We start from the raw sequence: 72,089 nt of genomic DNA on the forward strand, positions 1-72,089 counted from the left end.
CAGATTGGTAATTAATTATAAACCTTTAAATAAAGTCTTAAAATGGATTCGTTGTCCAATACTTAATAAGAAAGATCTATCGGATAGATTAAACAATGCAATTATATATTCAAAATTTGATTTAAAATCAGGATATTGGCAAATTCAGATTAATGAAAATGACAAATATAAAACTGTTTTTTACATCCCTTTTGGTCAATATGAATGGAATGATATGCCATTTGGTTTGAAAAGCAAATATCTTGATTTAAAATCAAATATATGGTTTGAAAAATAAATATAAAACTGCTTTTAATGTCTCATTTGGTTTGAAAAGCAAATATAAAACTGCTTTTTAATGTCCCTTTTGGTCAAAAGGGACATTAAAAGCAATTTTATATTTGTCATTTTCATCGATCTGAATTTTTCAATATCCTAATTTTAAATCAAAATTTGAAAATATAATTGCATTGTTTAATCTATCCAATAGATATTTCTTATTTGGTATTGGATAACGAAACCATTTTAAGACATTATTTAAAGGTTTGTAATTAATTACTAATCTCGGAGTACCTCTTTCTTATGATCGGAGTACATCTTTCTTATAAATGTTTATTAACATAAAAAGCATTACAAGACCAAACCGATTTAGAAGGTCTAATTAAATTTTTGCTTAATAAAGAAGATATTTCTTTTTTACAAATAACTAAATAATTATGATTCATTTAAAAAGGACAGACCTTGGTTGGAATATCCTTTTTATTAAATTTATATTCATATTGAAGAGGAATTATATGTTTCTTTCTTTTCCAAAACGCATTAGGATGATCGGAACATATTTTTAAAGTAAATTGATTTTGCAAGATCTTAATTTTTTTTTTATAATTTCGGATTTTGTAATTTTTCATCTATATGCATTATTAAACTCTCTTCTTTTAGAAAATTTATTTGATTTGTTTTTAAATCTATAAGATATATCCAACGAGTAAAAGGTTTTGCAACAAATTCAAATAATACTTCATAACTTTAAAAATTTCTTAGGATTTATTTTTCATTTACTTCTAGAGGTAAAAAAATTTGTAAAAAGTGAGTTCCCAAAATAATTTCATTGTGGGACATATTCTTAATTATTGTGAAGATTAGTGGAATACAAACTTTATTAATACAAATCTTTGTATTAGACAATTTATAATTGATATCTAATTTTTCTCCACTTCAGTACGAATCATATGGGTATGTTTTTTCAAAATATTTGACATTAATTAAGCCTTCTTGGATACAATTTATATATGCTCAACTATCAATAAAAACGATGAATTCGTTTTTATAATAATTTCCAATTATTAGTTTGATTTTAGTGTATCATTTTTGCGATGTGACTAACTCTATAGCCTGTAAGAGTTCAATAAACTCTTTAGTTGAATTATTATTGGATTCATTTTCAAGAGTGATGACTCTATTTTCTAATTTATTTTGATTATTTTTAATGAAATAATTTCTTGTTTTAAATTACTGATTTTTGTAGTGTAGTCCGTAATTGTAGTATTTAATGAAGTATTGTTTTTCAATTTTAATCTTTGATCTATTTCTTTCATAGAATAAATTAGTTCACTAACTTAAGTATTTTGTTGATTATTTATTATTTGAAGAATTATCTGTGATCTTAATTCATAATTATTAATATTTTTTAAGATAGATAAAATATTTTTATCTAAGACGTTTATTTGTAAAGTATCCTGAAATTGTGACTGGATTTTATATATTTAATTGTTACATGCACAATTATTTTTATCTAGACAAAAACAATTATTTTCTACTTCATTAGAACTATCTGAAGTGGTATAAATTTCTTCATCAGAATTTAAATTATATATTTTATTAATAGATGACGATTCTTTCGAAATATTAATTTTTTTTTAACTTTTTAAACTATCTTCTAGATTTAGATTATTAATCTTTTTCTTTATTTTGCATTTATTGGCAAAATGACCAATTCTACCACATTTATAACAAGTTGGTGGATTATCTTTTTTTCTTTTTATTACCCTCTTATTTTCTAAAAGATCTTCTTTTAGTTCTATATTGTCTTTGATTTTCACTATATATTTTTTATTTTTAGGAATCTACTCCTTTCTAGTTTTCTTCTTATTTTTAGAAATATTTATACCAAATTATTAAAAACAATGGCATAATTGTTGTCTGTCAGTCAGACATTGTTTTTTAATTTGTTGGTTTAGTTTTATTTCATTACATAAGGCTAAACCTTCCTGAGTACAAGTTCATATGGGTTTTCTATATGAATAGTTTTCATAACGAACTTGATTATTATTTCCTCGTAATTTTTTCCTAACTCTTACTGCAAAAGTGTTGGAAGGCTATCAATAAATTTTTGTTTCCAATTAAACGAAAATAATCTAATTCTAATATTCTACTCATAAAAGTATATTTATACCACCTAAATGAAGTTAAAGTATTACATTTCATTTCATTCAATAAGGTTCTTGTATTACTAAAATTATTTTACCATTTACCATAAAAGTGTTCAATTATACTTAAAAGAAGTGTATAAACTACATCTTGAACTATTGTTTGTGTAGAAGTTGAAGTACCATCTTCATTCTTAATTTGATTGGTAACTATTTTGGTGGCATTATAAATTAGAATTTTATCTAACTCATTTAGATAGTTATCCCACCAACCTTTTAATTTGTCAATAACCTGTTATTATCATTTGAGCAACTACTAAATCAGTATTTCCTAATTGCTTTGCACTAGTAGCATACAAAATCATTCTTTGGGTTAACAAATATATTTGTTTTTCTATAAAACCATCTAAATTCCATTCGTAGACGTTTTTACCATTGTAACTATTATCTGGAATATCCTATTCTTCAAATAAAACATCTTGAGAAGTAGACCCACATCTTGAGAAGTAGACCCATTGTTATAATATTTTGACTGGACAGGTCTCCTAGGAATTAGTATTATTTTCTGAGTTATCTGACTCTTCAGTTTTATTTAAAGTATTCATACTTAAATTTTAGCTTGTTTTAATTTATCTATAATTTTATCTAATTTAGTTTCATTTTTAAATTTAAAATCTTTTATTTTTGGAGGAGGTTGAAAAGTTGCAATTATTTTGTCCTTAATTATTTTTGTTTTCTCAATTTGAGATTTTTCAATTAATTTATATATGTTTTCTACCTTTTCTTCTAAAGAAACAAAATTTTCTCCAAGAAGTATAGAATATAAGTTTGTAAAATTATTTTGTTGTATTAGTTGGTTAATATGCTCAATGGTCACACGTAAAGTATTGCTTTCAACTAATTTTTTATAAGCCGAAAATTTTAAGCTTATATTTTCTCTAGAAATTTGAAAACTTTGTTGGGGTGAAAAAAATTGATTTTTGTATATTTCCATTTTAAAGAATATATTCTCTTTCTAATATATTTAAATAATTAAGTATATATTTATTAAAAAAACCATGGAACAAAATATATAACCTTGTTAACTTTGGACAAGTAAGAATAAACTCATATTGTAAAATTATTAATTCTTTTTTTTTTGAAAATTCTTCAAATAACCAAGTTTTAAAAGGTTTCTATTTTTCTATTTTAAATTCATTATAAAATTTTGTTCTTACCGGTGATCCCAGACTAAAATCTATTATTTCTTCACAATCCATTAAATTGGAAAATTCATTTATGAGGCAATAGGATCCTCTTCATAGGCACCTTGGACTATATTATCTTTGATATTTAATTGATTTTTTTTTTATCTAACTGAGACGTGGAACAACTAGATGGTTTCTACCTTATATTCTAAAGGCGATATATGAGAATATAAAGATCTAGTTGATCTAGTTCTTCTTAATAAAGGTATTTCTTCATTATTGTTATCGGATTCGATTTGAAGTCTTCCATTAGACGTTTGAATAATTTTTGAAATTATTATTATTTATTTTTGGTTGATGAGGAACCGCTCCTTCCAAACCCAATTTTTTGGAAAATCTATTTCATCCTACTTAGTAGCTTTGCTAGTGGTTATTTTAGACATATCAAAATTACTTTCTATTAAAATAGTTTCATTATTAAGCTTATTATTCCATTTTCACTTAAGATTCATAGTTTTTAAAGGTCTACAATATATTCTATAGCATATGCATATTAATACAAATCATGGCGTATAATTATATCCGTTTGCTTTAATATTTAATATTAAAGCATCGGGTATATTAACATCAGATAATGATAATTGTAAATTACGATAAACATTAAAATATATTGGACCATTAGTCAGACTAGACTACATTATGCCTATTAAAGATTGTTTCCAATTTATATTATGACCATTTCGTAAAATAGCTAAGAAATTTTAGGTAAACGTTGTAAAGTTAAAGGTTTTAAGGCAATTTGCACTAATCCTATATGTAAATAGTTATGAGTATTTTGATACCTATAAATATCATCATAAGTTAATAACCTAACAACCATATCATCTTGATTTATTGTTAAATTTTCTTTAGTTAAAACTAACTGATTCTATAAAACCTATTTCCTCAAAAATGCTTAGTTCATATAAAACTTTTGGTTGTGTTCTATGAATTGTCCGTTTATTAAGTAAATCTAATTGTTTTGGAATTTCATATTCGTCATTAGTTTAATTTTTAACAATATTTTTGTTATTTTTGTTATTTATTTTAAACATGGGAAAATTCATTTGAAAGAGAAGTGTTACATAACTCATGAAACATATGGCTCTGATACGAAAACACATAGAAGGCCCAAGGGTACCTTATAACTTATGTTAAAATACAGTCATAGTATAGTATACAATAACAGACAATCAAACTAAAACATTGAAAGTCGAGTCAATGAAAAACATCCTAAAAACGTCAAACCACGGCTAACAAAACGGGCAACACCACGACTAATGATTAAATGTTTCACTCTAAATTACCTATTATTAACCTAGAACTTTGTATTTCAAATAATTATATGGTACCTAGGTTTCTAACAAACTAATAAAGCTATAATTCCATGAAATTATTTAACACTTAAAAGTAATTAGCCTATCATTAGGCTAAACAATAACAACATAAAAAATAAAGAAGACTTACAAAGTGAAAAAGAACACGGTAGGAAGAGGGCACCAGAATACTTCAAAGCTTCTTTTATAAATTAAATATTTTACAATAGAGTTGAGAGTGAGGAGTGTAAGGTGTAATATGTCTGAATCTTAAACATATAAGCCTTTTTATAGTCTCTTAATTCAAAGTAAATTTAAATTTTACAAACTACTAGAGTACAATAATTCAGCGCAGTGATTAATGCTTTATGAAAGCTGGATTCATTTTGTGTCTTTGTTTTTCTTCATTATTGTGGCTTTATAAAAGCAAATAGTAGATATTGATAACTATGGAAATTTTCACTATGGAGACTTTATGCTTTTGACTTTTCATTTTGTAGTTTTTGCATCATTATGTCTTCAAGTGTGGAGAAGACATCTTCCATAGTAAATTCTTTAATAATGGTGTCATCATTATTTGTTGGCTGAGATTCTCCTACCAGGTAATTATCATCATTTCCTGTGGAAAGCATTGAGTGTCTAAATTTTGTTTAAATTTTTTTAGCAGGTCTTCCTTTATCTGACGAATATATGCTTTAATTATATCATCTTTGGATGGGAAAATTTTCCTTGAACTTACATTGTGTAGATGGCTTTTTTCATAAGGACTGGAAGTTGTGGAATGCTCGTTATGTTTTGGGAATTCCTTCTGGGATTTGTATTTTAAGATTGCCATATTTATATTATCAATTTTTGTTTTACATTAATTTCATTTGATTTAGGATCTTTATGCAACATTTTTGCCAAAATTTTGTAAGGTATTTCCTTTGTATTGATAGGAATTAAGGTGGACTATAATCTACTTCTAGACTCCATTTCCAGATCCTAGGAATCAAAGATTCTATGAAAAAATGTAAGGTAGGTATTACCTCTTGGCCTCCATTAGAATGGGCAATATCATTCTTGTATTTAGGAGCTACATCCAACAATTCGATATATAAAGATGTGAACGGTTCAGGGAGAATTTGAACACTTGGACCATATGATATCCACCATTTTGTAAACCAATTTGGTAACCTTTGTTTATAAACTTCATCGCAAATTTTGAAAAACCAAGAATGTTTCTTTTTTGGATTTTCATAAAGAAAAGTTTTATAAAAGTTGTCGATATAATCCCAAAAATTATATTTTGTTAAAATCTTTTGTTTAGGGTGGAGAAATTCTCTTTCCCTAAGGGTGCTCAAACCCCATTCTTCTATAGATATAATCTTTTTGATGATTGCTTTGTTGAAGTTATAAACTTTCTTGTCTCTGGTGGAGTAATGTGAAATTTCACAAGTACCAGTAGAAATGAGTATATTCTCATAATAATTCCTTGATTTATAGGAACATGTTGCATATGATGCAGTATCCAGATATTTGGAGAATAAATCCCATGTATCAGTATTGTTCTCAAAATATAACATGATATCTTTATCTTCAAGGTGACTAATTGAATCCTTATGAGGAGTCAAAATGTAATTCGAGGAATCATCATTATCTTCCTATGAAACTACTTTTGAGTACGAATGATTATTATCCGTTTGTTGTTTTAAATATTCTTGGAAAGCCGAATATAACGGATCTTCGGGTTGGGAATATTAGATGATGATGGTTGGGAAGCAATGTTCTCTGCTATATTTCTCCCATGTTGTATAAGGGGATATCCCCTTCCTTTTCCACCTCTATTAGGGTGGCCACCTCTTCCTCGTTTATTGGGAATTATCTTGCAAAATTAATTTAAAAGTAATATGAGTTTATTCTCAAGACTTTGAAGATGAATTCCTATACCTTTTAGTCTTATTCTTGTTGGTGCTATTCTTTAAGTATGACTCAAATGATTTAAAACATTTACTGTTGGTAATGAATTAATTAAATTTGCTAACTGAATTTCTATTTTTGTAATTGAGTTTCTTGTGAGAACAATATCATTGGATAACTATCTTAAATGTTCATTGCTCATTTAAGAATTCTCTAGTTAAAAGGTTTGGAATATTATTATCTTCACCTTTTCGATATATACTTGTAAAATCGAATGGTGCTAAATGAGCCTAGCAAATATTTGGTTAGAAATATCATGTTTGACATCTTTATTGAACATAAATTTAGCTGATTGGCAATCAGTAATTATAGTAAATTGTTGATTGTAAAGATCATCTTGGAATTCCAAAACACAATTTACTATTGCTAGTATTTCTTTAGAAACAGTAGCATAATTTTTCTGAGATTCTATCCATTTTCCACAATAAAATCTAACCAAATATAATTGCTCATCATTTGGATTAATTTGTTTTAATATTCCACCATAACCTATATTTGAGGCATCGATTTCAATAATTTTTTTTCCCAATTTGGGTTTGCCAAAGTTAAACATGGTAAAGTTTTTACCTTTTCTTTTATTCATTGGACGATTTTCGTATGATTGTCAATCCAAGGGACATGTTTTTTTAAGTTTTTCATATAAGATAGTTGTATCTTTAACCAAATCTTTATAAAAAGAAGATATACAATCTAAACTTCCAATAAATCTTTGCAATTGAGTTTTATCAATAATCTTATCAGGAAATTTAAAAGTAAATTATATACTTCTGTTTATAGGAATTATTTTTACTTTTTGTATAATATGACTAAGAAATTTTATTTTTGATTGAAATAAAACCATTTTTAGTTGGGATATAATTAAACCATTTTTTTCTATAATTTGCTCGAATAAATTTAGATGATTAAAATGACTATCGATGTCTTTCGAAAAGACTAATATATCATCGATATATACTATTATAAAATTATTATGGAGATAAAAAAAAATCATTGATAATATTCTGAAATCCAAAAGGCGCATTTTTCAAACTAAATGGCATAACATTTCATTCATATTGACAAAGGTTGCTTGCTGGGGGAGTTCCCACCATGACACGGTAGACAATCATGCCATAATATTTATTCCAAAAGGCTTCCTTTCTAAATCACTTGAAATTAATGAAATTGATACAAACATACTCATAAAGTAGGCATTACATTTGGTCAAAATTATTGTGAGAGGTAAAGAAGTATATGCACTGATTAGTTGTTCTTTCAGCTTAAAATTTTGGACGACATAAGTTTTATTTGATTTTTTTTATAAAGACAAATTTCTTATATATATATATATATATATATATATATATATATATATATATATAACATGAAAACATCTTTTAATATGGGTACGGTTGCTTGTTGGAGAGGTTCCCATCATGACACAGTAGATGATCATGCCATAATCTTTATCTCAAATGAATCTGTAACAAAATCGGGTATCTTAGGCTGCCGATGAAATTAGTGGGCCTAACACTACAAAAGTGTAGTGGAAGGTTAATAGAGTGAGTTACTTTATATATATATATATATATATATATATATATATAACATCTTATAATATATGGATAATTTACAACTACTCCATTGCATAAAAATCTTAATTTTAAGACATGTACAACCCCTATATGTACTCTACCAATCGTACACAACCTACGTCTCTTCCCCAACGATTATCTCTTCCCTTCTCACGTCCCTTCGTTTCTTAACATCCTCAATACGTCTCTTCGATCCCACCCACCCTATTTAAACCATGTCTCCAAGTGTCAGACACCTTCATAACCAACCAACGCCAAGAAACCCTATGTCGGCTGCATCCTCCCCCCCCCCCCTCTCTCTCTCTCTCAAGACTCCCTATGCAAACCACCACTATTTTTACAACTACTCCATTGCATAAAAATCTTAATTTTAAGACATGTACAATCCCTATATGTACTCTACTAATCATACACAACCCACGTCTCTTCCCCAACGATTATCTCTTCCCTTCTCACGTCCCTTCGTTTCTTAACATCCTCAATACGTCTCTTCGATCCCACCCACCCTATTTAAACCATGTCTCCAAGTGTCAGACACCTTCATAACCAACCAACGCCAAGAAACCCTATGTCGGCTGCATCCCCCCCCCCCTCTCTCTCAAGACTCCCTATGCAAACCACCACTATTTCACCAACACCGCCTTCACTACCACATATCGTTGTTGTATAATGCCTTGGAAACATCATGGTCACGTTAGTAGAGAACGGGTCTCTTTTAGGGGATTAGAGATGTTTTATACCATTGAAATGGTCGATATTAAAGAAATTATAGCAGAGATAAATAATTAATAATTACCATGTTTGTTTACTGCTTTACCGTGGTAATTAGCCATGTTGTTTCCATTATCGTTGTTGTATAATGCCTTGGAAATTCTCACAAATCATGGCTAGTCTTCATTATGTTCAATAATCGAACCTAGGTAAGACCTCAATGCCCCTAATTTCTTACTTTGATGTGGTTGTTTACTGCTTGATTGTATATGTGGCTATTTGTGTTTTATTTTTTCCAAATCTATGTCTTCGGTTGTCAATCAGTATAGCTATAAACCCTAAAGTGATAATGGAAACAACATGGATAGAGTGTATAGTTCCTAGATAGGAACCAAACGAGTCTTCTATACCTTCATCTCTAATATAATATAATGTTGACTACATTTTATATCTTACTTAAAAATTGAAAATATCCTGCTCAATTTTCCTAAAATCGAACATGCCAAAAGAGAATACGGCCCTTAGGTATTCATACCTCAAGCTTCCTCAATTATATAACGTTGTGATTTTCACCAATTATTTAAAAAAAACACCATTTAACATTAAAATGCAATGAGAAGGTTTCTAGGGTGTTGATTCAGTAAGCAAGCATCATCATCGACCTCTTAAGCATTCTTTGGGTTCTTGTAAGTGATCAAGTTTTCGTCTTTAGGTTCTTTTCTCTCTAGATCTAAGTTTGATGTAATATTTTGGTCCCTTCATATGGTTTTTATGGTTGGAAGAGATAAAGGCTTCAACTTTATGGCTTCTCTAAGTCCCAAGAGTATTACATCTCATAGATCTAGGAAGTTGTGGTGATTTGGGGACTTTGCATGAAATCTGTGTCATGTTGCATCTTTTAACCTAGATTTGGGAAAGGACATGCATGGGGTATTCATGTCCATAAAGTTTACATTTTTAGGGTTCATTAGGATCCCTAAAGTGCTTCTGGAAGTTTTGGGTTGAAGATTTCTTGGATTGAGAGCTTAATGGTTTAGCCATATTCTTAAAGTTGTCTTTTTGGACTTTAGAATTTAGATCAAGACTTTAAGGGGTTTCTTAAGGGATAAAATTGGAAACTTTATCCAATAAGACCTTGGAAAGGACCATATCTGAGCTTTGGAGCTCTTAAAATCAGAAAAAATCGAATTAAGCTCGATTGAGCTGTTCAGATGAAACACCCCGATTTTCAACCCAAAATTTTTCATATTTATTTATTCAAATATATCAGAGTATTATTACATTATGTAGAAACATGTTGTGAATGCACGTGTGCACAATCGATCATTGCCCTTCATATGAGTACCTGAAAACATTTATAAACAACTGGGTAAGCGCTAGACTTAGTGAGTTCTCCAACATACCATATATCACAATACATATACATGCATACAAATGGCCCCACCCAAGTTATATAATGGACCCCTGCCAAAATACCTAATAGGCCCCACCCAAACTACATGATAGGCCCCGCCCGACCTACATAACCATACATAGTGACTATATATCAAGTTTTACTAATACATGCACATGGAAGCTATATTATCGGCTCTACTTTATTGTGTCACACCCCCAAACCAAGGATGCCGGAAACGTCCGGGGGTGAAAGACTTCATGTATAGTATCACAACAACGTGTATAATAGTGCTAAAAGTAAATACAACCATCATAAATATAATTGAAAAAGTTACACCAAAGTATATGTTTACTTGATTCAAATCAATTACATTATGATGACAAAATGAACTGTTTAACGATTTATCGTTCCATCCTCAAAAAGCTGTTGATTTCCTGTTTCACTGAATTCCTGAGAATACAAGTAGTTTTGAAAAAGTGTCAACACAAAGGTTGGTGAGTTCATAAGCTTTTGATAGTAAGAGTTTGAAAATCGATCTTTGTATTGAATTGTATGTTACCCAGAAAAATCCAATATTTTCCTTATAAAATTTATGTGGTCCTAAATCCCAGAACCAATAATGAACAAGTATTTTCCATACTTAATGATATAACCGTGGTTTTAAATCGACATAAAACCCTTTTTAACCTTTCTACGCTGTATTAGAAAAGTCATAGAAAAATCATACAAAGTCGAAAACTGAATCCGTAAATTCTGAGAGTTCCTAAAATGTGTCTAGTTTATTCATAATTTTTATCATGATTTTTGGAAGCCTTTAACTTGTGTTAAAATGTTCATATTCACAGACTGGTCCAGATTTGTTCTTGAAATGATAGGCTGTTTTGCAAAAATCACCATAAATTGTAGAAAAATTGTGTGGAGATGTGCAAGTAGTCATTTTAAAACTAAGAACTGGGACTACTTGCACCTAAAACAATTTTGAAAACCAAAATGTTTAAGTTTTCCAAAACAGTCCGTGAATGGAGTCCAACTTTCCTGATGAAAGTTGTTGGAAAAGTTTAGTTATGTTCTTGGTGTTTTAACTTGTATTCCCCCCCCCCCCCTAAAAACATGAAAATGTAGGGGTATGAACTCACCTTGAGTGGTTTCAGTAGATGAGTGTTGAAGAAGAGTAGTGTTGAACTCAAGAACACTTGAAGGATCACTTGAAGATTCGAAGATCTAACATGAATGTGATGATGTTTGTGTAAGGAATCAATGATTTGAGAAAAAGGGAAGTGTGATAATCACAAGGAGGGTGATGATACTTACCGAGATGAAGGAGAAAAGCTGGAAAATGCCTTTGAAATCTCGAATTTGTGTGAGAGAATTTGAGAGAAAAGTGGTGTTTGATACTTGGTGGAAATGAGGGAAATGAGTGAAGTGAAGAGTGAGAGAGAGGATTTCCCAACTCCTTTGGACGTGAGTTGCTGGGAAATGAGTGGGATAGTACCATGAGGTGACTAGGAGTGGTGGGGAGTACAATAGCTGGTCAGAGGAATGGGTATGGGGGTGGTTGTTTCTGTCAAAGATTATGGCAAGATCCACACTCCACCTCAAGATCTCACTTAATAGATTTTATTCTTAAATATGAATTTCCCTAAAAATATGTTTAAATTATGAATATTTAGGGTCTTATACGTTAAAATATGATTTTTGGAGAAAATCCCGCGTTAAAATGATGAAAAACGGGCTTAAAACGTTAAAAATATTGAAAACCGGGTGAAAAAGGGTGAAATCTGAAGTTCAGGACCGGAGGCGCTAAGGCTCGGTCATCAGCAGTCTAAATCCGAAGCGGCTTGGTCGCATGACTGCGGTCCGAGGGCGAGATCTGATGCGGTCCGAGCAGCTACCGCGGTGGCTTCATCAGTAGGGAACCGAAGGCGAGGCTACTGTGGTCGGTGGTTGCGGCTCGCTAGCTGCGGCTAGCTTGTCTTGGCTCGCTGGCTGCGGCTTAGTCAAGGACCTCAGACTCGTTCTAGGTGGCCTCGGTTCCAAGAGGGGTTTGGCCCCTATAGAGAGGCTTCGGCCCTAAGAGGCTCACTTCCAAGGATTCTTCTCGTATCGAGTGGTTTTTCACCAAGTCAAGTGTCGGGATGCCCCAAATGATCAAAATAAATTCAAAAGAGGTTTTGAGAGAGATTTGGGAGAGATTTCACATACTTGGAGAGATTTGGGAGAGATTTCACATTCTTGGAGAGATTTGGGAGAGATTTCACATTCTTTGAGAGATTTCTCATAAGAAGAGTGATTTGGGAGAGATTTCACATACTTGGAGAGATTTGGGAGAGATTTCACATTCTTGGAGAAATTTCTCATACAAAGAGAGATTTGGGAGAGATTTCACATTCTTGGAGAGATTTCTCATACGAAGAGAAATTTGGGAGAGATTTCACATACTTGGAGAGATTTGGGAGAGATTTCACATTTTTGGAGAGATTTCTCATATGAAGAGAGATTTGGGAGAGGTTTCGTGTATGACACTTGTGAGTGTTTGGCTCCGCAACGCAAGGTTCGTAAGCCCGATTAAGCCATGTTTAAGGATCTTACACACTTCCAATGAGTATGCAACATTGTTTTATCGGTTTGGTTCGTGACTTACCACATTTTTAGGTTAAGGAAATCTAGATGTACAAACTTTTCAATTTATGATCTCTCATTAGAATATCGAGTTGTATAGTAATTACTTAAAGTAAGCCCTAGTACCCACGGGCTAATTGAGTCGACCGGTTTGACTTGTTGACTTTAGTTGACTTTGACTTGACCGAAAATTAACGGTTGTCACATATTGGCTTCTATGTCCTAACATACATGGATATATATTGTAATGCATAGTATAGTGAGATAACTCACCTGGACAATTACTCGGAAGATTGAGAACTTTTTGGGTAATTCTACTGGCGGATAACGCACCGAACAAGTATTAACCTATAATACTTTAACCTGTTAATTTCTATGATGATCTCATAATGAAAGCTAGATTATTTTCTAATACCAATGAATAGCAAGAGTTCTATTAAGTAAGGATCAGCCATGCGGACAGTCGGGAGGCAGGACCATTTAGGGTATAGTCTTTCTGAAATCCTGTTAGCCAACATGACCATTCTAGAGTAGGGATGAAACCGGGGCAGATATTAGCGGATACTACAATCTCCATCCCCGAACCCGATCTCCATACCATAAACCCATCCCCGCCTCCGATCAGCCTAATCCCTGTTGGGTACAAGGAACCCATCGGGTATCCATTCTTTATTAAAAAACTAAAAAACACTCTTAACAAGAATTTTCCAAAAATATTTAAACTACAGGAAGTTTTAATATCCACAAATGGCAAAGGCCAATAGAAAACTTAAAATCAACTCTATAACTTCTTTAACTTATAATGAACTCCCTCTCGTCCATTTTGTTAAACAAACAATGTGGGACTAAGATACCTCATTCCAAGTCCTATTCCCTCTATATACATGTTTCCATTCTTTCAGCTTATTTACTCATCCAATGTGAGACTAGTATTAATACCTTTTAAGTTTTAACTCAAAAGATTACTGAATGAAAGATGAGGCTGCAATATACACATAAAACAAAAATTTTTTGTATTCTTTGACAAAACTTCTAAGACATACACAAAAACACTTCATAAGAAAACTTCTTACAACACGTCTGTGACAACCCGAAGTTTGCTCCATCGCCGTAACCCGTTTCCGTCCATAAAATTCATCTTTTTCGAATTGTTTCCGTTTAAGTTTTTAAATTAAGTCATTATTTTTTAGACTTCCATTATGACTTAATTGGTATCCAAACACGCTAGAAACTCATGAAAACACCCCAAACTATTAATTAGAAAAATTTTAGTTTCAACCATATCGGGTTACGACAACTTAATCGGGTGCGACCAAAAGCCCCGCTTAACATCAGTATCGGGTAGAATTCCACCGTGTCTCAAACTTTAAGCATATATAAAGTTGAGAGAGCCTCATTTGAAGCCTTTTCCGCTCTCTCTCTCCCTACTCTCTCTCCTCAATCCAAGTTCTAGGTTCCAAAATCATCAAATTCAAGCTCCAAATCTTCAAGGTAACAATCCTAGCTCATAGTATAACATCCTTAGCCTTCAAATTCGTGATTAATATATGAAATAGGACCATTAGCATGAATTTACGGCCCTAGAATAGTCCTAGGCCGTGAACTCACATAAAATGGGTTTTTGAGCCTTAAAACCCTTCCAAATCACCTTTAGAACTTAGATATGACTTAGGGGCTTACCAAAATGGACTTAGAACACCTTGAACTCATCATTTAGAGTGTAAACATGAGTTTACGGCCCAAGCACATGCTTGGACCGTAAACACCATTTCTTGGGTAGTAAACTCATTTTAAGGTGTTAAAATGCCACTTAAACACCTCATAAGCCTTGGAATAAAGTCTAGAAGCAACCACAAACGAGTTAGAGGCCTTAAACTTGATGAAAACCACCCCCATAGGAGCTTACGGCCGTAAAACCCCCAAGGATAGGTTCATGGGCCATAAACTCCTATATCTTAGTCAAATGATGCCCTAAAACCATCCCAAGGCTTGTATAATGACTTAGAATCACTTGTAAATTACCTAGGACCACCAAAACATCAAAGGAAGGTGTGTAGGAGAACTTACGGCCGTAAACTCCATTAGATGGTCCATATGTTGGTTTAATCCATTCCTATACCTTAGATTTGATCCTAGCTAATTTTCCCAAGTGATATAAGACCATTTAGCACCATAGAACACCCCACCATGAGTTTACGGCCGTAAACTCATGCGAAGTGGGTCATTAGGACCGTAAACTCTCTTATGAGTTTATTCTTGAAGAGTAAACTCCATATCCAAGCCTTATACGTCCTTAGATGTCACCCGGGTCACTCCTAACACTTGAAATAGAGTGTTTTCGCGTCTCGGAGTGTATATTCTCAATTTAATAGTAGTTCAAAGCCTAATTAGATACAAATGTGTATCTTTTCATATTACATAGGAATCTCGCATGCGTTCAAGCCTCGAACTGACGTTTAGCACCCAAACCGACACGCTTCTCGACCGGTGAGTTCATACCCCTACTCTTTTTTCGTGTTTTTCAAATGTTTTCAGGGGGGAATACAAGCAAAAGTACAAGGAAATCTTGTACTCAAAGTTATTATTTCAGTTCAAATGTTTATATTATGTATGTTTTTAATATCGAAAACCGTATTAACTAATAATTCGAATTGTAGAGTTAGCTTTCAGACTAATCATAAATTTCTTGATAAAGTGTTATAATCTATGTTATATTTCATAATTTACGAAGAATTCATAATAATCATTAATTAGGATTAATACTAATAAGATACGCCCTCGGATAGTAACAGAACGATACGAAAGTACAGTTAGAAACAGAGCGAATACAAAAGTACAGTAGGAACAGAACGAATACGAAAGTACAGCTAGGAATAAAACGAATACGAATATGAATACGAAAGTATGCCTTTGGATATCGACAGAGTTTCGAAATATATACGCCTCTAAGTGTCTCCAAACATTCGAAAATACTGCTAAGTAAAGTAGATAATCAACATTCGAGTGTAGGATAACCAGGATATCAGAATACCTAACTACTACGACAAGTATGATATATACTAGGGCATAGCATTCCAAGCGAATAACTAACTCACATATAGGAAAATAAGGGTTTTTCCTGGGATAACGAAATGTTCCTAATCAAACCGTAGAATAAACATATAACTAACTCACATATAGGAAAATAAGGGTTTTTCCTGGGATAATGAAATGTTCCAAATCAAACTGTAGGATAAACAAATAACTAAACTTTACTTATAAGAAAATATGAGATTTTCTTGGATAACGAATTTTTCAGAAACCAAAGGAAACCTGTTTTTTTTACAAAAACTAAACCGCTTATGAACTCACCAGCTTTATGCTGATTTTCAAACTGCTTGTATTCTCAGGTCCGCATTAGACAGGTACCCAACGATCTTTTTGGCAAAGACGGAGTACGTAGAAGACTCGACATATATTTTGTTTATATATACCTATGTATAACACTTGTAACTCTTTACTTTCAAACAAATGTAATAATTCTATGTAATGTAATGTTTTGTGTTTACTACGCTTACTATGTACATTGGTTGCGATATACATGACGTCCTCTGCCCCGGAACGTTTCCGCCTTCGGTTTCGGGGTGTGACAACGTCAATCTATTATAAGATTCCAATTCTAACATTATATATTTTCTTAAAAACACTTCATGTTTTCACTTTTCAAGTGGATATAAAAAAGTTTTTTTTATAGTCGGTTTAATTTATTATTCTGATTAATAGAATTTAATGAGTTATATGTGTCATGTCGGCTATTGAAACTTTCACCAACATTAATGAAAATATATTTTTTTCAAAAATAGTTTCCAATAACTTTTACACAAAACACATAATATATTCAAATGAAATGTTAGCGGGAAAAAAAATCTTTCGGTAAAGTAACAAAGGAGGGACTAAAGTCATCCCATATTGGTCGTAAACAAAAATAAGATAAACCATCTTCATAAAAAGAATTCTAAGGCTTTAAATGTTCTTATATATATATATATATATATATATATATATATATATATATTAGACGGATGGATAATGTCCTACCAGTCCCCGCTTCGGGTATGAAAGTTAACACCCATCCCCGCTCCGTTACCCGTCTGGTAATACCCGCCCCGTTAGGATCGGGTACCCGAATCCACGGGTTAAACTTGCATCTCTATTCTAGATACAACTCATGTAAGTAGATCAATCAGTATTATAACGGGAATTGTTGACGAATCTAGCATTTATAGGTCCCTAATAAAGACTATGAATATAAATATAAGGTACACTTAAAGCATAGTAAGTATAGCCTAACTTATAGAGAGTTTTTAGGGAAACCGGGAGATTATACTGGCAGAACTCTGACTCAAGAGCTACTAGTTATCGGGCTTCTAGGGACCTCATGGCTTCGCTGAATACTAAAAATAAAGGAAATTATGCCAATTGCAAAGAATTTCGAGAGAGAAGGTTAGGAAAGGTGTGGGAAACAAATAAGCAGCAAGAAGTTATTTACACGCGGATTTAGGGGTGTGCATTGTGCACCCAACATGCACCTGGTATGCCGCACACATCGTTGGTCTCTAGGGTACCACGTGTCACTTTTTTGGTGCCCCACGTGCTGCTTCTAGAAGTGTGCGTCGTGCACCCGGCGTGCACTGCACGTCACGCAAAATGCATATTTTGTAAATTTCGTAACTTCTTTTATATGAGCTCTATTTTCGATGTTCTTTTTTTCCACGTATAGCTATCGATGAGATCTACAACTTTCGTTTAGACTTCTTCTGCTAATTCTCATTTTATTTTTAAAGTTATATTATAGAAGGCTTAGACTACATCTTCATTTCAAATTCATATCTTTTTTATACGACATTCGTTCTCGACTGTATTTATATCGATGGACTCCAATTAACGAGATCTTCAACTCTTTTTTAGAATGTTTTTTCCTAAAAATCGACCAATCTCAAACTCAGTTTCTGTGTTGCACAGTGTTACACTGAAACTACTAAAAATCATAATTTCCTTAATCGAAGTCAAATCGCTCTTTTCATCACCCCCAGGCTTGAAGACTCACGATCAACCCTTCGGTGGTTTTAAAGACTCACAACCATTATTTGACTGTCCTAAAGGAACCTAGTCATCCTCCTTCCTTCATATCTACTTATCACAATAGAACTTTGCTTTTTTTAACTTTTGAGATTATAATTGATTTAGAGGTCCTTAATCAATATTGTATGGGTGCTAAAGTCTAACTATATCCCTATGTTAGTCCATGAACGTTGAAATTCGATCTTAGTTTTCTATTAATCTTTATGCTTATAGACTAAAGGAATGACTAAACTAAATGCATAGTTTACCCTGAAGCCTAAAATAACACTGAAGAATTACCATATTCTTAGTTGGAATAGTCCTTTTTGAATGGTATACTCTTATGAGTTTCTAATCACACTTACGAAAACATTATATCCTTTGATGTCGATCCTACTGCTAAAATCCTTTGGCATGGGTTAACTAATTTCTTACTATGGTTGAAATCAAATTCCTGAGTTTGGTGTATCCCTTGAGCACTTGATGCTTTCTATGGTAAACTATGACGCCCATTATGTTCATGATGCTCTGTTACAAGGATATATCCTTTATTCGTGAAGGAATGAACCTAGATGGCTATTTGAGTCGTAGCTGGGAGTCTGGCTAATTTCTAAATCCTACTTAATGCCTGGAAGGAGATCTTAACTATTCCTTGAGAAACACTTCAAGAATTTCATAACTTATGGGTACTTTATCTGAAGACTCTCTTCTTCGACAACACTGAAACAACTTCTACCTACTTGCGACGCAATCTCTCCTAGACCTCGTTGTCGAAAGTCGAACTACTCTTCACACCTCTATCGTACAGGTCGATTCTCCCCTACTTGAGTTTAAGCCATTTATTTGCTGCTACTTGTCACTAATCAAGCCTAAGTGGGCCTTGTCTGCCCAATCCATGGATCCTCTTTACATTCAAAGAAACTCATGCTTGTCATATCCAATGACCTTCGATATTCCTATCACACTACTACTACTTGTATTCTTTACAAGTGACTTCTTTGAAATTGGATCAACACACATCGTATTGGAAATACACTAACACATATATGGTTGATTATCTTAATACTAGTAACAATATCTAAAATAAACATTTCATCTTTATTATAATATTGTCGTTGTACATTTATTATATTATCTAATTTCAAAAATGTATGCTAAAATGTTGTGCGTTTCTTCAAATTTGTAAGCTACCATTTCTCTTTGGTGAATAAGTAAATATTCCCATGCTAAATCATGTTCACTTATATTAGAAGTTTTTTCTTTATGTGTTCTCTTTTTAAATTACAAGAATTTGATATATAATCTTTATACATTTTGTTGTTATCACTTATACAATTATTATCCAGCAGTTGATTGCTACTGCTACTCTTTTCCTTGTTGCTTAGTATGAGGAGACACCTTGCCTTCTGAATAATGTATTTAGAGTATCCTCTGAAATTTTCCACAAGCAAGATTTCAACGTGCTCTGTTATCTACTCCCCATGGAGAGTTGTTATATTTTCAACTCATTCATGTGAACCAATCAACCAAACTCCCCTTTAGCAGTTTATATGATTCTTTTTTTTATCTAATGTGCAACTTTTAAACATGAATGGTTTGATGAATACAGAGAACGTGTGATTGAAGCTGAGCAAATGGTTTTGACAACTCTAAACTTTGAGCTGAATGTGCATCATCTGTATGCACATCTCACTTCCATTCTTAACAAACTAGGCCTTGCAGAGTCTTTTTTGGTAAACCTGGCATTCAGCTTAGTCAGTGACGGCTAAGCCTTGCCCTTTCCATCTACTTTTCACTTTAATATCTAGTATTTTTGAAGGTGGAATATAGATGAGATCTCTTCACAAAGTTTGTTGGTATTATTGAATTTGGAATAATGGTATGATTAGTTGAGTATGTTCCATTGATATTATTGGTTGGTGGTAACATGGTACTTGATGATTTGTGTTGCATGATGAAGTTGAGTTAAGTTGAGTAGTTTTATGCATTGCTTAATGATTTATTTATATTAACATATAATTGTAGGGGCAATAGAAGAGTACATACACATGTATGATTTTTGTTAGCTGGTGGATTCATAGAGTTTTATTTCTCATCTCATCTCATATGAAGTTGAAAGAGCAACGTGTTTGGATGCAATGCAGTTTTCAATGAAATTCTTTCCTAACTTGATATCATTCTGACCCTAAAAGATTTTTCTCCATATGGCGACCATTCAACTGATGTTAATGGGGGGAGGGGGAGTTACAATTTTTCACTCCACCCAAAAAGGTGGGACATAGACCTCCTCTGATCTCTTGTATGTGCAAAAGATGTGAACGCCTTCCTTATTCGTCTCATAAAAGTTGGATCTAGATTTCCTATCTTATTAGACCAGGCATCAGGGTGGATCTACTTCTCAAATTTTATTTTATTTTTGTGTAAAACTAAAATTACAAAAAACAAAAAGTTCTCTTTGTTTGTGTAGTTGATGTTCCTTGAACCACCTGCATGTTGCTTACCCTTTATTATTCAAGTGAAATAATCTTAGATGGTAGTTTTGGAGAGGATACCATTTTGTAGCTATTATATTATGATTATCCAAGTATATTTATTACTATTTACCGGCAAAAAAATATATTTACAAATTACATTGAGTTGGATTCATAGCTCTGCCATTTAAGCTGTATAAGTTTGATTTCATGAAAGTAGTAGGTACTGGTAAAGGAACTGTACGCATTTGGTGGTGTAACATATTATTAATAATATGTTTATAAGATTGGTTTCATGAATGTTATTTCTTTACCCACACATATTAGCATAGCAATACACCTACATTTCTTTGTGGACAACAAGTAGCAATAAATACCAAACTCTTGATTATTGTGCGTTGACATTATTTTCTTGTTGCCTAACAGTTGATGGATCTTTTTTAGAGCATAATTAACCGTAAAGAAAGAATGATTCAATCACATTTTATTATGCCTTGGTCATAAGGTTGTGTATTGTATAAGTCAAGACTTTGACTATTGTTTGTTCTTTGACTTTTATTATAGTAGTAATTTTTTTTTAGAATCACAAGGAAGGGAGAACAAATATTTGGATCAAAGAAAAACACTTTGTAGCATCTCATTTAGTGTTGCTTACGGTTTTTTTTTGGTTTAAAATAATAATGAATTTTGTTTAGTGTTTACATTTACCCAATAATATTTTTTTATATATATTTGACCATTGAATTTGTTTCATCAGTTTTAAAAAAAGTAATATCAACGGTTGTTATAGGTAATTTCATATGTTTTTTAACATGTGAAACAAATTTAATTGTCAAACTGTTAAAAAAGAAAGACATTGTTTCCTAAATATAATCAGGTTACAAAATTTCTTTATCATTTTAAGTCATTAATTCTTTCTTTTGATTTTTTCATATTATTTTTTAAAGGTGTTTTTTCATTTCTTTATTATTATTATTATTATGGTTAATGAAGCCTGATTCTTATTTTTTTTTTTCCTTTAGAGGTCAAAGAACACAGATGAAAAAAATGAATACTATCCAAATCAAAGATATATAGATGCAAAAAACGAAGTTTGTGCAACAAATATGAAAGAAGACGAATTCGCAGATGCAAAAATCAAAATCAAAATCTTAACAAAATGAATTCCCAGATGCAAAAATCGGAATCAAAATCATAACAAAACCCAAAATTTGAAATCGGGAAATCATGAAAAAATCCAAATCAAGAACAAAATCCATTATCTAATAATAAAAAGCAGAAATTGATATACTTTTTTGTGAGACCGAAGAACTCGAAGTATAGAAGGAGTTCATAGAGAGGCACTATAGAGAACAATTGGAACAACTTTTCAGCAAAAATTTTACACAAATTGAAGCTTCGATCAATGACATGCCACGTAGGAGCTCAATCGGTGGCAGGCGTAGAAGCTCAAAATCTCGGAGATGAAGGAGGTGTCTAGGGTTGGTTCTGGGACCGGAGAAGAAGTAACGATGGCGATGGTTCTTCATATTCGTAAGGAGGAAAAAGAGGCGGAATTAGTTTTAAATTTGGGGAAAAGGAAAAGCCACGTACATAAAAAAGTATATGATTTTTTAATTTTTTTTTTATAAAATTGAAAATTTCCATCTAAACAAAGGTAACCACTGAAACCGTTTGATTTTTTCATTTTTTGAAAAATGGTTTAATTAGAAGTTAAAAATGAAATTTAGTGGTCTAATATACCTTAAAAAAAAAAATTAAAAAAAAAAAAAAAAAAAAAAAAAAATAATAATAGTATGTCACCTATCATTTTACCTATTTGTAGATGCGTAAAAAGAGTTACCTCTCTTAAAAACAAACAGCCAAAATAAATATCTGAGAGTCGAAGAAAACACATATCTATCAGGAGTATATTCTGTAATGGCGGAAGATACGAAAAGACTAAAAATATCAAGCATGGCGGAAGAACCCGAAGACATCGACAGTGATGAAGAACCAGGAGAGGTGATCGAATCGGCTCCGCCTCTCACAGTCGGTCAAGAGCGTGTTTTCAACTCCACTGGCCTAAAAAAGAAGCTCCTCCGCCGTGGTGCTGGTTTCCAAACCCCTGAATTCGGCGATGAACCCACCGGTAAACTTACTTTCTACTCTCTATTCATAATCGAAAACAAAATTATTCTACTACTACCTCCGTCCCATCACTAGCGCCACACTTGGAAATGCCAAAGCAGGTGGTGCATTTGCCATTTATAATTTCTCGTAGAAACAAAGAAGCTTTTTGCAACATATAATACTATTGCTACCAAATTGACTATCATTCTCCCAATTGAATATTATGTTAAGCTAATAATCAATTGTTTGAATGGATTCAGTTCATTACGTGGGGAGTTTGGTTAATGGGACAACATTTATCTCCACTAGAGAAAAAGGGGAACCCTTCTCCTTCAAGATTGGCCAAGGTTAGTTGTTGTTCACCATTGTTGTTTTCCCTTTTCTGTAACAATGTGATGTGATCTCTCATCTGTTGTCTCTTTGGTTTGACATTCACATTCCCAATCAGGTCAGATATGTTCTGGTTTTGATGAAGCAGTGCTTACAATGAAGAAAGGGGAAATAGCATTGTTTACATTGCCTCCCCAATTGGGATTTGGAGTTTCAGGCACAAATGTTGTTCCTCCCAATTCCATCATTCAGTTTGAGGTAGAGCTTCTCTCATGGATCACAGTATTAGATGTCTGTAAAGATGGTGGCATTCTTAAGAGAGTAGTGAAGAAGGGGGAAGAAACAGGACAACCTGGCGATTTGGATGAGGTTAAAGGTAGTCTTTTGCACTTCTTCTTTTCCAGATTATATTAAGAAGAGTTTGTTAACTAACAAGTAACAACAAGTGATGTGAAAATACATCTAATCTGTGACTGATTTTGGTTAATGCAGTGAAGTATGTAGTGATGCTGCCTGATGGTGTTGTAATTACTGAATCACCAAAAGAGGGTGTTGAGTTTTACTTGAAAGATGGTAATTAAATAAATAATTATGTAATTGGTTTATTTTCATGTAACCAAATTTTTTTAAAATAATATGATACTGTCTTACTAGGTCATTTATGTTCGGCACTACCAAAAGCAATTAAGACCATGACAAGAGAAGAGAAAGCCGATTTAATTGTTCAACCACAGTGTAAGGTTCTATAAATATATATAATTGAAAAATGAAAATTGATAAATAATGTAACATTTTATGAACCACAGATGCCTTTGGTGAAGAAGGGGTTACAATTACATCACTACCCAATGGTTTCTCTCCAATTCCACCAAATTCTATGCTTCATGTTGCATTAGAATTGGTATCTTTCAAATCTGTAGTTGATATAACAAATGATTCAAAGGTGATTAAGAAGATAGTGAAAGAGGGTGAAGGTGCTTTCATTCCAAATGAAGGTGCTTCTGTTCTTAGTAAGTATATAATCATTTTGCATATATTGATTTTTTTATACTTTTTGTTTATTATTAATATTATATCTATTTTAGCCATTGTATTTTCTTCCTTTTTTTGTAGTTAGGTATACAGCTAAGCTAGAAGATGGAACTGTGTTTGAGAAAAAGGGTTTTGATGGAGACACTCCATTAAGCTTCATTACAGATGAAGGTTAGTCAGTCACATGACAGTTTTTTTTTTTATTATTTGTGCAAAAGACGTAAATACCCTCCACATTGTCATATTGCAGAACAAGTGATTGGCGGATTAGACCGAGGTGTGGCAACAATGAAGAAGGGGGAGCAAGCAATATTAAGCATCAATCATGAATACGGATATGGAAGCCAAGAAATAAACTCTGATTTGGCTGTAATTCCTCCTTTTTCAAATTTAGTTTATGAAGTCGAAATGATCGAGTTTGAAAAGGTAACTTATCATTCATAGTTTACCATAAGGTTGATTCCATATATGTATATAAGGGTAAAATGGTCATTTGGCAGGAAAAGGGTCCATGGGAAATGGATGTTCATGAAAGAATCGAAGCAGCCGGGAGGAAGAAAGAAGAAGGAAATATTCTTTATAAAAGTGGTAAATATCAAAGAGCAGCTAAAAAATACGACAAGGTAAAACCATTGTTAATTTTTTTTATTTATATAAATATAAATCATTGATAATGTATACATGTGGTGTTTTTAGGCAGTGGATTATGTTAGTGAAGAAGGGCAGTTTGGGGATTATGATGAAAAGGTTGTGAAATCATTAAGAGTTTCATGCTGGTTGAATGCTGCTGCTTGTAGCCTCAAACTAAATGATCACAAAAATGCAATCATCTTATGTTCAAAGGTAATCAATCATAAAACCATTATACTTTTTTTTTATCATCCTTTTAAAAAACAATTCCAAGTTTTAATTATTATTATTATTATTATTGTTATTATTATTATACAAGGTTGTTTCCAACAGGTGCTGGATGTTGAGTTTTACAATGTGAAAGCTTTATACAGAAGGGCACAAGCTTACATGGAAACTTATGATTATGAATTGGCGGAATTAGACATCAAGAAGGCCTTGGAAGCCGATCCACAAAACAGGTAAAACTATCAAATTTGGAGGTCATTTTAAACCTTTGTAGTTTCATTTTGGTTTTTGTTATTTTGTAGGGAGGTAAAGTCTATTCACAAGACTTTAAAGCAACTTCAAGCTGAGAGTAACAAAAGAGATGCTAAACTTTATACAAATATGTTTGCCCGAATGGCTAACGATTGTTCTATACAAACCAAGGTTTTGATTTTTCTTCTTTTTTCAATTAATTTTGTTTTCCTTTTTATAAAATACTTATATTTTTTTTCCATTGACATCAGTCAAAGTCAAAGTCAAACACTAATATTGAATGAACTGATGTGGCAGAGACCAAAGATTGAGAAAGTGGAGAAGAATGAGAAGGATGGTGTTATGGGAATGGAATTGGAAAAAGGTGACAATGAAATGGCTGTCGATTCATCTTGAAATTGTTGTATTTTGTGTGTGTGTGTGTGTTAGTTGATGGGTATTTTGATGCTAAAGGTGTTTGTAAATTTATGTATGGATCTCACAAGAAAAAGGCTCATTTTCCCCTTGTATCCATCCTTCTTTCTTGGTCTCTTTTTAAGATGAATCTCACAAGAAAAAGGCTCACATACATATTTAACATATAAGGTTTAATGGTTTATATCAAACATAATAAAAAAACAACACACTTCTTATATATATTCGATATCATTTTTTTTTTCATAAAACTATATATAAAGTTTACAATAACTTTTTAATCAGGAATATTCTATCATCGAGATTATTACAATGGTGTAATTATTTTATATTTTATTATGTAAACATAATAATTTGAGTTACTAAATTTAATAAGTATGGTATAAAATGGAAATATAATATAAGGGGACAACATTTTCCCATCTAATAATTAGCATTACGATAAAGTAATTATTTTATATTTTATTATGTAAACATAATAATTTGAGTTATTAAATTTAATAAGTATGGTATAAAATGGAAATATAATACGAGGGAACAATATTTTCCCATCTAATATTTAGCAAAACGAGGTTTTTGGCTTGTGTGAAGTGACGGAAGTTAAGATCTCAAATATTTTTTGAACACTTATGAATGATCTTGGATCTTTTGGACTTGAAGGTTGACATATTGTCCTTGTCCATTAACTCATGCAAGTTATATGGTCATCTAAGTCATTTTTGGGTATTAAAGTTTAGATATTTTCTTTGACTAATTTGACTTTTGGTCAAACTTGGTAGAATTGAGTGTTTGGTTAAGGATTGATCTTAGTTTGACATTAGGTAGTTTGTGTTAGTTGTTCGGTTGCTGAGATTACTGTTAAGCTTCTGCCGTTTAGATCGTGTGAGATTCCTCACTATACTCTATATTATAGTATATATCATTTGTAGGATAGGATGTGTTTATGTTTAATTGCTTATGGTGTTGGATTGCTAGTGTATATGTTTGATATGTATGTCAACATATTATGTGTTGAGTTGAGGGCGATCCAACTATTTGTTGTAGAACAATATACTTGGGGCAAAGCAACTATGTGTTGAAGGCCAGGACAGACGAATTTTATATTGAAAGCCAAAAAGGTCGGACCAGCTTTGTGCTGAAGGCAAAAGGGGTGGACCAACTATTGTTAAGGTTTCTATGCAACAAAACACATTGATCATGGCAGCGAAAACATATGAACATCATATGTGTTGATGCAACTTAAGGATCTAAGTTGCATACTAATTACAACTACCATATGAAAACATAAACAAGAAGGAAGAACTACATACCTCTTTTGCAGCTAGAGACCTTCGAGCTTGATACAATGTGTGTGCCACCTTGTTTGGATGAAAGGATCCAAACCAGAATCCCTTTCTTGGTTCATACCTAATGAACTCAAAGAGTAGAATAAAAATGACTAGGAGGTAGGACAATCTCACTAAGAGTGTGTCCACAATAGGGAGAGAGAAGGATGACGAATAGTCAAGCTAAAATGAGTAAGGAAGAATGAAATCCCTAAGATCTTATTTATAGCTTTGGATCCGTTCCTAGGTTTAGTACTCCAACCCATGTGGGATGGAATACCAATTTTGAAATCCCCTCTTATCCAAGAGAGATTTCGTCCACCCCTTACTCTTATAAGGGATCTAGAATATTCTTGATTAATCAACTATCGATTAATTGATATTCAATCCTTTAATTAATTAAACTGTTAATTAATTCCAAAATATTTTCCAATTAGTTTATAATTAATTATTAAACACTAATACTTAATAAACTAATTACTCATTTATTTATTCTACTTGATTTGAGTTTTGAGGGAAACCTAAGAAGACCTTGTCATCATTAGGAATATTATCAATAGTTAATTATATTGGACACTCTTTCCAACAACTATATGTGTGAAGGTTAAGGTGGAAAAGCTTTCTGCTAAAGGCCAAGGGGGTAAACCAACTTCGTGCTGAAGGCCATGTTTGTATGTATATTGTATTTTGGGAACTCACTAAGCTTTATGCTCATAGTTATGGATTAAATGTTTTTCTAAACTTATCGGATTGCGAAAACGAGACTATACACACATCATCATCAATTTTATGATTTGAGATTCCACAATGCTTTCCCAAACTGCGAACTAGTGGTCCCGATTCGATGTGTGGGGTAACGAACAAGATATTGGACCAATAATGATACAATAATTATGAACATGTTCCATGGAATCCAAAGGGGTGATAATAAATAGACAACAAAAATGCATGCATGCTAACGTCCTAGGTTAAATGTTATGCTAAAATAAAAGCGAAAAATAAAAAAATAAATTCTTTTTGGAATTTTATAAAATAAAAAAATAGTTGCAAATTAGGTAAAGACTACTACTATAACATTCGTATTTTGGTAAGTTTCCCTTTTAGCCCCTTAATGAAAAAACTTTACATTTTGGTCCTTTAGTTAGTACGTGGGGCGTACTCTAGAAGTACGCTTGATGAACCAACCCATATCCAGATCACGAGACTCATCCACATACGCGGGGTGTATGTAAGAGTATGCATGGCTTGGACACGACCAAATTTTTAGGGTTTATATGCCAAAAAAATTAGAAAAACGAAAAAGAAACAAACCTGATCAGCAAGTAATGAAAAATTTTAAAGTTCTTGTGTTCAAATGCCTAATATGCTTATTCTTTCATCTAAATTAGATTAACATTATTTCTTTTAATTTAAGGTTTTGGGAACAACCCAAGTCTTCAGATCAAGACTTACCTTTATTTGCTTTGAGAGTGAGCTAGAAAGAGGGAATAAGATCAATACTACTCCTCTAGATACAAAAGCAAAACATTATCATTTGAGTGATCTCACTTTTTAATGGTTTCGTCATATATTTTAACGTAGGCAAAATCAATGGCTTGTCAATTGTCGCTTAGTGCGGATAATGTGAAGTGCGATTAAATACAATAAATGACAGAAAAATAACTTGGATTGTAAGTGTTATGGATCTGAATAGCATTCCGTAAAGATACAACTTTCTAATTTTAACCTTCTTTGAAACCAAATTACCATAAAACTTCATGTACAAAACCCTTAACAAAGTTTTTTCCAATAAACCTATAGCCAAGGTTGTAGAACTCGTTACTCGGTACCTGCTCGACCGACTACCGAGTAACGAGTTCTCGGGAGTACTTGGGCAGTACTCGGATTCAGTAATTCATGTAGAAATATTTTTAGGGACATTATATATGTCAAAATCATAAGTTGATAGAAATATACAACAAAATTAAATACATGTGACTACACAAAAACTGAAAAACACATAATGGTCTCACTTCGTAAATAATTACTGAAAATTTAAGATGTATATACGTAGTAATAATCACATGGGAGCGTGTTAAATAATAAATCATTAATTATATTATACATATTAATCACCGAGTTGACCGGGTTTTACAACATTGCTCAGTTCAGTAAGGGGCCGATCGGGAAGTACTCGGGATTTTGCAATTCGCATCGGTAAGAGGCCGAGTAGCGAGTACTCAGATGAGTAATCGACCAATTCGACGAGTTTTACAACACTGCCTATAGCTGTTTCCAGAATCATTCAATAGGAAGAGAAAGGGTTGAAGAACATGTCACGTAAAACTATAAAATAAACATCAATGAGAAAATAGAACGCAAATGATCAATAAAATATCTGAGAGATTATAAAAGCGATGACAAAGAAGCACATACCTTCTATTGCGTGAGATGTGGCCGACGACTGTTAGGGTTTGAGAGAAGGAGAGACATTGCCAAAAATATATGGATTAGTTCCTCAATTTATGTGATTAACAAAAACTAGAGATGACAAAAAACCCCATACCCGATGGGGAACCCGAAACTCGCACCCGTTTTGACCGGTGAATCCCTAAGTTGACCGGGGATGGGGAATCCCCGAATAAAAAGGTGGGGATGGGGACCCCGGTATATATTAATATATAAATATAATACAAAACATATATTTATATTACAATTTACAATACATAAAATCTGATCCAAGTAGCCTAACTCATTATTAATTATTTGGTTGAAATTATATATATATATATATATATATATATATATTTTCTTTTATCTAATTTAAACTCATGTATAATTTTTGTATTTTGTTTATCTATTTTAACTCAAATATCACTTTGATAATTTTTTTTTCTACTTGAATTTTCATGTATGTATTTAAATTTGGTAGAAAATTTGTTTATATTTTTTTATGAAATCTATGGATATTTTTGCATTTTGTGAAATCTTTAAATTTATGATGGTAAAATTGAAATTTAGAGTTTTTCTTTATGTAAAAAATTTCACGTTAAAATAGAAAAATAAATCTCCGATTCCCGGTTGGGGATTCCCAATCCTCGTTGGGGGTGGCAATGAGGGTTTATTTATATTCCTCAATGGGGATGTGGATGGGGATGTAGATTGGAATGAGGATTCGTGGATGGGGTTGGGGACTGGTCCCGTGTAATACCCGCCCCCGTTGCCATCTCTAACAAAAACAAAGAATATAAAGAACGTGTAATACAGCGGGTTAGTTTTAAAGATATAAAGACAATTTTGAAAATTCACTTACATGTAATTGGCGAGATAATTTTATTGGGGGTGCTAACAGACTACCATGTGTAAAAATGGTTTTATTTATTAGATTAGGAGATTTATTTAAAATAATTAATTAAATTTATTTTTATAATAAAACTTAATTAATTTTATAATAGTAATTACGGTTATAATTAGTATCTATTAATTAAATCTAAAAATTTTTGGAATTGGAAAACGCTAAAAGCATACGACGACACTTGAGAATTGAGATCAATTTTTTAAAAACCTGTTTGAACCGTCCGGGCGAATTAGTTGCACGGGAAACCAGAGAATGGAATGGTTCAACTATCACCGATTTATGTCGATTTCTGAATCGGATTGAACCGATCGGTTTTTAGAAAAACCGATTGAACCGATCAAAATATACCGGTTAAACCAAATAAAAACACCATTTTCATAATAAACTTTGATGAATTTTTTTAAATGTATATAGTTTTCTTTAAATAAAAACATATGATAAATGTTAGAAAGTTTTTAATATATTTGAAGTGATCTACAATTTATTTGTATGTATTCTTTTAATGTTTGAACTTGTAAAAACTGATATGATTTATATACTTATGTATAAAAAAAAGTAAAAAACCGGTTCCGCTGTATGAGTTGATCTAAAAAAAACCCGTTTTTAAAACATCGAGATGATAATTAACGTAAATCCTACGTCGGCGTTCTGTTCGTCGGAACTACAAAAACCCTAGCGGTGATCTGGATCACTACTTCCCTTACTCGAAACGTCAATCTCTTCAAGTTGCTGCAAGATCTTAACAAACAATAAACACAAATAATCTTCCTCCTGAAAATCCACCACACTCGATTCGATCACCAGGCCAGTCCTCTCTCCAATGGAGGACGCATTCGCCAGATCTGTTCCTGAGGTATTACTCAGTTTTTTAGGGCACAATTTGTGAACTTTATGATTCCATTCTCCCAAATTCTAGCATTGTCTTCCAGCCAAGTTGAGGTTTTTCCTTTTTAACTCATATGGAAATGTATGTGGCTATTTTTTTTTCTTGTGACGGAGTGGGTGGATGATCCAATACTGTTCATTGTTGGCAGCAATAATCGAGCAATCTTGCTAACTTAGTGCTGAATCTAGAAATAGTAATCGAAAGTTACATAATGCCATTCTAACACGATGAGCTAAATGTGCTCTAATTTCCATCTCAAAGCCCAATGTGTAGTCTTGTTTCTCTACCTGTTTATGCAATGTATCTGTTTTTTATGCAGGTCCTGGATTTTTTTGGAGTAAATCCCACAAAAGGTCTTACTGATATCCAGGTATGCAGTGGTAGTCACTAGTCACTGGTCATTTTCCTAAACTTCTGTTCCAGTTGTAGTTTGATTTGGCTTTTCACTAAAGATTCTTTTTTATTTATTTATTTATTATTATTACTTGTAGGTGACAAGTCATGCTCGGATTTATGGCAGTAATGGTATGCATTCTATTTTTATTATTTTAGGCTAGTAAAGTCTGATCAAATGGATTGGTGAGCGACTTAGGAAGAATTATATATCATATTGTTTGTAAGTTTTTCATAAAAGGGAGCAAGATTCCATGGTTAAAATGAGAGGAAATCGACATGGAAGCAATGGATACAAATTAAAGAATAAAGAATACATAGCTTAGAATTAGATTTCTTGCTATTTGATTAATCTTCCTCTATTTTGATTGTATACCATCTGAAGAAGGTGTTACATGGTGAAAGCAAGCTTTCATGTTTCATAATTTACTGTGTACTTATACTATAAGTAACTTGATACATTGCTTTCTTTTGGCTTAATAAGTATTCTGTCAACTATAAATATAGGCTATATTCTCTTTTTCTAATAAGTTGTTTTTTTTTCTTTGCAGTGTTGCCTCAAGAAGAAAGTAAGTATAGGTCACCTTCATTTTTGATTTAATCAAATCAATTGAATTTCACTACATTTAATTGCATCTCACTGTATATGTATACAGGCACTCCTTTCTGGAAATTGGTATTGAAGCAATTTGATGACTTGCTTGTTAAGATATTGATTGCTGCAGCTGTTGTTTCTTTTCTTTTGGCACTGGTCAATGGAGAAACAGGCTTAACTGCTTTTCTGGAGCCTTCTGTAAGATTCATTTTTTTTTTCCATTTATTTGAAATGCTTCATTTAGTTCCAACTTTGATTACTTCATAAACACTACCTTATAGTTTATACAGCTATAGCCTATGAGAATACTATGTGATTATAGTGGATTTGACTTGAAAGATTATGTTGTATGTACAAAAACTACAACTGACATGATTTACATTTTATTATGATGGATTGCAGGTTATACTCATGATATTGGCTGCAAATGCTGCTGTAGGAGTAATTACAGAAACAAATGCTGAAAAGGCTTTGGAGGTAATCTTATTCTTATCAGCTAACTCTAGTTTTATTCAATGTTCCTTGTGTCTTGCTTTTATTGTCTTGAACTCTTGATCTTATTAAACCTTTAATATACACAAACATTTTTTATAATTTTATTAATTTGTTCCTACTTCATGTTGCAGGAGTTGAGGGCCTATCAAGCAGATGTTGCAACAGTCATGCGTAATGGTAAACATTTGATGGTATCAATTAACTTTTAAAATTAATTAATTACTTTGTATTTAGGATTCAAACTTATTTATTATCCAAGATAAGAATTAAAATATTGTGTGCTATATTTTCTCATCTGTGAAAGCTTTGCAGGATGCTTCTCCATCCTACCTGCAACAGAACTAGTTCCTGGGGATATTGTTGAAGTTAGTGGTAGGTTTTATAATCTTTACATAATATCTTCCCTATCTATATAATAATATATAATACCATCAATGGACAATAATTTTTTTTTTTTTTTTTTTTGTGGGATTCTCCAATGAATAGTGGGTTGCAAAATTCCAGCTGACCTGAGAATGATTGAGGTTTTAAGTGACCATTTACGTGTTGATCAAGCCATTCTTACAGGTATTGTCCTTACATGTCTTTTACATTTTGTAACATAATAATGATGATGATGATGATGATGATGATAATTTTGTGTTTTGGAAAACAGGTGAGAGTTCATCAGTGGAAAAGGAGCTGGAGTCCATGGTAACAAGCAATGCAGTATATCAAGACAAAACCAATATCCTATTCTCTGTATGAGTTTGAAACATTAAAAATTATTTTTAATTATTTAATATAAATTAGAATTAATGAATTGAAGATATGGGATGTTGGGCAGGGAACAGTGGTGGTTGCTGGTAGAGCAAGAGCTGTTGTTGTTGGTGTTGGTTCTAATACTGCAATGGGCAGCATACGTGATTCCATGTTGAAAACTGAAGATGTAAGTTTCATCATGTATACATATTTCATAATATTTTAAAAGTTGAAACCCTAATTGATTGATTGTTGATGGATGTAGGAAGCAACACCACTGAAAAGGAAGCTTGATGAATTTGGTACTTTCTTAGCAAAGGTTATAGCAGGTATATGTATACTGGTGTGGATTGTGAATATTGGACATTTTCGTGACCCTATCCATGGAGGATTCTTTCAAGGTGCTGTTCACTACTTCAAGGTAAATTAAATATTATTTTATAAAAATAAAAGTTTCATGCTCAGTGAATGTGTTACTAATTTAATTTATCTTACTTCACTAGATTGCAGTTGCCTTGGCTGTTGCTGCAATTCCTGAAGGCCTTCCAGCTGTTGTTACAACGTGAGTGATTTGTGATTTTGTAAATTGTAATTTTTATTATTAATATTATTACCTCATTATTAATTTATTATTTATATATAAAATGATAATGACAGGTGTTTGGCTCTTGGAACTAAAAGAATGGCTCGTTTGAATGCTATTGTGAGATCATTGCCTTCTGTTGAGACATTGGGTTGTACTACAGTCATTTGCAGTGATAAAACTGGTACTCTCACCACCAATATGATGTCAGTTTCAAAGGTGATCCTTTTTGCCACATGTCATCTTCTCATGCAATCACACACTTGTCATTTTCTCTCTCTCTCTCTCTCTCTCTCTCTCTCTCTCTCTCTCTCTCTCTCTCTTTTTAAATTATTTAATATCCACTTGTCTTTTTGGCATGTTTTAACTTCTTAAATTTATGGCACTATACACAACAAGTTTCCCTTTTTTTTTTTTCATATAAATGTAATGAAATTAATTGGTCACCATTAATGTCTATTTATTGTTATAGGGACTAATCCTGTAATTTTTAAGAACAAATACTTGGTGTGACAGGTGTCTTTCATGTTTTTCTAAACACAAACTGATTACAAATATCTTTTTAACACAAAAGCCATCGATGTGATGTATATCTTATGTTATGTTACTTTCTGATTTTAAATAAAACACTGATATTGTCATTTATGATTGTCTTTGTTTTTTTCAGTCTTATTATATTTCTTCATCCAATATGATTATCTTATCATTAATCTTGAGTCAAAGAACACTGTGAATGTTTTAAAATCATCTTACATATTAATTAAAAATAACAATGATAGACTTACAAACAAAACAATCAATATTGCTTAAAAATAACCATTTGCAAATTTATGATTGATAATTACAATTTTTATAGCATCTATGTTTTTTGTTATTATAGATTAAATTACTTACTTATTCATCATTTCGATTGTATTTATTTCAAAACTTTACTTTAAAAAATGCTGAATTTCACACCTAGTTTCTAATCAACAATAATCATACTTGTAATATTTATTAATCATTTTTTTTATTCCTAGATTTGCGTGCTTCATTCTGTAAATCATGGAGTTGCAGCTTCAGAGTACAGTGTTAGTGGTACAACCTATGCACCAGAGGGTTCTATTTATGATCACTCAGGGATGCAGGTTTATTTTTGCTAAAAAAATCTCCTTCAGTTTTAAGTTTTAACTTAAACTTTCCTATAATATAAATATAAATAAATTTTTTTTTTTTTTTTTTTTTTTTGCAGCTTGATTTTCCTGCTCAATTTCCTTGTCTTCTTCACATTGCCATGTGTTCAGCTCTCTGCAATGAGTCTGTTATACAATACAATCCAGACAAACGAAACTATGAAAAAATTGGGGAGTCAACTGAAGTGGCTCTTCGTATATTAGCAGAAAAGGTTGATTCATTTGATTCTTTTATTTTAAACTTGTTTTTATAAAATTTCAACTTTAGTCAAACTTGTTATTTGACTTTTTTGAAATCTTATCAGGTTGGTCTTCCAGGTTTTGACTCTATGCCTTCTGCCCTCAATATGTTGACAAAGCATGAAAGAGCATCTTACTGTAATCATTATTGGGAAAATCAGTTCAAAAAGGTTTGGTTTTTATAACCATAACCATAATCATAATCATAATCATAATTATGTTTTTTCTTTTATTGATTCTTTTTTTTTTTGGATGCAGATATCTCTTTTGGAATTTTCTCGTGATCGAAAGATGATGAGTGTTCTTTGTAGTAGAAAACAGATTGAAATTATGTTTTCCAAAGGTGCCCCTGAGAGTGTACTCTCTAAATGCACAAGTATCCTTTGTAACAATGATGGTTCTACTGTTCCTCTAACTCCAAATATCAGAGCTGAGCTGGAATCTAGATTTTCCAGGTGATTTCATCTTCTATTTCCAACAATTTTTTTACATGAGTCGAGTTTTTACTTTTTATACACTTTTTTTTTTTTTTTTTTTTTTTTTTTTTTTTGTGTTTCAGTTTTGCAGGAAAAGATACATTAAGATGCCTTGCACTTGCCTTAAAAAGGATGCCTACAGGTCACCAAAATATCACCTTACATGATGAGAAAGATCTTACATTTATTGGGTTGGTATGTATGCTTTCTATCCCATTCACATATCCCAATTCTCAATCTCAAATTATTTTATTTTCATTTTTCTTTTTTTTTTGTTTACTTTAAGGTTGGAATGCTGGATCCACCAAGAGAGGAAGTCAGAAATGCTATTCTCTCATGCATGACAGCTGGCATACGTGTTATGGTTGTTACAGGTGATAACAAGGTAACTAACTAACTAACTAACTAACTAACTAACTAACTAACTTTTTGTGCATTCAAAATCAATTTTTGTTATTATTATTCTAATTGGAGATAAAAATTCCAGACTACTGCAGAATCATTATGCAGAAAGATAGGTGCTTTTGATCACTTGGATGATTTTGTGGGAAGATCTTTCACTGCTTCTGAGTTTGAAGAGCTTCCAGCTTCTCAAAAGACATCTGCACTCCAACATATGATACTTTTCACCAGGTATCTTCAATTCTTCATACATATTTTTTTATATTTAATTATTTATATCTGCAAAAGGAAAATGAATTTGATTTGTTGTAATCATTCAGGGTTGAACCATCTCATAAAAAGATGCTGGTGGAAGCACTACAACACCAAAATGAAGTCGTAAGTCTATTTTAAGTAGAATTTATAAAATAAAATTAAAAAAAAAATCATTTTGAGAATTGGTAAATGAATTTTTGTTTGAAGGTTGCCATGACTGGAGATGGGGTGAATGATGCACCTGCATTAAAGAAGGCAGATATAGGAATTGCCATGGGATCAGGCACAGCAGTTGCAAAGGTATCTATCTTCTTCTGACTTTTTGACTAGTCAACTCTTTCTTAATTATGTTGACTTTTTTATGGTTATAATATATATACTAATAAATTAATAATCATCACTTGTTATTATCAGAGTGCTTCAGACATGGTTTTGGCTGATGACAATTTTGCTACAATAGTTGCAGTAAGTTTCTTGTGAATTGAGGTAATAAAGATTTGCAAAAGCAAAAGAGTTTTTTGTTTTTAATTTATTTATTTTTGTTATTGATAGGCTGTTGCAGAGGGAAGAGCTATATACAATAACACAAAGCAGTTCATTAGATATATGATTTCTTCAAACATTGGAGAGGTAGTTTGTATCTTTGTTGCAGCTGTGCTTGGGATACCTGATACTCTTGTCCCTGTAAGCTTCTTCCAATCCAATCCAATCCAATCATTGTGAAATTACATTTTTACCCCTCACCAGTCCTTCCATTTTCATTTTCTTAAATCTTACCACTTGTTCCAGGTGCAACTACTTTGGGTTAATTTGGTTACTGATGGATTACCAGCTACAGCTATTGGCTTCAATAAGCAAGATTCAGATGTTATGAAGGCTAAACCTCGAAAGGTATTATTTTCTCTTTCTCTTTCTCATTATTAACTTTTTTTTTTTTTTTTTTTTTTTTTATATACTAATATTATTACATAACATTAACTTTTTGAATCACAGGTTAATGAAGCTGTTGTCACTGGGTGGCTATTCTTCCGTTATTTAGTGATTGGAGGTATTCATTTTTAATTTTTGTTATGTTGAATTATTAATAAAAAAAGGTATTTTTATTTTTGTAATTTTCAATTTCTTATGCAGCTTATGTTGGACTTGCAACTGTCGCGGGTTTCATATGGTGGTTTATTTACTCAGATACTGGTCCAAAGATACCTTATACTGAACTGGTAACTCCTTTTTTACATTAACTATTCATTCTTTCTATAATAATAATAATAAGGCTAAAATCATTGATTTCTTCACAACTTTCATACAAATCTTAGACAATAATAATACACAATAACAAAAAATTCAAACTAATATGCTCTACTTGGGTAGATTTTTCAAAGTATGACAATGATGCCTTAGTAAGTAGAATGCTGTAATATAAAGAAAGAGTAAATTACTAAAATCGTCCCTATGGTTTGATCAAAATTGCACATTTGGTCCCTAACTTTCTTTTGCACTCGTATCGTCCCTGTGTTTTGATTTTGTTGCATTTTTTGTCCCTTACATACATAAACTTAGGGACCAAACGTGTAATTTTGACCAAACCATAGGGACGAAAAACGCAACAAAATCAAAACACAAGGACGATCCGAGTGCAAAAAAAAGTTAGGGACCAAACATACAATTTTGACCAAACCATTGGGACAATTTCAGTAAGGGATATCTCCAGAAAAGTCCCAATATTTTGAGCAAATTTTTAATAAAGACCTAAATTTTATTTTTTGAATAAAAAAGTCCCGACTTTTTCACATTTTGAATAGAAAAGCCCAAGAAATCGGCTAATTTATTCACTTTAGCCCCTTTTGACCTGTTTAGCAGGTCATGAGACCAAATTGTTAATTTTTCGAAAATAATGAGACTTTTTTGCAGATTTCGTCAAAATATTTATATAATGTACAAACATATTTTTTACATATCTATATCTATTTTTACGTATTTGTGTATTTTTTTTTTATGTTTTTATATGTATATACTTATGTATTTCTATGTATTTTAAATGTATAAACGTATATTTTTAGTTATTTACATGAATTTTTAACCATTTTACATATTTTTTTAATGTATTTTTATGTGTTATTTTTTATGTATTATGTATTTATATGTATTTTTATATATTTTTACGTATTTATGTATTTTTTAAGCTTTTTATATAGATGTTTATGTATTTGAAGTCTATAAACGTAATTTTTACGTATTTATATCTATTTTTAAGTATTTTATATATTTTTTATGTATTTTTTAAAGCTTTTTATATAGATGTTTATGTATTATTGTATTACTTTTACATGTTTATATATTTTTTATGTAAAAATAATACAATTAAACATCTATATAAAAAGCTTAAAGAAATAATACAATTAAACATGTAAAAATAATATAATTAAACATTTAATGTAAATAAAAATACATAAACATATTTATAAGAAAACAAGAAAAATACATAAATACGCAAAAATATATATAAATACATAATACATACAAAAACACATAAAAACACACAAAAAATATGTAAAATACTTAAAAAATACATATAAATACGTAAAAAAAATATGTTTATACATTTAAAATAAATAAAATATAAAATCATCTATATAAAAAACTTAAAAAAAAAACATAAATACGTAATACATAAAAAATATGTAAAATACTTAAAAATAGATATAAATATGTATAAAATACGTTATACACTTAAAATACATAAACATCTATATAAAAAGCTTTAAAAAATACATAAATATGTTCAAATATATAAAAATACATATAAATACATAATACATAAACAATAACACAAAAAAATACATAAAAATATGTAAAATGGTTAAAAATACATATAAATAAGTAAAAATATACGTTTATACATTTAAAATACATAAAAATATGTAAATATATACATATAAAAACATAAAAAATACAAAAATACGTAAAAATAGATATAGATATGTAAAAAATATGTTTATACATTACATATAATTTTTGATGAAATCTGCAAAATAGTCCCATTATTTTCGAAAAATTAACAATTTGGTCCCATGACCTGCTGAACAAGTCGAAAGGGGCTAAAGTGAATAAATTAGCCGGTTTTTTGGGCTTTTCTATTTAAAATGTGAAAAAGTCGGGACTTTTTTATTCAAAAAATAAAATTTAGGACTTTATTAAAAATTTGCTCAAAATATTGGGACTTTTTTTGGAGATATCCCATTTCAGTAATTTACTCGTAAAGAAATGAAAGGAGGATGCTATATTACTTAATACACAAATAAATGTAAAAAGCTTGTTATTTTTATATATTTATCATTTTTTAATTCTATTATTATTAGAGTAAATTACTATAGTCGTCCCTGCGGTTTAGTCAAAATTGCGTGTTTGGTCCCTTACTTTTTGTTTTTGCTCTCCGACCATCCTTGTGGTTTGGTTTTGTCGTGTTTTTTGTCCTTCACAGACACGAAAAGACTAAATTGTCCTTTATATTTTCTTTTTTGGTTTTTATTACTATTTTTTTTTATTGTTTATTAAATTAAAAAAAAATAGAAAAATGATTTATACACAAATGGAACCACAGTGGGCATCAGAGAGAAAGAGATGGACTGATGGGCTTCATGGAGTGGGTCAATCCATTTCATATTTTTTATATAAAAAATAAAGTTAATAATTATAATAGTTTAAAAAAAGTGTAGGCTTTTTTTTTACATTTTGTTTGTTTCGTGATTATTTATGCAGATGAATTTTGACAGCTGTTTGACACGTCAGACGACATATCCTTGCAGTATATTCAGTGATCGACACCCCTCAACTGTTGCAATGACAGTGCTTGTTGTTGTCGAAATGTTCAATGCTTTAAACAATCTCAGTGAAAATCAATCCCTAATGTCAGTATTCTTATTTCTATTTCCTTACTTCTTTTTCCAAATCAAAACTTTATTTCTTTCTACTTTAGGAATACTTACATTTATTTACATTCATTCATTCATTGATTTGACTCCATCATCCATATCCTACCCTTTTGTATTTGCTTTATGCTTTTTTTTACTTTTAGCCAGGAGCTGTCGTTTTTTGACTTCAGGACTGAGAGAGATAGATGTGTGTGTTTCTTTTGACTTTATATGAACATAAACAAATAAACAGTTTTTCATTAACAGAGGGATACAATCGTCATTTACTAAAAAAAGAAGCTAATTTTTATGAATTTTCCCTCATTTGTTATTCCGTCATTTTCTCTAGTATTTTTTTGTACATGTTTCCTTTTTTCTTCGTGTTTTTTTGGAGGATTTTAAAAAATAATGAATAATAATAATTTCAGGGTTATACCTCCTTGGAGTAATTTATGGCTTGTTGGTTCTATTGGGGTGACTATGTTACTTCACTGCCTCATTTTATATGTTCAACCACTTTCGCTTCTCTTTTCTGTAAGGTTTTTTTTTTTTTTTTTTTTTTTTTTTTTTTTTTTTTTTTTTTTTTTTTTCTTTCTTTCTAAATAATAAATAATAATATGTTGTCAGTAAGTTTTAAACTTCATTTTCCATTTCAGGTTGTACCTTTGACATGGGACGAGTGGACTACTGTTTTGTATTTATCGTTTCCTGTAAGTTTATTATTATTTTTTTTAAAATTATTTCTTGTAGACAACTGTAATTTTTCTAACATTAAAAATTCTTTGTTATGATATATGTATATAGGTAATAATTATTGATGAGATTTTGAAGTTTTTCTCCCGAAATTCAATTGGTATGTTCTGCATTACTATTCAACTACTTTTAGGGTTTCTTTCATTTACATGGATAACATTTTCGATTTTCTTTTTAAAATATTATTCAAGGATTTTTTTTTTGTGTGTTAAATGTAGGCATGAAGTTGAATTTGAGACTTAGGAGAGCTGATCTGCTTCCCAAAAGGGAAGTACGCGATAAGTGATATGTGGGATCTCCAATATACTCACAGATACACACAATACTAGAAGAGACCTTTTTGCTTAGGTGTTGATTTTGTTGTAAAAAAAGATCTCGACTTTATTATACATATTTATGAGCAGTTGGTGATAATTGTTGATTTCATTTCATATTTGCATGTCATCAATAGAAGAGTAAATTACTGAAATTGTCCCTGTGGTTTGGTCAAAATTGTACGTTTGGTCCCTACCATTTTTTTTGCATTCGGATTGTCCCTATGGTTTGATTTTGTTGCGTTTTTTCGTCCCTGTGGTTTGATTTTGTTGCATTTTTCGTTCATTACATACATAAAGTTAGGGGCCAAACATGCAATTTTTACCAAACCATAGGGACGAAAAACGCAACAAAATCAAACCACAGGGACGATTTCAGTAATTTACTTTTCTATTGAATAAAAAAGTTGAAAAAATATATATCATTATTAATACTATATGTTTTCCATGTACTAGAGAAAAACATTCAAAACATAACAAATATCACCATCGCATAGTTGTATTTATATATACAAAACAATTTTAAATCTAGAGCTGTGCATAATTTTTTTTTTATCTTATTTATTCATTTGTTAATTTTTGCATCTGGACACTACTATTTAGAAACAAATTTTAGCAGACTGGACAAAGATACATTTAGTAGCAACATACTTTGACAGAAAATAATAAGTTCTGCCTGTTTATCATTTATAGTCACGCAAAAAATAAAGAATATCAACCCACATTTTAATCTATAGAGAATTTGCAAACAAAGATATAAATGACCAAAAAAAAAGAACAAATATAATATGAAATTTCCTTAAACAAACCAAAACATACAAAATATAAAATTATCTTGCCTGTCAAATTAGTTCACTTATAATGTTAAATTAGTTTTGACTTATAATCTGATTGAAAAGAAGCAACTTCATAGTATTGGTGTATCGAGATGACCCCTGACATCATTTCCTTTGTAGTTTGAGGTAATCCTATGTGTGCAAACTCAATGCAATATTTATTGGATCTATATTTTCAAGAATCATAATCATCTATATTTTCAAGAATCATAATCAAGTTGATACTTATTGAATATTTATTAAGCATTTGATTATTAATAAATAAATTCAACTCTTGTATTTAATTAGTAAAAAATTATTATTTTATGAAAATAATAATAGGGAAATTATTAGAAAAATCATAATATTTTTGGAAAAGTTTCACTTGAGTTCCAGTTTTTTTGAAGGGTTAATGACCTAGAAAGGTAACGAACTTTGGTCTTTATCCATATTTAGGTAACCATGTTTTTTTGTTCACATTTGACCATTGAACTTGTTTGACCTGCTCAAAATAGGGTAATATGACTGGTAATTACAGTAATATTACCCTATTTTGAACAGGTCAAACAAGTTCAATGATCAAATGTGAACGAAAAAAACCATGGTTACCTAAATATGGACAAAAACTAAAGTTTCTTACCCATTTTCGTAATATTGGACAAGAACTGTCTCAGGGACTGTGCCCTGGGATCAGGCTCCGAAAGTCAATGAACAATTAGGTCAGGCTTGGTCTAACCCAGTTCAGTCCCGACTAGTCATGGGCTAAGCTGTGTTGCTAGGTCTTTAAAGCACATACAACCTAGCCCCTTAAGCGTATACAACCTAACCCATAACTAGCTGGGCCTAAACTGGATTGGTCCAAGACTTGACCATTTCCTCATACATAAAGACTAGACAACCCAATTTCATGGCATATTAATGGATCTTATGACTACTTGCACTTAATATAAAGAACCTTATATTACCAAAATGGGTAAGAAACTTTGATTTTTGTCCATATTTAGGTAACCATGTTTTTTTCGTTCATATTTGATCAATAAACTTATTTGACCTGTTCATAATAGGGTAATGTTACCACTAATTACCAGTCATATTACCTTTATTTTGAACGGGGTCAAACAAGTTCAATGGTCATATGTATACGAAAAAAACATGGTTACCTTAATGTGAACAAAGACCAAAGTTTGTTACTTTTCTAGTTCATTAACCATTTTTTGAACAGAAAAGTTACGATTATTTGATTTTACACGATAACATGTCATTTCCTATTGAGAAATCTCCAGAAAAATCCTAAAATTTTACCATAATGTACTAAAAGTCCCAAACTAAAATTTATTTACGAAAAAGCATGAATTACCGGTAAAAATGACGATTTGACCCCCTTTTCCCGGTTTACTGATTTCATTACTTATCTGTTTCATTAAAGTCCCATTATTTTACCATAATTTACAAACAAGTCACAAACTAAAATTTAGTGATGATTTGATTATTTTCTCCATGTAACATACATTTTACCGGTTTCGTTGCTGACCTGGATGCCTAGTCATTAAAGGAGTTGGTGAGATGGATATGTTGGGTTATATAATGCTATGTTTACCATAAAACTTGATATCCTGATGTATTATATATATATATATATATATATATATATATTTTTTTTTTTTTGGAATATAAAATGCATCCAACGAAGACTGCAATAATTACATAAACTAGCAACATCTGCTTCATTTTTTACGTTTATAAGAAATTTCAAATTGTCTATCTAATCTCATGTAACCCAATATATCCATCTCATCAGACATCAACTCATTTTCTGCCATTTTTTTCCCTAGAAACACACATTTTATTGGTTTCATTGTTGACCTAGATACATAGTCATAAACGAGCCGATAAGATGGATATCAAATTTTACAGTAACTGTAGCATTATATAACCCATCGTATCCATCTTATCAACTAATTTAATGACAAGCTGTCTAAGTCAGCAACAAAATTGATAAAATAAATGTTACATAGAGAAAATGGCCAAATCATCACTAAATTTTAGTTTTGAGATTTATTCACAAATTAGGATAAAATAATGGGACTTTAATGAAACTGGTAAGTAATGAAACCGGTAAACCGGAAAAAAGGGGTCAAATCGTCATTTTACCAGTAATTCATGCTTTTTCGTAGAAAAATTTTAGTTTGAGAACTTTTTGTAAATTAGGGTAAAATTTTATGACTTTTTTTGGAGATTTCCCTTTCTTGTTAAAAGAAAAAAAAGGACTTTTTTTTTGTTAATTTGAGCCAAAATGAAATAATCGAAACTTTTATGTTCAATTTTTTTGGGGACTAAAGTGATTTTTTTTCAAAAATATTGGGACTTTTCTAACAATTTCCCATAATAATAAAAGGAAAGATAAACTAGTTATTGCATCATATGGTATCATTAATAAGTCGTGTACAAATGTTTTGGATACTTTGGCTAACCATGACTTAACTAGATACTTGACTTACTTAGTTAGGCAAACTAGCCTAACATTCTATCTCTTCCTAAGCCCCCAAAATTGTAACTTTTGAGAGGGTATTTAGGTTGCTTGTCAACCTCCATGCTTTGTTTCCCATGCCTTTCATCTAGTATATTACTTTAGATTAAAAATAAGGTATAACCTATTTTCATGCATAGGATATATAAGAAAGTCTTATGGACAAAAGTTGCAAGCTTTTGGTCTTGCATTTCTCTCATAGAAGCTGTAGCTTCCTCTCACCATTTCACTTTCTTCCTTTTGAAGTTGGTTGTTTGTTTTGGTGCTTCCCTTTGTGTCTTCCTTTAGTGATTATGTAACATCCAATTTTTGGTAAGTTCCCTTTAAGTCCCTAATGTAAAATCTCTTTCATTTTAGTCCCTTGGTTAGTACGTGGGGCGTACTAGCCACGGTTTGGTTGCGGATCTTAACAAGGTACGCTGGGCGTACGTGGTGTATGCATGACGTACTAATGTCTGAAGCAAATCCTAGTTTTTAGGGTCTGCACCCTATTTAAGGACCTTAAGTCCCTCAAGTCCCTTACCTTTTCAGCCTCCGTTTCCCTTGCAGTGCAAATCTCGAACCCTAAGCCACCTTAGTGCATTTGTGAGCTTCTTGAGTGATTTTTGGTGTTCTTTAGAGCCTTTGAAGAAGAAGGAAGCTTAAGAAGAATCAAGGACCTAGGAAGAGCTTGTAGATCTAGAAGTTTAGCACTATTTCTGACCTATTGAAGGTATAAAGCTCAAACCTTGACCATTTCATGCTTAGATCTAGTTTTAGGGTGGAAAATGTCATCTTTTGGTCCCATAGTTTGGATTGTTGGAGTTAAGGAACTTCATACCATATGAGTTGTCCTTTTGAGCTCTTGAAGGTGTTTTGAGACATAAAAACTAGATCTTGATGGTTAAGCCTCAACCATGCAAGTGTTAGGGGCCGACTATGGGTGCTTATGGACTTGATTCATGTTTTGAGCCCCATCCTTGCATGCAAAAGCATAAGGTTTGCAACTTTATGGCTTAGGACGTTTCTAGGGGTCTGGATCTAAGTTTTGGACGTAAGGTCTTAAGGGATTAAGACATGGAGCTAAGTATGGGTTGGCAGACCAGTACGACGTGCGTACTCAAGTGTACGTTGCACGTACTGGGTCAACACCTTGATATTGGTCAACACTAGCGTACACCAGGTGTACAAGCCAAGTACGCTGCACATACACGATCTATGGGCTTGGAAGATTTTGGGCTCGTTTGGTGTTGGGCTTTAGACTTGAGAAAGTTGGGCCTCAGGCCCACCTGAGTGTAGCAAGTCCTTTTTGGGCCTAAGGCCAGGTTTGGGGTCCTTGAGCCATATTGGCCTTAAAGGCCCTATGGTGGGCTTGGATGCCTTTTTGGGTTTTGTGGTTTTGGGCCTTGGAGAGAAGGAGGCCCAATACGGCAAAGGTAAAGGAGTCTTTTTGCCTTAAGTCAAGGACTAGGATTTTGGACCTTCGGGATAGATTGTGACCTAAATTCTAATTAGGGTTTTGTGCTGTGCGATAGGGAGAGGAGTTCGCTAGTAATCCAATGAGTGCGATATGATACCCACAGTCTGAGGTGAGTCTTCCTTCGCTGTAGCTATGGGTCGAAGGCACCAAGGCCGACCTACTAGTTATGTTATAACATGATGATTGTCTTTGTGATAATTTTTAGTCATGTATGTATTTGCTTGATGGCTCAGTGATTACTGTTATGATATTATGTGGTAGTAATAGGGGCGAAATAGACCTGGTATCTAGTTGAAATACCAAAAGGGTAGGCAAACACCTAGATATGCTTGGCAGTATCCGATTGAGATAGACCGAAGGGGTAGGTCAACACCCATATATCTAGTTCAAAAGAGTCACATTGTACTCTGATAGTATGATACAATGTGACTCTTTTTAATATTTTGGTATCAGTTTCTTATGAATTGAAGATTTAAAAACCAAAATTTTATCTGCATTTTTAGGATGTTACATATTATTTTTTTAAGCACTTAAAGACTTAAAGAACAAAGCATACAGGAAGAAAACTAGCATTTCTTGGTACCTTAATCTTGGTGGTGGATACTTGTAGAAGATCATCCTTTTTGATATTTCCATCTTCATCAACACCCCAAAACATAGAGGGTTTAAAGACTCCAAAGGCCATCATTCTAAAACACCATATGGTTAGTTTTAATATCATTCTAACGTATTTAAAAGGATCCTTTGTGGTTTTGTTTTGAAATAAACTCGAAATTTTATAGAAAATTTTAAAGCTTTTGTTGCCCAGTTTTTATGAAAAACTCTCTTATTTTTGTATCAAAACCCGTTAGTGGTATCAGAGCTATCTTTTATATGTTAGAATGATTTTTTTATCTTCGATAATCTTTGGTTTTTGGAAAACAAACATTGATTTATTTTTAGTTAAAGAAATGTCCATATTTGTTTTCTTTGGCAACTCGTAGTTTAAAAGTGTTTATTTTTATATAACTATTTTTCCATGCATTTTGGTTATAGAAAAGTTGCCTTAGAAAAAACAAAGAGTTGTTTATTAATATATTTGATGATGACGTAATAGATAAATATATATCATTACATTTGTTCGTTTTATATGTAATAAATTAGTTTTAGACTAGTTGTATTTAAAAAAATGTAACAAGATGGAGCAAGAAGATCTTATGAAGACATCGAGCCTTTGAAGACCTTGAAGTGACCTAATAAGTCCTTCAGGAAATTACTTAATATTTGTTGTGATGACTCATAATAATATTACTAGAAAATGGATTTGTTTATACACTTTAAATACATGCTTGTGATGTTTATTTTTGGTTGATATAAAATGTTGTATATATGTAAATGTGTTTGTTATGCTAAAAACATTTTGACAAAGAAAATAACATCAAGTTGGGGTTTAGAATTTTAAATAAAAGTATCCAACATAAGATGTCAAAAATTGAATTTTTTTCAAAAGAGTTTTAATTTTTTAGAAATCTTAAATAGCCAAACTTTTAAAGATTTAAAAAGGTTTAAAAAGTCTAATAAACTTAATCTAAACTCCGTAACTCTATAATAAAAGGAAGTTTTATTAAAAAGTTAAAAACCGGTTCCAATCGTTAATAACATCAAATTAAAATTGAATATTAATTTTAACCGGTAGAATTGAATATGAAATAAATTTAAATTTATAATTTTTGGGGCACTATAACACGTACCATGAAATATTTTATGCATGAAATATTCATGATACAAAATGTTTTAATAAGCTAGAAAAATAAAACATTTATAGAATCCATTTTCAAAACTCTATGCTATCCACTTAAAAACCAATTATCATTTTTTGTGCAATTTTTGTGGATTTTGGGTCACATTATCTATTTGGATTGTCAAAAAATGGCCAAAGTATTTATATTTACTTAGGATAAATGTTACCTAACCATTTGTGAAATATTATTCATAAGTTCTTTTTAAGTGGATGATTTGATAAGTTCTTATGTGATAAATGTCACAAAAGCATAAGAGTCTTGAGGCATATATGAGATCAACATAAGAGTTTTAATTGGTTATCGCAACCTACCGATCAACAAAATCACTTGTGTTGTGGGTCACCGCCTCAAGTTATTTTGGATGATGTGGATCTTAGTTTTTCAAATTTAATTTAAAGGTTAATTAATTTTAAAAGAAATTATATCAAAGATATTAAAATGAATCTTATTATTTTGTATATGACTACCCCAACTGTAACAACCGCATCACTCACCATTCGGTCTATCCTCGAAAAAAAAAACTAAGCGGACCCAACTTTCTTGATTGGTTGAAAGTGTTTAAGTTTCTAGTCTTACGAAACTAGAGAAAACCCCCCCTTTTTTAATTAATAGTAATATAGTTAACTTTTGTAGATAAAATTAAACATTATTCCCATCCCATGTGTTCGATACCCTATTATTTGTGCTATTTTATTTTCAATTAGGCATACCGCCTTAGGCGTAATAGTTAGTTAAACTAGTTGGTAAAAACTAGTATATAAATTACGCATCAGGTATCATCAGATGAGGGTTAGAGAGGAGGACGTGGAGAGGTGCGCGTTTCAGACTCGTTATGGTCATTATGAGTTCGTGGTGATGCCGTTTGGGCTCGCCAATACGCCTGCAACATTTATAGATTTGATGAATCAGGTATGCAGGACGATGCTCGATCGATCTTGTTTTTATCGATGATATCTTAGTGTATTCGAAGACCAGGGAACATCATGATGAGCACCTTCGAGAGATTTTAGGAGTTTTGAGGCGAGAATGGTTGTATGTCAAGTTCTCAAAGTGTGAGTTTTGGTTACGAGAGGTCTAGTTCTTAGGGCATCTCGTTAACCAGAATGAGATTTTGGTGATCCGACCAAGATTGAGGCCATGATGCAGTGGGAGGTTCCGAAGTTCGCCTCGGAGATCATGAGTTTCTTGGGATTAAGAGGGGTATGGAAGATCTTTTAGATGCACATATCCCTCCGGGAGGGAGATTGGGACGTGGGCATAAGGGTCTTTATGACACAGTTAATAATTCGCTTCATTTTCATTAGGCCTTGCTATAGCTTCTTTAGGGATTATTACTTCTTTGGTAGCTCAACACATGTACTCTTTACCCGCTTATGTATATAAAAATATTTGACAAAAATACCCCTAACTAATAAAAAAATAGCACAAACATTTTCTTTAAATGATTAATGGCTAAGATTTGTTCACAAGTTCTCAAATATATATATATATATATATATATATATATATATATATATATATATATATATATGGTTGAGTTCAACATGAAATCATTTTATACCATTGAACCAATGAACCAATATTGGCATTTAGAGAACAGTTGATCAAAGGCCAAGAAAATGGTTGTACATTTAAATGTTAGATGCAAATGTACCAGATCATAGCAAAAAAACCCACATATTTTTTCATTTTTTAAAAGATTTTTTTTATAAAAAAAAACTGAATATACCAAAATTCATATATTTTTTTATCTTCTTTCCATAAACATCCATAATGATATATAAAAAACGTACTTTTTTCTGGAAAAACCCACTTTATTTTTGTAGCACCCGATTCTTGGTGTGCACTTAATTCAAAGTATTTTTATGTTTTCCTCTGGGACTCGTTGAGTTAGAGGCCTAACTCGTCGAGTAGAGTGGGGATTCGCGAACATTTTAAATGACCTACTCAACGAGTTGGTAGACTGACTCGTCGAGTAGGTGCTGGTTGAGGAAAACCCAAAATCTGAGGGTTTGCACCCTATTTAAACGCCTTATTGCAGCCTCCATTGTCCCTTATGCTCCCATAACACCTCTTATCGAAACCCTAGCCGCTTTGAGTGCTTTTAGTAATCAAAGGCCATTTTTGGTGCTTTTAGTTGGTTGTGAAGCTTGAAATGAAGGGAGAAGCTTGGGAATTCGAGTTGGGGCTTGTAGATCCAGAGATCTTATTCCATCTTCAGCTCAACGAAGGTAAATGCCCCTGTTTTGGTCTTCCTTTTTGGTTGTTCATCTTTAGGGCTTAGATTTTGGGTGCATTTAGGGCTTTCTAAGCCATTTTCGGATTTGTGAAGTGATTCATGGGGTTCTACTTCCAGATCTGAGTCATTGGAGGGGTCTCATGGCATAAAGGTGCCAACTCTATGGCCATGAGAGCCCCATGCACATTGTCGAGCACCTTTTATGGATTTTTGAGCCAAAAACCCCATGCATGTGCATCAAGTTTTGAACTTTACGTATAAAAGGGACATTAGGAGGCCCGATCTATAGTTTTGATGTGTTAAGACCATTTAAATCGGCTGTATAGTAATGGTCTAGGATGGACTCATCGAGTTGTTCTTGGGACTCAGCGAGTCGAGATGTAATGACCATCAAATCCATTATGCGAATGAACTGTTTGTTAGGGAGGGAAGTCCCGTAGATGTTTAGACGCGAAAAAGGACCTGAGGATCATGGGACTCGACGAGTGTATGAACAGACTCAGTGAGTCCAAGGCAATCTCCCAACCTTTGAAGACTAACTCAGTGAGTTGTTCATACAACTTGGCGAGTCGTAGACTGGACATGTTCTTATGAGGGAGATGAACTCGCCGAGTTCAAGGAAGAACTCGGCAAGTCGAATGAAGATGGTCCCGATGGTTAAATGAAAGAGAACTCGACGAGTTCTTGCTAGACTCGACGAGTGGAGTTGGGGTTGGATTAGGTTAAGTGGAGCATGGAGTCGACAAGTTGGTAGACCAACTCGGCGAGTCAGGTCAACTGGATGTTGACTTTGACTGGTTATGGTATTGACCCTAGTTAGGGCTGCATGTTCTGTTTGATGACTTGAGGATTGTTGTGTAGGGATTGAGGAGTCGAGGAGAGCCGAATTTCACACCGAGGGCAGATCAAAGACTACTCGACATCGAGGTGAGTTACCTTCCAGTAAAAGTGGGTCTAAGACACCAAGGCCGGCCCACTAGTAGAGGAATAGTTGTGATGATTCTCTTTGTGATAATTTTCTGGTTGTTGATGCTTGATATACGAGTATGCTAGTTTGATTGATAGGTGACTATGCTAGTTTGCTATGTTATGTGAGATAGTATCAGTAGGAGGGGACTAGTCCTCGATTCGGTCGTTAGGACCAATAGGTAGGTCGGACACCCCAGCTATGTCTGACAACATGATTGTGATATGATATTATGTGTTAGTAGTAGGGGGTGAAATAGTCCCCGTGTTCGGTTGAGATAGACCGGAGGGTAGGTCAGCACCCCAGAATGGCTTGACATGGGTAGGTCAGCACCCTAGAATGACTTGACATGGGTAGGTCAGCACCCCAAAATGGCTTGACATGGGTAGGTTAGCACCCCAAAATGGCTTGACATGGGTAGGACGAGCGCCCCAAAATTGACCGACAATATGTATGCTATGTGATGGTATGGTATGTGGTATGATGGGGGAACTCACTAAGCTTTGTGCTTACAGTTTCAGTTTTGGTTTCAGGTACCTCTTCGTCCAAAGGGAAGGAGCTGGCAGGGTAGCAGTGCATCACACATGCACATATGATTCCGCTTAGAGTTTTTGGGATTGTACTATGATATTTTATTACTTTCAAATGATATGGTTTTTGAGACATGATACTACGGTTTTATGTATTGATGTGATCTTGGCAATGTCTTGACAAGTTATTTTATAAATCTCTAAACTTAAAATGATTTTTTTGGCCTTGATTTTTAGGATGTTACAAGTTGGTATCAGAGCCCCGGTTTGAGGGATTCGGACACAACCTCGGGGGTGTTTGGACTCAAACTAAGGGACTAAGAGATTTTTCACAAAGAAAACAGTTTCTAAAATTTTAAGTTAAAGAATTTTGAGAAAGAACAAGGTGTGTGATGCGTGCGACCGGCCGAGCTCAAGTAAGTTTTCCCAAAGATACCCATACTTTTTATGTTATGTGTATGATATATGATTCTGAGAATTGCATGCTAGATTAGGACTGAGGATCTAGGAAGATGCCTTGAATGCCTGTTGTATAAGCTGTATGCTAGGACTGCTTAGCCAGCGGTAGGATAGCCTGATTAGGTTATGCCTGATGTGGTTACTCAATGCAAAAATGCTTCTTGCTTTGTGCTAAAGGGGTCCTGGCTAACTTTAACTAACTAGCGAGCGGATATGTAACAGTATTCGCGAGCTAGTTAGGGAAGGGAAGTAGGGACTCCTAGTGCAGCTCATGGCGGAGAGTAGGTCGGAGGGTGCCCTAGGAAAGCCTAGGATGAGATCAGTTGGAAAGGGATATTGGTAAGGGGACTTGGTGAAGTTGAGGCAATCCTTGAGGAAAGTACGGATAGATGTGGAAGGTAGTATGGGCCCGTACTACTGAAAGCAAAGGATCCGTACTCGAGTCAAGGAGGGTCGAGATGGAACCAGGAAATCGGGAGAGTATGTGAGACCTATCAGGAGTATGTATGATCCTGACATTTACATGTTTACTTTCAGTATGGTGGTCACACAACATGGAGCAGGAGGCTTAGGATCTAGGTCAGGATCAGGATCAAGCTCGGGGGCAGGATCCGAGCAGGTGGATGACGGTCTATGCGAGTTCATCGCGTTTGAGATCACGAGAGGTATCCTTGAGTCAACCCCGGTTATTTTCGGGTAGATCAAGGAGGGGATTATCGAGCTGATGGAGGATCGCCTTCGAGCATTTAGAAGTGATTTGGCATCTAGCCAGGTGAGTACACGCACACTGTCCTTCAAGGACTTCAGAGGGAGTGGTGCGCCGGATTTTCACGGGTTGAAGGACCCCATTGCTGCCAGGAGATGGGTCGCAGACATTGAGTCTGTACAGTTGATGAGCTTCTTCCCAGAAGGGTCGAAGGTCCGCTTTGCGGCGGGATGTTTGAGAGACAGAGCTAGAGATTGGTGGGAGTCGGTGGGTGACTCATTGGGTGCCCCGGCCGTCGAGGCTATGACATGGTCAGACTTTGTGACCAGATTTAGGGCTGAGTTCGTGCCAACTGTGGAGCTTCAGCAGCTGGCCAGGGAGTTTTTGGATATGAGACAAACTACAGAGAGTGTGGCGGAGATCACCGCCAAGTTCTGGGAGAGGTCTCTATTGGTACCCCAGTATATGGGGAATGAGGAGATGCGGAAGGCCCACTATCATGATATGTTGAGGGCTGATATTCGGGAACATGTCAACTATTCAACCTGCCCAACCCTAGAGTCCATGATTGCAACGACGCGGGAGAGGGAGCTTGATTTGGAGCACGTCCAGAAGAGGAAAGCAGAGACTGAGCAGGTGAAAGGGGTTTCGGGGAAGAAATCCAAGGGATCCGATGTTAGGTCGAAGGGCCAGCCGGGCCAGAGCCGCTGCAGGAAATGCGGCAGGCCGCATGAGGGAGCTTGTAGAGCGGGATCGTCGGGCTGCTACAAGTGCGGCAAGACGGGGAACTTTGGCAGGGATTGTAATGCCCCCGCCCTCACAGTGCAGATGTGAGACCTGATTTGCTTCCATTGCAATCAGAGGGGCCATAAGAAGGTCAACTGCCCTAGATTGACAGCAGCGACAGCAGCAGCGCCAACAGCGACACCGACCCCAACGCCAACACGGGTTACGGATGGCCAGAAGGCCAAGGTAGAGGCTCCAGTGGTGCGGAACCGAGCATTTCAGTTGACAGCCGAGGAGGCACGTGCTGCACCCGACGTGGTAACAGGTACGATTACTTTCTTATGCTTTTATGTTATGTTGCCGTGATTTTGATATGTTATGTATGTGCTTCGTTTAGGATCGTTCCATGTGAACGACATCCCAGTTCATGTATTGTTTAATTCGGGTGCTACCCGATTGTTTGTCCCTCTTGTGCTTAGCAAGAAGTTTCCTAAGTCTTCGGGTATGTTGGATTGCCCTCTGGTGGTCATGATTGCGGACGACTGGTCGGTGCGAGCATCAGAGGTCTACCGGGATTGTTTTTTGAGGCTGTTTGAGGAGCGTTACCTGGTAGACTTGGTTCCCATACCTTTGCGGGGGAACAAGGTTATTATTGGTATGGATTGGCTAAGCCCCAATGGGTCAGTGATTGACTGCGCGACGTAGTTAGTGTGGATCAGGACCCCAAGTGGGGGAGAGCTGGTGATTTAGGGTGAGAGGCCACAGCAGGGACCAACTTTATGTTTAGCAGCGAGAGCTAGGCTCTACCTTCAACAGGGTTGCATAGGATTTGTCGCCTATGTTATGGATACCCGGGAGGCGGGTAAGGCGACGGTGGGCGATGTGCCCGTAGTACGAGAATTTGCAAATGTTTTCCCTGAGGAGTTGCCTGGGATACCTCCGGAGAGACATGTAGTGTTCAGGATCAACCTAGTCCCTGGTGCGACTTCGATAGCCAAGGCACCGCATCAGTTGGCTCCTCCTGAGATGCAAGAGTTGTCTACACAGCTACAGAAGCTATTAGACAAGAGATTCATTAGACCGAGCAGTTCACCCTGGGGAGCCCTGATTATGTTTGTGAAGAAGAAGGACGGGTCGCATCGGATGTGTATAAACTATCGGGAGCTAAATAAGGTAACGGTGAAGAATCGTTACCCACTCCCGAGGATTGATGACCTCTTTGACCAGCTACAGGGAGCATCTTAGTTCTCCAAGATTGATCTGCATTCAGGATATCATCAGATGAGGGTCAGAGAGGAGGTTGTGCAGAAGACTGCATTTCGGACGAGTTATGGCCACTATAAGTTCGTGGTGATGCCTTTCTGGCTCACCAATGCTCCTACCGCGTTCATGGATCTCATGAACTGCGTGTGCAGACTGATGTTGGATCGGTCTGTGATAGTTTTCATCGATGACATCTTGGTTTATTCCAAGATGTGAGAGCATCATAAGGAGCACTTGTAGGAGGTTCTGGATACTTTGAGGAGGGAGAGCCTGTATGCTAAGTTCTCCAAGTGTGAGTTCTGGTTGCGCGAGGTGCAGTTTCTTAGACACATTGTCAACCAGGACGAGATTTTGGTTGATCCGGACAAGGTGGAGGCCGTGATGAGGTGGGAGGTTCCGAGGTCTCCATCCGAGATTCGGAGCTTCCTGGGACTGGCAGGCTACTATCGGAGGTTCATTAAGGACTTCTCCAAGATAGCCGTGCCCCTTACCCGGTTGACGAGGAAGGCCATGGTCTTTCGCTGGGGGCCTGAGCAGCAGGCAGCATTTGAGACATTAGGACAGAGATTCTGTGAGGCGCCAATCTTAGCCCTGCTAGAGGGCATGGAGGACTTTGTGGTATACTGCGATGCGTCCATCTCAGGTTTGGGCGCGGTATTGATGTAGAGAGGGCATGTAACTTACGCTTCGAGGCAGCTGAAGCCTCACAAGGAGAATTACTCGACGCATGATTTGGAGCTGGGGGCTGTTGTTTTCGCCCTCAAGATTTGGCGCCATTACCTCTATGGGGTTCGTTATACCATTTACACGGACCACAAGAGCTTGAGTTATCTCATGGACCAGCCAAATCTGAATATGAGGCAGCATCGGTGGCTTGATGTGGTAAAGGATTATGATTGCGAGATCCTTTACCACCCGGGGAAGGCCAATGTCGTGGCCGATGCGCTTAGCCGCAAGGCAGCGCCAATCAGGGACATTTTTCTAAGGATGATAGTGGTGACTCCGCTGTTGAAGCAGATTCGAGAGGCCCATAGGAGGCCATGAAGGAGGAACATCGGAAGAGCGAACGAATTATGGGCCAACTTTCCTCCGTCGACTATGATAGCCGGGGAACCACCAACAGTGCCCAATGGAACCACCATCACCATCATCATAATCTTTGGCGAGATGTTTATAGAGGATTTCTGGATCCGGAGGATAGTCATCATCCCGTCTCCGATGGAACCATCAACGACTCCATAAGCATCGTCGATGGAACCACCAAATCTCAATCATCATTACACTAGTCTCTAATGAAAGACCCAACCACAGTCTCCACCATCACAAAAAAACCCTGAAACAGCTTGTTCAATCACTCCTCCACCACCGAGTATCATCGTTAAAACCCCTACAGTTACTTTAGTAAAAATCGAACCCACAAACTATTGCAGAATCTGTGGTCAATATGGTGATTGTGGATTGATTATCTGAAATCAATGTCTACTTCTATAATGAACGATCTCTGTAAGCCGAAAATCGATTTTCTGAGTAACTTCTCATTCTCCCTGTTTCAGCAACTCGAGTTCTTGATTTATGGTTTTACCTATTTTCTTGTTACAACTGATTTTTGGGTTCCAGATGAATGGTTGTTGTCAATGGAAATAATTAGAAATAAATGGATTTGAGCTACTTGGTATCAACCATATCATGTTCACTGTCAATGGCAAGATGGGAAGAAACTAGATTCCATTAATGACACTAATCAAGCTTAGATTTTAGATTGAATATGCATTTCGGGTTTTTATTGGAAAACAAATTTATTGTGTGTTTGTTTGTGTATGTCATGTTTGGAAAATAAGAGAGAGTAGTCTTTGATGGTTGAGATTTAACAGCCAGAGTTGAGCGTGGTGTCGGAAATGTGGCTGGTGGTGGTGTCGGGAAATGTATTTGATGAAGAAGGGGGTGGAGGGTGATGGATAGGTGAATGTGAGAGTTGGTGGGTCCCACTACAATATTTCATTTTTTAATGTATAAATTGCAAAATAAATGTTAAAAAACTGAAAAAGAAATAGAAAAGGGAAATATAGTCATTTTATGTCTATCAGGGACGAAACATGCAACTTTTAATCATATGAGGGACGATCCGAGTTAATTTTTGAAATTAGGGACTAAACGTGTAATTTGACATTTGGACTAGGGACGAATCGTGTAATTTACTCTAAAATTTACAAGAGAATTTATTCACACTATAAATTAGAACCACATATAATTCAATTTTATGGATTCATTTTGTGAATCTAAAGTGAATATAATTTGTATTGTTTTTTTTTTTCAATATTTAGGTTTATTTTATATCCAAAAAGAAAAAGTAAAATAATCCAAATTTCTTAATTTATTGTCATTTATAAATAGGCATTCATATCCAAACATTTTTTTTTCATTTTGTTGGTTAGATTCACACTATGAATATAAACTGCATATATACTTTAATTTCAGGACTCACAACGTGAATCTGCGCTAAAATTTCAATTTTTTTTTTACATCTACATGAATGTCTGTTTAAAGAGTAAAAAAATTGTGAATTTTGATTATATATATATATATATATATATATATATATATATATATATATATATAAGTTGTTCACCCGCGCCAAGTGACGGATGCGGATAATTTTTTCATAATTTAGTTTCTAGACGCGGTTATATCATTACACAAATAGTTTAAAAAAGAAAATGTTGTTATGGATTTACATAGTTCCTTTTTGTATAAATGTACATTGTTGATTATAAACAAGATTAAATCTTCATTTTCTCGGTGTTTATTTGTCAATCAGAAATGTTCTTATTTATTTGATGTTTTGGACTAAAAATTGAAGTAAGTTGATGTTTTTTTATTCAAAAAGGTTTTGTATTAGAATTTAACTTTTAAATTAAATATTAACTATATCCTAACAAAATTAATAATTATTCAAATGTTTTATTGTTATGTACTTTTTTTTCAAAAGATAAGTAATTTTATGAAAGATTAAAAATAAAAATTTGAAATTTTAAAATTTTAAAATTTGGTATAATATTTAAAATTTGAAAACTTTGATGTAATATTTTAAATTTTGAAAATTTTAAAATTAAAAGTTCGTAGATGGATGTTGCCGCCTTTGACATTTGTTTAAATTTGAAGTCATATTTATTTTAAAAAGTTATATAGAATGATAAATTATTATCAAAAAAAAAAATTATTTTATATTTATTTTCTAATAATAACCTAATTGATATGTTAAAATTTCTACCTTAAAGTTAAGTGTAATAAAACATTGAAAATTTTGAACTTCTAATAACAGAAAACATAATAACACCAATCATCTCTAATAAATGAAGAATTTTTTTGCCACTTGTCACACTCTCATTCAATTTGTCAAATGTTATTTTTTGGTTATTTTGAATTAATTTTTTTCCACATGTCATTTTATGAGTTTTTCAGTTTTATTAAATTCCAAATAATATTTTAATATAATAATTACAATAAATGTAGTAATAAATGAATATTAATTTTACTAATAAACTTATCTTTTAATTTCAATATTCCCCAAATTAAAGATTATTAGTTTCTTTTTTTTATTTAAATTATTTGTTTAAATTTAAAAGATAAAAAACATTTCCACTATAATAAATTATTAATTTTCTTTTAAATTCAAAGTTGTCAAATATTTTGAGTTTTATATTTAACATTTTTTTTTTAAAAAATGAACTCATGTAGCACATGAGTCTCACAACTAGTATGTCTATAATAATTATATGAACTATCTAAATTTTTGTCTAAAGTCAACTGAAAAAAAACTTGATATAACATAAATCCATGAAACAATCCTTTCATAAATGTGTGTATATAAGTACCTATATTACCACCGTCTTCCCTTTTTGTCACTCATTCATGTGGAGATAACATCCACTGCATCCAAAAAATAATAATAATTATAACCATTTGCTGCTGGTACAATGTAAGAGTATGTTGCTATTATAGAGGAAAACATGATGTTATAACGGAAAAAATAATATAAATGCAGTTTTCTTGAAACCAAAAAAATACAGAATGTCAGCCACATACATCTAAAAAGCCATGCAAATTTGTTTTTTGTCAACGGAAAGTTTTTTACTTTTTATGAGGAAAGTTGCATCAGAAAGTTTGTTGTTAAGATACTGCTCAATCAAATAAACATTTAAAAAAGCTACTACATCAACAATTATATGGTTGGAATTAGAGAGAGAGTCACTTTATTTTTTTCCAAATCTTATAACATTTGTTCTTTAAAATGGTAATCCGAAGGAAAAAAAGTTTCTATAAAATCAATTATTTTGATCTGGTAACTTAAATTTTAACAAATCTCCTAATCTTCCAAGTACATATGTTCCATCTGATGGGTTTTGAGCAAAAGAACATCCTATGTGCACATGCAAAACCCTAAATCTTTGAATCTAGGTTTCTCTATTGTACATGCAAATTTATCCAAATCTTATAAACCTGAATCTAGCATACTTTGAAAAATGAGATCTCTAACAAAACAAGTTTAGATGATACCTTTCAATAGTTGCAAGAATCTTAAATCTTCAATAAGCTTAATGTCACACGTGTAACACCTCTAATGGCTTACAAACACCAAAGCAAGATGATGACCTAGAAGAGAGAAGGAGAGAGGCACAATTTCGGCTATAGTAACTCTAGGGTTTCTTGGTGTTGCCGAAACTGAAGCCCTGAGGTTCCTTAAATAGCTGAGCTGCTAGGGTTTCAGTCAAAACCCTAATTGGATGACTTAGGCCCTTAGCAACTTAAGAACCTTTTGGAATAAGGCCCCATTGAACGAAATTAGAGTGGGCTTCCACTCCAAATTTCGTCCCCCTTATGCCCATGAGGAATCACAACCCAAAGTCAATTATCTTATGATTGATAGTTTCAGTCCCCCTTATTTAATTAATCTCTTTTAGCCACATAATTAATTCTTAACTAATTCTTGACCAATATTAATTAAACTATATGATTTCTCTGTCTCTCTCTCTCTCTCTCTCCATAAATCATCCTGTCTAGTTGCTTTGGTGAAGGCAACCCAAAAGGACCATGCACAACCGAGTCAAGTACATACCAAATATAGTTACGAGCTTAGACACTAATCCAACACTCTCCCACTTGGATACGTCTAGTAACTATAAATGCAAGTACGACTTCAGGATCCAATTATCAATCGTATCTCTCAAAGACGTTGTCAAACTTTGATCTTATTAGTAACCTGTCCTTTAGATAAGGGATCGTATAATCCTCCGTTCAAGATATCGTGCAGACAATTACATGGAACATAGTCATACTTATTGTCCAACAATTTGTTTCTCGATCTCTGATTCATCTGACATAGAACTTAATTGAACACATCAACTCAGTCCTGACCGGGTCCGACACATAAGTCAAACCAAATCATCGAGGGGCCCAGATATCGCTTTTACCCTCTTAGGATAAAAGGAACAGATAAACTTCGCCTTATATGCATTTAATATTCACTCATCAAATCATGCACAACAATGCATTTTATAACATCAAGTTACTGATGCGTTTACGCATTATCAATGCATAACCAACTTGCAAACAATAAACCATATATCTAGGTTTAAAGTCCATATGATATTATCGTCTTGCGATCACTCGTGAGAAATTCCATGAAGTGATACCAGCAAGAGTGGGTTTAATCCAATTCTCAAATCTTATTCATAAGCACTCATGAACATTGCAACAAACTTTTTCTATGTCTAATACACTTTAGACAATCTACAAACCAATTCATGACAGTCTTCTTTCATACCTACTTCCAAACTATGAGCAACTGTAGACTGTTCGAATAATCTTATTATTCAGGAAGTCAAAACATGCAAAATGAAACAATATGTAAACAAATAACATAAGATAATGACTTTACTCATAAATAATACTCCTTTATTTAATCGTCAAATGTTAATTACAATTTATCTATTACACGTTTCGAAGCTATCTAATCTAAACTAATATTGTCCTTCATCCCAATGCTCCTAGTGTGCTGCAAGTGCTTTACCATACTCAGTCCCTTTGTAAGGGGATCTGCTGGGTTATCCTCAAACGATACCCTCTTCACTACGAGGAGTCCCTCTTCCACCCGATGTCGAATAAAATGATATTTCCTGTCGATATGTCGAGATCTACCATGATCCCTCAGTTACTTGGTCAAGGAAACCGCTCCTTCATTATCACATAAAATTTCCATGGGCTCCTTTATGGCTGGCACAACTCCAAGGTTTCCAATGAGTTTCTTCAACCATATCACCTCCTTTGACGCTTCACTCGCCGCTATGTACTCTGATTCGCACGATGAATCAACTACGATCTTCTGCTTGGAACTTTTCCAAGTCACTGCTCCTCCATTCAGGGTAAAGACCCAGCCCGACTGAGAATGATAGTTGTCCCGGTCGGTCTAAAAGCTGGCGTCATTATACCCTCGCACCCTTAAGTCATCACTCCTACTGAGGACTAGAAACCATTCCTTGGTCCCCCGAAGGTACTTGAGAATATTCTTGACTGCAGTCCAATGTGCTCTGTCAGGGTTCCCTTGATATCTGCTGACCATGCTCAAAGCGAAGGCCACATCAGGGCAAGTACAAGTCATATCATACATGATCGAGCCAACTGTGAAAGCGTAAGGTACTCGGCTCATCTCTGCTATCTCGACTTCAGTACTCGGGCTTTGAGTCTTACTCAACTTGGCATTACTTTGGATCCGTAACTCCCCTTTCTTGGAATTATCCATACTAAAACGCTTTAGTACCTTGTCCAAGTAAGTATTCTGACTAAGTCCTATTAGTCTTTTACTCCTGTTTCTTACTATCCTTATTCCCATAATATAGGCAGCCTCTCCGAGGTCCTTTATAGCGAAACACTTCCCAAGCCAGGACTTAACTTCTTGTAGGGTTGGAATGTCGTTTCCTATGAGTAGTTTGTCATCAACATACAATATGAGGAAGCTAAGTATACTCCCACCGGATTTGACATATACACATGATTCATCCTCGCTTCGCAGGAAGCCAAACTCTTTGACTTTCTCGTCGAAATAAAGATTCCATCTGCGAGACGCTTGTTTCAATCCATAAATGGATTTCTCAAGCTTACACACTTTATTGGAATGCTTCACATCGACAAAACCCTCTGCCTAACACATGTAAACATCTTTAGCCAACTTTCCGTTAAGGAAAGCGGTTTTGACGCTCATCTGCCATATTTCATAGTCATGAAATGCAGCAATGGCTAGCATCACCCTAATAGACTTTATCTTCGCAACTGGTGAGAAGGTCTCATCATAGTCAACTCCAGGAGTTTGAGTAAAGCGCTTCGCTACCAATCATACCTTATAAGCGTGTACTTTCCCATCCATGTCAGTCTTCTTCTTGAAGATCCACTTGCACCCAACCGTCTTACGACCTGGCACATTTTCAACCAAATTGCAAACTTGGTTGTCATACATGGACTGAATCTTGCTGTCCATAGCCTCTTTCTACTTCGCAGACTTCGAGCCTGCCATGGATTCCTTATAGCTATTAGGTTCATCCAAATTTATTAGTATGCTATCACTAATAAACGTATCCCCTTCAGTAGTAATATGGAAACCATAAAACTGGGGTGGAATGCTAACTCTTTCGGAACATCTAAGAGGTAAGGACTTGTCAATCGGTTCAACATGAGTTTCCTCCTCAAGTTGAGCGCCAGTGTTAGAGGTTCTTTCATCGTTCGATTCTTGAAGCTCTTCAAGATTGATTTGCCTCCCACTGTCTCCTTGGCTTATGAGTTCCCACTCTCGGAAAACCCCTCTCCTCGCAACAAATACAATGTTGTCACTTGGTCTATAGAAGAGATATCTAAAGGACTTATGCGGATAGCCGATGAAAATACACCACTCTCTACAAGGTTCGAGCCTATCGTGAGTCTCTTGTCTTACGAAAGCCTCGCAACCCCAAACCTTGATATGTGCCAACAAGGGAGCTTTCCCTGTCCACATCTCGTGAGGCGTTTTGGCAACCTTCTTTGTAGGGACTAAGTTATGGATATGGGTGGCAGTCTCTAAGACATACCCTTAGAATGAGATAGTTAGTGAAGAACGAGTCATCATGGAATGAACCATGCCTAGTAACGTTCAATTACGCCTCTCAGCTACACCATTCAACTGCGGTGTCCTAGGTGGCGTCAATTGCGAAACGATTCCACATTCCTTGAGGTAGTCGTGGAATTCAAGAATAAGGTACTGTCCATCTCGATCAGATCAAAGCATATTGATTTTCCTGCCCAACTGATTCTCCACTTCTTGCTTAAACTCTTTGAACTTTTCAAAGGTTTCTGACTTGTGCTTGATTAAGTAGATATACCCATATCTGCTATAATCATTGGTGAAAGTCACATAGAAGCGGCTTGCATCCCTTGTGGTGGATCTAAAGGGCTCACACGCATCGGTGTGTATGAGATCCAATAAACCCTCACCCCTTTCACAAGTACCAGTGAAGGGTGACTTGGTCATCTTTCAAAGTAAACAAGACTCGCACACGTCATCGTCCCTAAGGTCGAATGTGTCACACCCCCAAACCAAAACGGCGGAAACATTCGGTGGTGGAGGACTTCATGTATAGTATCATAACAACGAACGTAATAGTGAAGAAAGCAAACACAACCATCATCAATATAATTGAAAAAGTTACATCATAGAGTAAGTTTACATGTTTCAAAATCAGTTACATCATGATGACAAAATAAGTTTGAATTTATCGCTTTAGTGTCCTGTCCTCGAAAGCAGTTGATTTACCTGTTTAGCAATTTCCTGAGAATACAAGTTGTTTGAAAAAGTGTCAACACAAAGGTTGGTGAGTTCATAAGAGTTTTAACTGAGAAATAAATTGTTTTCCCTGTAAAAGCAATTATGTTGTTCCAGAAAATCCGCTATTTTCCTCAAAATGTGAAATGTAAGTTTCTATGTTATGAAAGAGCATCCTAGAATTCCCTATAGATTCCTTCTATAATTTCCTTGTGTATATAAGTTATATAAAATTAAAGTTAGATAAAACGTCGAATGTAATGGGTCTGCCCTAGGCCCTCAACCAAACGAGGAACAGGAAATAAGGCGGAACCACCAATTCTAAGCCAATCACGACTAGGTTCTATATAACTCTAGCATATACACTTAGAAATTATAGCTGAAAACTAACAATGCAATATTGAATGTGGTCTTAAATCCAAAAACCGAAACCAAACCCTAGTGTAGTATACGAAATAGTAATAGTGGTTGTGAACATAAACTATACCTATCATAGTTCATCGGATAGTGATAGTGATTAGTGAACATGAACTATGCATATTATAGTTTACCAAAAGTGGTGGTGATGGTGAATATAAACTATACATACCATAGTTCATCAAATAGCGATAGTGGCAGTGAACATGAACTATGCATATTATAGCTTATCAAAAGTGGTGGTGATGGTGAATATAAACTATACATACCATAGTTCATCAAATAGCGATAGTGGTAGTGAACATGAACTATGCATATTATGGCTTATCAAAAGTGGTGGTGATCCCTTCTTGTAATTAAGTTCGTGGTGTAGATGAAACATAAACTATACCTATTATAGTTTATCACTTTGTTTGTAATGTATATATATATCATAACTATACCGTTTATAACTAGCGTATTCGTTTGTGGGGGTATAATGAACTTAACTATACTTATTATAGTTCATCTTAATTATTCATAGTGGTAGTAACCCTTTTGTATGTATAATACCTTTAGTAATGTGTTTGTTATGTAAATGAATCCTAAACTATACGTATTATAATTTATTAAATATTTGTTGGGGTAGTGAGCATAAACTATACTTGTCATAGTTTACCAACGTTTGTATTTCAATGGATATAGCCTTGCAATACCAATTATATATTTACCATACTTATGAAGGTAAGAATCCATTTGTTTTCTGATGTATGTCTATATAACAAGACAAAATGACATATAAGGTAATAACATATCATCACATGAAGGTACACACCTTGCTCAACAAGTTACAAGGTGTAAATGAAATTGAAAACATTTTTCTAGTATTACCATTTGTATTCTATTTTTAGAAAATTCATAGAAAAATAATTAAAGGCGCAAATCAGAATCTGTAAATTCTGAGAGTTTGGAAAATGAGTCTACTTTGTTCATAATTTTTATTATAAATTTTAATGACCTCCAAATTGTGTGAAAAAGTCCATAATCACAGACTGGTCCGGATTGATGTTTGAAATGATAGGCAGTTTTGTGAAAATCACCATAAATTGTAGAAAAATCGTATGGATATGTGCAAGTAGTCATTTTAAAGCTAATAGCTGGAACTACTTGCACCTAAAACAGTTTTGAAAACTAAAATGCTTAAGTTGTCCAAAAAAGTCCGTGAATGGAGTCCAACTTTTCTGATGAAAGCTGTTAGAAAAGTTTAGTTATGTTCTTGGTGTTTTAACTTGTATCCCCCCCTAAAAACTTAAGAAAACATGAAAATGTAGGGGTATGAACTCACCTTATATGATTTCAGTGAGTCAATGTTGAATAAGTGAAGTGTTCAACTCAAGAACACTTGAAGAATTGCTTTGAAGATTCAAGAATCTAACACAATAATGATGGAGTTTGTGTGAGGAATCAATGATTTGAATAAAAGGAATGTAATAATCATAAGGAGAGTGATGATACTTACTAAATGAAGATGGAAAGCTTGAAAAATGACTTGGAAATCTCGAAATTGTATGAGAGAAAAAGAGAGAAAAGATGTGTTTGATTTTTGGTGGAAATGGAAGAAATGAGTGGAAGTGAGGAGAGATGGTGGGTTTTCAGCCTTTGACTAAGAGTATGGCTGGTCAAATGGTGGGGAAAGTACCCTTGAATGACCAGGTATGGTGGGGAGGACAATGGCTGGTCATGGGAATGAGTATGGGGTGGTTGTTTGTGTCAAATATTATGGTAAGATTCACACTCTACCTCATGATCTCACTTAATAGATTTTATCCCTAAATAAATATTTCCATCACAATATGTTTATATTATGAATATTTAGGGTCTTATTTATTAAAATATGATTTCTGGAGAAAATCCCACGTTAAAATGATTAAAAACGAACCTAAAATGGAGAAATGATCGAAAACCGGGTAGGAAATGCCAAAATCCGAAGTCCTGGGCGAGGTCTCGGCTCAGCAGTCAAGAACCGAGGTGGCTTAGTCGCCTGGGTACGGTCCGAGGAGGCGGGAAGCTTAGTCGCGGATGAAGAATAGGCGCTGCGGTCCGAAGCCAGGAGAACCAGTAGCGAACCTCGGATGCGGGCTGCTCCATGCGGCTGCGGTTAGTGGCTGCGGCTTGCTGGCTGCGGCTAGGTGACCGCGGATCCTCAAGAAGACTCCGGTTGAAGGAGGGTTTTGTCCCCTATAGAGAGGCTTCGGCCCTAAGAGGCTAATTTCCAAGGATTTTCCCTTCTTTGAGTGATTCCTTATCAAGCCAAGTATCGGGATGCCCCAATTGATCAAAATAAATCGAAGGGGTTTTGAGAGAGATTTTGGGAGAGATTTTTCAACCTTGGAGAGATTTCTCATACAAAGAGAGATTTGGGAGAGATTCCACATTCTTGGAGAGATTTCTCATACAAAGAGAGATTTGGGAGAGATTTGTCGTTCTTGGAGAGATTTCACATACAAAGAGAGATTTAGGAGAGATTTCACATACGGAGAGAGATTTGGGAGAGATTCCATATTATTGGAGAGATTTCTCATACAAAGAGAGATTTGGGAGAGATTTATCGTTCTTGGAGAGATTCTCGATAAAGAGAGATAAAGTGAAAACAATTGAGAGAGGTTTCGTGTGTGACATTTGCGAGTGTCCAGCTTCGCAATGCAAGGTTCGTAAACCCCGTTAAGCCATGTTTTAAGGATCTTACACACTCCCGATGCGTATACAACATTGTTTTATCGGTTTGGTTCGTTACTTACCACAGTTTTAGGTTAAGGAGATCTAGATGTACGTACTTTTCAATTTATGACTTCTTATTAGAATAGCGAGTTGTGAAGTAATTTCCTAACGTAAGCCCTAGAATCCCACGGGCTAATTGAGTTGACTGGTTGACTTGTTGACTTTATTTGACTTTGACTTGACCAGAATTTGATGGTTTTCATATCTAACGTTAGCGAACAGCTCAGGTGTGGGGTGTTACCCCCATATAGATCTATAAACAAACTCTCGCTCTCTCTCCGGGAGACTCTGGTTATAACTACAGGCTACGTTTGTACACTCATTTGGTGCTAAACGAAACGTCTCACTAGATCTTAATCAAATTTAAGCGAATAAGCATGAAAGGTATATTCCAAGCCCAATAAACACGTAAGTGGACAGCTAAGGCCCACTAAGCATGTAAATTATATTCTAGGCTCAATAAGCATATAAAGTATATTCCAGGCCCAATAAACATGTAAGTGGACAACTAAGGCCCACTAAGCATGTAAATTATATTCCAGACCCAATAAGCATATAAGGTATATTCCAGGCCCAATAAACATGTAAGTGGACAACTAAGGCCCACTAAGCATGTAAATTATATTCCAGGCCCAATAAAAGTATAAATGATGTAATTGATCCGTGGTTTGTTATGTTGGTTGCTTAAGCTTCGTTGTTTACCAAAATGACATAGAAAACCTACCTTTTTTTTTTTTTTTTTTTTTTTTTTTTTTTTTTTTGTAAAAGGTCATTTTTGGTCCTAAAAACTGAAAATTTACAATTATGCCACATTTTTGGTAAAAATGACATTTTAGGCCCTCTAAGGCCAAAGTTTGCATTTAAGGCTAGTTTTAAGTAAAAATAACATTTTTAACTCACTTTTGTCAAAAATATCATTTTTGGCTAAATTTTATGAAAATGTGCATTCTCGGCCCATTTATAAGTAAATTTATCATTTTGGCCCATGTTTTAATAGATTTACATTTTCAGTTTTTCTTATAAAAGATTTACATTTTTGGCACAACTTTGTTGAAAGTGACACTTAAGCCCACAAAAGTCCAAAAATTTACAATCTTGGCCCAAAACTCATAAAAGCCCAAATGAGGCCCATTTATGAAAATTTACACTTTTAGCCCTTTTAAAATCACAAATATCATAGATTCATATTTATCAAAATAAATCCTTTTTGGTCCCTTAAAACCGTGAGTTACATATAAATACCTCATTTTTGGTTATTTTGTCATTTTTAGCCTTCTCATGCAATTTTCTTAGTTTTAAGTAACTTTGAAGTGTCTAAAAACTTTTCTTTGCATAATAAGTTGCAATAAATGTTATGTTCTACAAATATCATCATATTTTAACATATTTTCAAGTTTATGAAGTTTCTAACACATAATCACATTTATATCATGAAAAACACACAAAATCATGTATACACACGTAGATCTACACAAAACAACTTGTATTCTCCCCTAAAACATAGTAAAAACCGAAAAATAGGAGGTATGAACTCACATTTTCTTGAATATTTCGGTTTTTGATGAAGAATGATGAGGATCTCGGCCCTAGAAGCTTCTTGAGTGGAGTTTTTCAAACTTAAGATGGATCTAAGGGCATGGATCACAAAATGGTGTGTTAAGGAGTGAAGTATTAACATAAAATGAAGTTAATCATACAAACTTAGAGAGTAGCTTAACCAAAAGAGATAATCTTAGATGAGAACTTTGGTGAACACACTCTAGTTCACGAATTTTTAAAGAAACAAGGGGTATAATATCTTTGATGTTATAGAGAGATATGAGAGAGTTTGTTAGTGTATTGTGAAGTGAAAATGGGAGTGTTGTGGGTGATCTCAGCCTAGGATAAGAAGAAGAAGGAAGAGAGAAGTGAGATGTGATGGTGCATGGAAGCATGAGAATTGCCTAGATAATTGTTGGGTAATTGTATGGAAATCCATTAGATAATTATGAGGTGTCAAGCCTTAATTCTTATTATCATTTCTATCTATCTCTCTCTCTTCTTTTGTTCCAAAGCCAAGAATGGAGGGAGAAAGAAAAGAGAAGGAACAGTTTGGGCCATGTTTGCTTATATTCGAAATTATGAGGCCCAAATTGAAAGTTTTTGGCCCATTGGGCCCATATAAGGGTTTATGGCCCAATAATGATAGGGAAAGGGAGTTTACGGCCCATAAAGATTCAAAAAACCATTTACGGCCCGTTAATGCCCAAGAAACCATTTACGGACCATTAAGGCCGATGACAACAAAGTGAGATATCTTAGGCCTAATAAGGCCCATGAGAAGTCTTATGGCCCAAAAATGCTATTATTTAATGAATATGGGTCTATTGAAGGCCCAAATAGGGTTCCTTGACTTAAAATAGCCAAATTGAGAGTTTACTGGCCCATTAGGCCCAACAAGAGGATCTTGGTCTATTCTGAGTTTGAACCGCGATATTAGGGTTTCAAACCCATAGTTAAGTATACGAAATGCATTGAGTTAGGTTTTAAACTTCACCCAGGAGTTTTGATTCATATGGTTGATTTTGAATGAGCATAGTACATGACACCGACTTAGATTACAAGCTATTCAAGAGTTGATTTTATATGAAGACATAATTTCCTAGCTAGAAATGCTAGTTGTGACAACTTTGGATGATCACGGGAAGGCGAAGTAATGACCGTACACATCTTCATGTTTTTGACTTATGATTTTTGGGAGACTCTGATGTTGAACATGTTTTGAAAACTATGATTGTAAACAATTTGTGAAATTAGTTGGTTTTTAAAAAATTTAAATTTCTTGTGATTTTAATGAGCGTTACAAGAGTGTTTGTGATATGTGTGTGTCGAAGGGTATTATAGAATAAGGGGAAGGACGTCAAAAAGAATCATATAGATTTTAGTTACCTACAAAGGAGACAAATATAGATGGAGATAGTCAAAATTAAAATGAAAAAAAACTAAAATTTGAGATCGGAGAAAAAAATTCATGGGTCTATTTTTCTATGTTCTTTGTCGAGATGGTAGAGATGTAAACAACAAAAGACGATCGATTTCATGGTAAGCTTAAATGAGAACCCTAAAAATCGACAAATTCGATTTAGAGAGTGGGTAGACTTGTGAGAATAAGGGTTTTTAGGCTGAGAGAGGAGATGCTATATAAGGTTCATATGGTGTTCGACCAATTAAATTTGCTAAAAGAAAGGGAATACCTACTCAACTTTGACTAATTCATTTCTTGTAAAATGTGATTAATGCTATCATTTTTTATGAAATTAGTTAGATTTATGCTATCATTTATTGTAAAAGGTTTGTACATATTGCAGTACAAATTTGTACCTCCTAAAATCCAATCTTTGAACAAAGATGCATATTAAGCTAATATATATATATATATATATATATATATATATATATATATATATATATATATATATATATATATATATAGGGAACATGAATATACCTTACAGTAGGACAAAAACTTAAATACCCCAACACATTATCATATTTACATTTGTAATTATGTAAGGCTCTTAAACTTCAATACATAACTTGATTTACTTTGAAAATTTTATGACATTCGTCTTTATCTTCCTCCTACATTACTTTTTTTTTTCCGAACAACTACAGGGCTATATATATATATATATATATATATACACACACACACACACACACACTACAAGTTATAGGTTGAAAATTACGAACCTTGAATGATTAGAAATGCAAACATGATACAAAACGACATAATATACTATGATTAAGTACCTAAGATTATATCATGCTACAAGGTATATATATATATATATATATATATATATATATATATATATAGGTACGTTCAACATAGATCAAAATTAATTTGTAGAACCACCTTATTCACTGTTGGATCAATTTATGACTAAAGAAGTATGATGATAAATAAATATTTTATTTTCAAAAAACAAAACAATAACTTATTAATGATGTTCCTAAATTATAACATTTATTTGAAATCAATCTGAATAAAATACGAATGAAAAATCCAAACATCAATCATAAGAGAATCTAATTGCATGAATCAACAAAGAAAATTAAACATGAAACATCAAAAATCCAAATTATGACCATGTTGATTGGTTAACATTGACGATAACCATTCATATATGTCCATTGAAAAATATATGAACATTAATAAATGTTCATAATTGAACATGTACGTTAAGATCATATATAAAAAAATGTTCATAACTAAGCGCGCATATATGAAAATTATAATAAGATATGAATAAATGTCCAAAACGTGATAATGTTCGCAATTAAACATATATGAATGTTATGATCATATATGAATAAATGTTTATGACTGAACATGTATGAAATTTTTGATCAGAATAAATATCCAAAAATTAGTAAATGTCATAAATGAACATATTTTTGAAAAACCTAAAAATTAGTCATGTTCATTATTGAACATGTATGAATGGTATTATAAATCATGTTCATAAATGTTCACAATTGAACATGTATGAATATAAACATATCAGATATATAAATGTTCATTTATGAACATACGCAGGTTCGATTATGAACATTTATAAAGAAAACCTCTAAATAAATGAACAAAAGCAAACAACTTTAACTTTATCTAATAAAATAAGTCAATTAATCAATGATCATTCATCATTATAAGATTATAAAAGTTAAAATTGCAAATGAGAAACAACTGAAACCAGGAACTAAACATTCCAAATAGTAAATTCTATGTTACCACATGAAAATACCTATTTTTCATCAATCATGCTAGATTAATGAATTCTAATGTAACATTACATTCATCATGCAAAATGTTTTTCCTTCTTCTTCTTCTCATAATGCAAGCAGCCTTAGTTTATGATTCACAACAATTGCTACCTTGATTTGGTTCACCCATCATGTTAGTAATAAA

The 72,089-nt window shown here is 33.5% G+C and overlaps 2 protein-coding genes across 7 annotated transcripts; both read left to right on the forward strand.

The window, feature by feature from the left end:
* The first annotated feature begins 22,652 nt into the window (after positions 1-22,652).
* On the forward strand, positions 22,653-25,870 carry LOC145076771 (70 kDa peptidyl-prolyl isomerase-like). Of its 4 annotated transcripts, none has more exons than XM_079022563.1 (13): positions 22,655-22,908; positions 23,150-23,236; positions 23,338-23,595; positions 23,712-23,792; positions 23,874-23,954; positions 24,026-24,229; positions 24,333-24,422; positions 24,502-24,677; positions 24,752-24,874; positions 24,948-25,094; positions 25,215-25,342; positions 25,412-25,532; positions 25,659-25,870. In XM_079022563.1, exons 1-13 carry the CDS (start codon positions 22,698-22,700, stop codon positions 25,755-25,757), a joined length of 1,806 nt encoding a protein of 601 aa, XP_078878689.1. In that variant the 5' UTR covers positions 22,655-22,697; the 3' UTR covers positions 25,758-25,870. The 4 variants fall into 4 exon arrangements, 3 of the variants coding, with proteins under 3 accessions (XP_078878689.1, XP_078878690.1, XP_078878691.1); XM_079022564.1 differs by having other exon boundaries at positions 22,756-22,908; positions 23,343-23,595; XR_013692800.1 differs by lacking the exon at positions 25,659-25,870 and having other exon boundaries at positions 22,653-22,908; positions 25,201-25,342.
* A 5,164-nt stretch (positions 25,871-31,034) lies between these two features.
* On the forward strand, positions 31,035-41,762 carry ECA3 (endoplasmic reticulum-type calcium-transporting ATPase 3). Of its 3 annotated transcripts, XM_079019097.1 has the most exons (33): positions 31,036-31,290; positions 31,643-31,693; positions 31,815-31,848; positions 32,268-32,285; positions 32,373-32,509; positions 32,714-32,788; positions 32,938-32,983; positions 33,119-33,178; positions 33,293-33,373; positions 33,462-33,547; positions 33,633-33,734; positions 33,813-33,968; positions 34,051-34,109; positions 34,205-34,349; positions 35,150-35,257; positions 35,362-35,514; positions 35,608-35,712; positions 35,801-35,997; positions 36,102-36,213; positions 36,305-36,403; positions 36,506-36,651; positions 36,741-36,798; positions 36,883-36,975; positions 37,090-37,140; positions 37,228-37,359; positions 37,465-37,566; positions 37,669-37,723; positions 37,807-37,892; positions 40,432-40,580; positions 41,012-41,117; positions 41,240-41,293; positions 41,388-41,436; positions 41,555-41,762. In XM_079019097.1, exons 1-33 carry the CDS (start codon positions 31,258-31,260, stop codon positions 41,620-41,622), a joined length of 3,006 nt encoding a protein of 1,001 aa, XP_078875223.1. In that variant the 5' UTR covers positions 31,036-31,257; the 3' UTR covers positions 41,623-41,762. The 3 variants fall into 3 exon arrangements, 2 of the variants coding, with proteins under 2 accessions (XP_078875223.1, XP_078875224.1); XR_013691081.1 differs by lacking the exon at positions 41,012-41,117 and having other exon boundaries at positions 31,035-31,290; XM_079019098.1 differs by lacking the exons at positions 31,036-31,290; positions 31,643-31,693; positions 31,815-31,848; ... (1 more) ...; positions 32,373-32,509; positions 32,714-32,788 and having other exon boundaries at positions 32,949-32,997.
* Positions 41,763-72,089: the final 30,327 nt, after the last annotated feature.

Source organism: Lactuca serriola, chromosome 9 (assembly GCF_051521515.1).
Source record: "Lactuca serriola cultivar US96UC23 chromosome 9, Lser_US96UC23_V15, whole genome shotgun sequence".
In the NCBI taxonomy this organism is placed as follows: domain Eukaryota; kingdom Viridiplantae; phylum Streptophyta; class Magnoliopsida; order Asterales; family Asteraceae; genus Lactuca; species Lactuca serriola.

Excerpts from the sequence above, each read along its gene's own strand:
- LOC145076771 (XM_079022563.1), top strand. The coding sequence starts at position 22,698 with ATGGCGGAAGATACGAAAAGACTAAAAATATCAAGCATGGCGGAAGAA. Across the intron at positions 24,230-24,332 it reads TGAAGGTGCTTCTGTTCTTA|TTAGGTATACAGCTAAGCTA; the intron begins GTAAGTATATAA and ends CTTTTTTTGTAG. Across the intron at positions 25,343-25,411 it reads GAAGCCGATCCACAAAACAG|GGAGGTAAAGTCTATTCACA; the intron begins GTAAAACTATCA and ends GTTATTTTGTAG.
- ECA3 (XM_079019097.1), top strand. The coding sequence starts at position 31,258 with ATGGAGGACGCATTCGCCAGATCTGTTCCTGAG. Across the intron at positions 32,510-32,713 it reads CTGCTTTTCTGGAGCCTTCT|GTTATACTCATGATATTGGC; the intron begins GTAAGATTCATT and ends GATGGATTGCAG. Across the intron at positions 36,652-36,740 it reads CATATGATACTTTTCACCAG|GGTTGAACCATCTCATAAAA; the intron begins GTATCTTCAATT and ends GTAATCATTCAG.